The sequence below is a fragment of the Neoarius graeffei genome, chromosome 25 (genome assembly GCF_027579695.1).
Source record: "Neoarius graeffei isolate fNeoGra1 chromosome 25, fNeoGra1.pri, whole genome shotgun sequence".
Classification (NCBI taxonomy): Eukaryota; Metazoa; Chordata; class Actinopteri; order Siluriformes; family Ariidae; genus Neoarius; species Neoarius graeffei.
This window is the reverse complement of record NC_083593.1, coordinates 3,647,385-3,719,473: the sequence shown is the minus strand read 5'-3', so window position 1 is coordinate 3,719,473 and position 72,089 is coordinate 3,647,385. Positions and strand designations below refer to the sequence as shown.

The window sequence follows — 72,089 nt, the reverse complement described above, 5'->3', positions numbered from 1 at the left end:
CACACACACACACACGTTTGTTTCACAATCCTTGTGAGGGCCTTCCATTGACAATTATTGCAGTTAATTAATGCTGTGCTGCCCCTAAACCTCACCCGAACCTTAACCTCAGTAATAAAAAGGAAACTATTTGGCTCTTTTTAAAATTTTTGTTAAAAAAAAAAAGAGAGACCAACACAACAGCAATTTCCTTGTGGGGACCATCCAAATGTCCCCACAAGGTCGAAATTGGCAGATTTTACTATCCTTGTGGGGACTTTTGGTCCTCAGTAGTATAACACACACACACACACACACACACACACCTTTTTATACTCTGACCACACCATCATTTCTAAAATTCTGGCTCTAAAACACAGAGTGACACCAAATGACACTGGAATGAAGTGAACATCTTCAGCTATTGGACTAAGGACCTCCTCTCTCTCTCTCTCTCTCTCTCTCTCCCAGGGGAAAGGAGCTTTTTAGCATCAGCAGCAGTCGCTAATGGTCTATTAAAATATCAACTCCTTCACAGTTAACCGGATTTGCTTCTCCTCCGCAGCCCCCTGAAGCTAATCAAACGCAGCAGCTTTGAGCCGAAAAAGAGCCCAAACTTAATCTGGTTTAAGCGCCGCTTTTACACGGAAGCACTTTGGCAGCAGATCGAGTGTCCCAGTGGTCACACACACACACACACACACATACACTAAAACTGCGCTTTAATTGGACATGACAAGTTTTTGCGCTTCACTAATTGTTTCAATTAAGAGGCGTGTTAAAGTCACTGTTTAACACACTGTTTAATAAATATTCAGAAGATTGTTCGTGTGTGTGTGTGTGTGTGTGTGTGTGTAAAAATCATCCTGACTGCCAAGGTAAATTATTTAATATTAAGATCAAAGTAATTTACGGTGAAGAAAGGAACCTGAAAATGCTTTGATGTACATCTGCTTTGTAAAGACGGACAGGTGAGAGTTTAATTTATAGTTTAAACTGTAGAAAATGTTTTGTATGCCGCCTAGAATTAAAATAAACCGTCTCTTTTGGGTAGATCCGGAGGAATAATGTTTCATAATAAATTCTAAATACATTTTAAAAATAAAAATAATAAATGGTGTCAATGTACAGAGTGCGAAAATAATCATCCTAAAGGCAAAAATAAAATACAAATTTTATTAACTATTTACCGAATCACTAACCACCAGTTACTGATTAAGTAACACGAATTCCTAATAAAAGGATAAGCGGCTATAGATAATGGATGGATGGATGGATGGATGGATGGAATTCCTAATAAAAGTGAAACAATCTTTAAAAAAATACAACATTGCTTTTATTGTCTTATGTATCTTATATTTCTTGGTGTGTATTCTAAATGTTATATGTATATTATGTAAGCTATAAAATAGTTTATTAGCTTATGTAGGCATGTTATTGTCATCTTAACTAGGTCATATGTTCATCTCGATAATAATAATAATAATAATAATAATAATAATAATAATAATGCATAAATATCAGAATGATTAATTAGAGTTACATTATTAAAGCCTTTTCCACAGCAGGATCAATAAATAAAGCATGATTGTGTTTTTCCCTTCATGTAATAACCGATGATGTGATGGTGGAGAAGCCCAGGCTCCCCGCGCTGCTGGAGGCGAACTCAAGTTCGAATGGTTTTCTAATGATGCCGCTTTTAATACACACCGGCTCGAGTTTCTCATCCGACCGATCGATGGAGCGCTCTCTCTCTCTCTCACACACACACACCCCAGATTACCCCGTGAGAGACATCTCGCGTTCATCTGATTAACCCTAAACAGTGGGAGAACACCAGTGTGTTTTTTTGCTTTACACACACACACACACACACACACACACTTATTTTATAAACATAAAGCAATAAACTGTAACCAAAGGACTGAAATAAAAACCACTTATCACTTTAAAACACTTTAAAGTGTCCGACAGACAAACAGTTACATGAAGATACCGTGTAGGAGATTGAACAGGGGAGAAAACAGGAAAAAAGAAAAAGAAGAAGAAATTCCACTCCAGACCAATCAGAGAATGATGTCATAAAGTGTCCACCAGTGAGGACAGAAGAAGAGCAAAGTGACCAATGAGAAAAGAGGCGAACAGAAATGAAGTAGGAGGAGCTAAAAGACCAGGAGACAAACCTGGGACTGTGTGTGAAACCGGTCCAAGTCCTTCTGCCAAAAAAACTTTCCATGCCCGGATAGAGGCTGGCGCTACCCCGGAATCCTCTGCCGAAAAAAAAAAAAAAAAACTTCTCAGGAATTTAACCCTCAGTAGCGTTGAACAGCTATCAGTCATCTGAAAGTGGAATACAAGTCCCCAGAAGGGTATTCGGTCAGGTTTGTGGAAGGAGAGGATGGACCGAGCGCCAAGCTCCAGCCCCACGGGTCAGACATCTCAGCCTGGCCAACACGAACCCATCAGCTTCGGCATCGATCAGATCCTCAGTGGTGGAGAGCCAGAGAGCCAAAAACGACAACAGCAGCAGCAACAACAACAGCAGCAACAACAGCAGCAAAAACAACAGCAGCACCAACAGCAGCAGCAACAGAACTCGACACAGAACAGTCCGGACAGTGCGCACGGTCACCGAGCGGCCAGTCCGGGTCCGTACCCGGCTCTCTCTGGAGCTTTTCACGGTCTGGCCGCTCCGTATGATGAATCCGGTGCGTACGGGCCGAACTTTGCTCTGGCGCCCGGCGGTGTGATCAGAGTCCCGGCGCACAGACCGCTCACCGCCGCCGTGCCCCCCACTGTCCCCGCGCTCAGCGGCATCGGCTTCCCCTGGATGGAGAGCAGCCAGCGCTTCGCCAAGGACCGCTTTGCAGGTATCATCATCATCATCATCATTTACAAAAACAGAACAACAGCTCATTTTTATAAAACACGCGTCACTGCGCACAAGTCCAGCTGGAGCTCATCTCCAATCAGACTGCATGATTAATCCCTGAAAACACACCAACTCACTCCTGATGTGTCCATCTGAACCGAGCAGGACGAATCTTACAGAATTATTATTCATTCACAGGACTCACTGACAAATCAGGAATACTTCTGAATCCTTTCAGCTCACTTTTTTCCCTAAACACATCCAAATCCATCTAACCCTAAATTTAAAAAAAAGGGAAAAAAAAACCGATGGCACGAACTTTTATATTTTTAAGAGCAGCCAAAAAAAAGATTAAAAAAAAATTCATAGATTTGCAAAATTAACACTTTGAATATTCCTCATAGATTGATGTAAACATTCAGTATTAAATTTCCAGGTCCATCAAAGGAATTTCGTGTTGATTTTTAAATGATTGGTGTTACAACATATGGGATAATTAATACTTCAATATATTTTAAACAATTTGAAAGGAAGCTGGGAAACGGATGAGATATTTGGGCTCAGAGTTAATGGAGCTGTTGGAAGGCTGGTGGTGTGACCTCGTGTGTGTGTGTGTGTGTGTGTGTGTGTGTAAAGATGAGGCGAGATTCAGGAATTATGGGACATCAGACTTGGAGCATGTCAATTTCTCACAAATAAACTTTATAGATATCAATAAATAAAATGTACACTGTCTATATATCAGTATCACATTTTTTGGGGAAAAACTAATACACATTTAATCTCCTATAACGGGAAGAAAACAATGGAGTTTCTTTGAGCTGATGTCCCTTAATAACGCATATATATATATATATATATATATATATATATATATATATATATATATATATATATATATAAAATAACACAGACTCCAGTTAATATTAATATAGATATGTATTTCATGTGTTGTATATTTCTCTAGAGTTTAATCATCTAACTTTTTCCCCCAGAAGTAATAGCAGTGAAGTCTTCACGATATCCTCACGAGTATCGAATATTGCCTTTAAAACAAACTGGGTTATTAATATTCATGATGTCCCGAATCGTTAATTTATGCAAAACAACAATAACAACAGATTTACAATCAGCATTAAGCTCCTGTATTAGCGTCCATTAAGAGCAGCTGGTTCACATTCAGAGCAAATTCATAAATAGATAATGCCCTGTGTGTGTGTGTGTTGCGCTAAAACAGCGCCATATATCGCGCAGATTGATTTTAAAAGGATGGTGAATGGATAAAGAAATCAAACACGCTGTCAGGTTTTAAGAGTTCAGCTCCGGTTTGTGACGCGCGCGCGAGGCCTCCCCCGGTGTCGGTACAGCCATTCATCACCAATCCCGAAAAGAAAAAGGAAAAAAAAAACGCCAAGTGCTTTATCAATATTTTACGTATCAATATTTCAGCAGGGTTATTCATGGAGGCCCCATAGGCCTCACACTTTAAAGCGCGCGCGCGCACACACACACACGCACACACACAGAATAAATTTGGTGCATTATTGCGTATTTCAGTGGCGTGTCGAGAAATAATAGAAATAATGTTTCAGCTGTAGTCTGTAGGTCTGATTTAACATGCAAGTTACAGCATCTGACAATCAAACACACAATAAAAACAAGTCTGGCTCTCTCAATAAACAATTTTACGCATTTTTTTGTTTCAAAAATTAACCTTCCTGGGTCTAAAATAATTCTTCAATTTATACTAGGCCTCTGCATTACTTTCTGTTTCCCCAAAGAACAAAAGAAAGTAAAATTATTTCCCGTAATTACTGTGATTTATTTATTTTTTTACTTATTTCACCTGTTTTTTTCCCCACACTTCGGCTCGCGAGCCTGTAGCTCAGCTGAATCAGAGCACATTTCACTCCCTTTCACACCGAACAGCACCAAACTCTCAGCTTTTAATGCATTGGGGAGGAGTCGAGGGAAAACGGGTCATAAATTATGAACGATTTCGGCTAAATACGATCATCACACACACACACACACACACACACACCTTCTCACCATATATGTAAGATATATTACATATATAAATATTAATTATAAATAAAAAGGTACTAAAGATGCCTCTTGTGTTAACAACACCCCCCCACACACACACTTTTTTGTAAAATATGTGAGTGATATGTGATCACACGTGATAAACACGTGAACGTGCATGGCACTGTGGTTTACCCCGAACGTGCGTGTGTGACAGGTGAAAAAAAAGAACAACATGACCTACATGTAAAAAAAATAATAAAGACATGAAAATAAATGAGCAGCGAGAAAAAATAATTCTAAAACACGTGAATATCACGTTTCACGTGAAGTGTCGAACAAACGACGTGTAAATTGGACACACAAGAACATCACGTTTCTCTGAACAATTGTTTTTAGAAGTAACTTTCTAATCCTAATAATAATAATAATAATAATAATAATAATTAAAAAAAGTATTTCATGCAAAATCTCATTTCATGTAAACACTAAAATTAAACTCTATAATTAACAACAATTCTGCTTCCCCAAGTCGGTCTCTATCTGTTTATTATTTTGTTTATTATTATTTATTTTCTGTTTATTCCATACACACTTTTCCCCCCATGATGTTAATGCTCAATGATCACGTGTTCATTTGACACTTCCGGTTTGGAATAACCCTCTCCGTCCTCTCCAGCGGCCCTGACACCCTTCACCGTGGTTGCACGGCGGATCGGTCACCCGTACCAGAACCGGACACCGCCCAAGCGGAAGAAGCCGCGCACGTCGTTTTCACGCGCGCAGATCTGCGAGCTGGAGAAGCGCTTCCACCGGCAGAAATACCTGGCCAGCGCCGAGCGCGCGGCTCTCGCCAAGACCCTCAAGATGACCGACGCGCAGGTCAAGACGTGGTTCCAGAACCGGAGGACCAAGTGGAGGTGAGAGAGAGAGAGCGCGCGCTGCAGAAGCCTCATTTATTCTTTTGAAGCGCGCCGCTGTGGGAAATAACCGCGCGCGCGCGAGAGAGAGGGCAGGGTTAGAAGTGTCGCCATAGTTACTGCAGTTTGAACGCGCGCGCATGGGACGTCATCAGCAATGTTCCAGAATGTGGATTTGGCGGGAATTTGCAGTTTACCTCAGTGAGATTATTAAAAAAAAAATCCCTGTGTAAAAGCACACATTTACAGTTTTAATTTTAAAGTTGAAGTTTATTCTAGTTTACAAGTTACACTACCGTTCACAAGTTTGGGGTCACCAGACAATTTTGTGTTTTCCATGAAAAGTCACACTTTTATTTCCCACCATAAGTTGTAAAATGAATAGAAAATATAGTCAAGACATTTTTCTGGCCATTTTCACAAATGTGATGCTCCAGAAACTCAATCTGCTCAAAGGAAGGTCAGTTTTATAGCTTCTCTAAAGAGCTCAACTGTTTTCAGCTGTGCTAACATGATTGTACAAGGGTTTTCTAATCATCCATTAGCCTTCTGAGGCAATGAGCAAACACATTGTACCATTAGAACACTGGAGTGAGAGTTGCTGGAAATGGGCCTCTATACACCTATGGAGATATTGCACCAAAAACCAGACATTTGCAGCTAGAATAGTCATTTACCACATTAGCAATGTATAGAGTGGATTTCTGATTAGTTTAAAGTGATCTTCATTGAAAAGAACAGCGCTTTTCTTTCAAAAATAAGGACATTTCAAAGTGACCCCAAACTTTTGAACGGTAGTGTATATTCAGTTTTAGTGTATATAAATATCAGACATGTACCTCAAAACCCCAGCTTTACAATTAGCTAATTTCGCTAACATCTGCAGTCCTCACAGTGAAGTCCACACCTTTCCTACAGGACTTCGACAGTTTACATCCACAGATGTACGCTAAAGGCTGCGTTCTTTTTATTAGTCGTATTATTATTCATAACATCACCTATTTAATAAGTATATAAAATTATGAAAAAGGTAATCATGTGACCTGCAGCAGCTTGTTGACCGAAAGGAAAAAAAATTCCTCTGAAGACTGGACTGTTTTTCTCCTCAGTGTTCATTTTCAACATTCTGTCTTAAAAAAAAAAAACAGACAAAAATACCGGTACACACACATCCAGAGTTAATGAATATATTTCACAATAAGTTTGTAAGGATGAATTAAATGGAGTTGTCAGACTTCATGACTACGCTCTGAGGAAAACTCTACAGTACTACACCAGACACTTGCAGTGAGGGTGTACCATCGAAAACACCTTCTCTACCTTTAGTGTGAATGTAGTGAACCTTTTAAACATGAGTAAGTTAGACAACTGGAGGATAAAGCCCACTCTTGTACATTTAATTATCTTCAGAGTAATATTTATGCTACGCTAAAGGATGCACACTTAGTGTACTCTTAACAAGGAAACATCTCCGGTATTCAGGGAGAAGTGTTCACATCAGAGCAGCTTTTATTCATTTTGCTGTCAACAAGATCACATCCAAAGTGAGATCGATTTTATTTTTATATTATTTCGATCTGTTGCTAGTTGTGAGATTTCTGCCTTGACTATGAAGAAAAGAAACGTTTAATTCTTCTGAAACTAGTTGCAGCAATTATGGTGCAACACAACACAAAACAGTTTCAGATTAAATTATTCAATTATTTACTGTCGATTGCATTAACCTGCTGTAGATGTTTAAACCAGACAATAAAAATGCTGATGGTTTGTAGGATTTTTGTAGAAAAACAACTGTCATGACACACTGTGGTAACGCAAAGCCACAAAGATTCAGTACTCAGATTGCCAAAAGATGATTCAGATCAATACTTCGATTTAAGACAACTGAAATAAATCAAGACGATACTTGTAAGTCGATTATTATCAAAACAAAAGACAAACAACTCATCATTCAGGAGGGAACAATTGTGGGCTTGATGCAGATTCTCAAAGTTGAACAAAATATCTATCAGAGACGACTAAATCATATCGAACTATTGCAGATTCAGTAATATTGTCAAATAGAGTAGTTGCCTTTTGAATCAAAATCCTGTGGTATTGTACCAGATTCAAAGGGATTGTCAAATATCAAACTGCTGCTTTATGAATCAAAGTTGTATTACAGTGTGTTGTATTCAGTCGAATCATATCTTATCGTATTTAATCGAATCATAGCATATCATTTTGGATCAAATCAAATCATATCGTATGGTGCTGAATCGAATCATATTGTATCATTTTGAATCAAATCATATCTTCAATTGAATCACTTCATATCCTGTTGTACTGAATCTAATCATATTGTATCATTTAATCGAATCATCATTTTGAATCAAATCATATCATATTGAATTGAATCATATTGTATCTTATTGAATCAAATCATATCATATATTGAATCTAAGCAGCTTTGGTTGTATTGTCAAATATCACATTGCTGTTTTATGAATCAAAGTTGTATTTTGTTGTATTCAGTCGAATCATATTGAATCATATTGAATTTAATCATATCGTATGGTGTTGAATCGAATCATACTGTATCGTATTCAATCAAATCATATCATATCGTATTATATCGAATCCAAGCATTTTCAGTCGTATTGTCAGATACTGAATTGTTGCTTTATGAATCACAGTCCTATTATATCACAATAGATTCAGTGATATCATTAAATATAAAATAATTGAATGATGACTTGAAATTGTATCGTATCATACTGGATTCAGTGATATCAATAAAATATCTCATCAGAACCGTGTGGAAGCTTGCGGTTTCCTCCTCCAGTAGACGTCACTTTAGAGCTGCATCTGTGTTTAGTTATAAAACAGGACAAAATGCAGCCAGCTGCTGCGAACTGCCTGGAAAAACATCAGCACAAATCCACATCTGGCCCAGGTGCTGATTACAACATGACGGAAAACACAACCCACCGAACACGGCAGGCCTCTGAGTGCGCGATGGATTCAGCAGAGGTTCAACATGGCGACTCTTTAACCGACACAAACTTCCTCACAAGCTGCAGTTATTTTTTTACGACTTCATTTGCAGAGTATATATATTTAATGCGCAAGCTGTTGTTTCCACCCATCTTACATTTATTATAATCTTTAATCACGGCCATTAAAATGAAAAGTCAAGACAGAAACACTTTATTCTGCAGAATCAGCACCTCAAATGTTTAACATTTTACGCAGTTTCACAATGAGACAGCAGCAACGTGGAGTAAACCGTCACGACAAGCTGTTCTTACCGTGCGTTTAGGACTTACGACACGCATGTAACACACTTACAGCATGGAGAACCATCACACACTTCACGTCATATCGATCACGTGTGATTAGGCGATACAAGATATGAAAGTCCAGGTTGCTCCCTGAAAACCGCGCATGTGCATTCAAGGAAACACGTGACATCATGTGATCACGTGAAATCAATGGAATGAATCACGTCATGTGGATACCATGTGGATAAATTAACCCACGAACTACACGTGAACAAACAAACGAATGAATGAATAAATTAAAATCACGTGTAAAAATGAAACCACATTATCTACATGTGAAAGAAAACAATCTATAAATATAAATAAAAAGCAAGCAAAATTAACATGCAAAAAAAAAACGTGACCTGCATGTAGAAAACTCAAATGTGAAAATAAACAAGTACATAAATGCAAAAATGTGTAAATAATTGAATAAATAAAAAGCATGCACTATGTATGACAAATGTGCGCATGTGTTGAAAAACCACGTTGAAAATTTCACCTCTGAATTTTGTGCCTGTGTGTAAAAGGTTTCACTTTCACTTGTAATGTAAATTTTAATTAGTTGCCATGTCAGAAATCGAATCGCTAATCCGAAGAAACGTCCGCCTCTGACTTGCTGATGTGTGATAATTCCTCAGTAGAGAGTCAGAGGGAAATGAATTGCACTGTGATGAGCAAAAGTGCAGCTATTAAATCATCAACACGGATAGATTTACACTCAGGATCGTACATGCAGAGCGCACACTGTGAACACAACACTAACGCCACCCTTATGGACCTGATCTGGAGGAGGGAGAGATTTAGAGCAACTTTAATTGAATTGAACACGAGTGTAAATAAAACACAGCCCTGGAGAGAAAGCAGGACGTTTACAACCATGTTGTCTTCATTACCTCTGAATATCAACAAAACCCGCTCACATTCCACCTCCACGACTCTGACGATTTGAAAAGGATTTATTTTCAGATTTTTTTTTTTTGGGTCTTGCACTAATGCATTCCTCGATTTATTTCGCAAATGTCTGTTTCACCTACATCACCCACGACGAGTGCAGAGTAAACTTAACTCAAAACACACGCTCAGGAAAAAACAAAACTAGGACTATTAAATGTACATGTTCTTCAGCTGTGCCGTGGAGGAAACCTTTAAAGGTTCTACATAGAATCCTAAAACAGTGTTTTCTTATTAGAAAGAACCCATTTAGGAAGCGTAGGAACCTTTACTATTTGTTTTTTCACACAAACTTTGTTATAGATTTCTATTTTATGACTTCTACATTATCGAGTCACAACATTACAAAAGCATTTTAGAGTCCAAACGTTCGGTTTCCAGCACAAAATTAAATGTTACAAAAAAAAAAAAGTTTGCATCTGAGCAGCGTATTCCATAAGAGAGCACTTTTCAGATGAAAAAAGAAAACATAATGAAGGCTGCTGGGTTTTGGTGCAAAATGAAGAAGTGAGTGTGACAGTCAAAGTGTCCAGAAGAACTGTGGCTGGTTCTGTTAGACGCTCAGTAAAACCTACAGATCATTTCCACATAAAACTGACCTCACTGGACCTGAGACGGAGATTTATATGTATATTTTTAAAGCAAAGGGATTTGCCTTATCTCACACCAAATATTGACTTTGTTTCATTTATTATGGCTCACTGATTACTGCTTATAGTATTTATTTTAACGTTGAAACATTTCATTTCATTATTTTTAAGCCATTTGTGGTCCACAGCATTTCTTTACAAGTGCCTAAGACTTTTGCACAGCACTGTATACATGTAAAAAATCATTGTCCTGTTATATATAATTATTAATATACACCAAGTGAAAATGTGAATTTAATTGCATTAATCTCAACCTTAAAGAACATTAAATTTAGTAGGAAATTTCGGTGCCTTTACTGGACTTTTTAAATTCATGAAATATACTTGTAACTTTAAGACACTTTTTTGGTATTCTTAAAAGTCAAAGGAACTTGAAGTACATTTAAATGTTTAAATTTAGTCACTTGAAGTGACATCTTAAACGTTCTTTTTAACAGCATTTCATTATCTTTAAGAAATCGTGGAAAGTCAATTCAAGTTATAAGTAAATACACTGAAATTTAGCATTGCGTAAACTTTTAGGATATTTAAGAACAAAGCTGTTAATTCATCGAGTGATAATTGTCGTATTTTGCTTTTTTATACGCATCAGTGTGTTTAAATGTGTTTAAGCAGATTTACAGATAACACATGCTGTTTAAACTGAAATACTCCAGTAATTCAATCCAAACAGCAATGAACAAGACTCGACACGACAGATCTTAAAATTTCTGGGACAATCAATAACAATAATAATTTGATTTGAAAATATGTAACATGGATGATGATATATTAATAAAAAACTACATATATGTGTAGGTCATTTCCTAATCTCAAGCTGCAACAGGAAAAATCCAGTCACCTGGGATTGAAACCAGATTTGTGTCTGAATTATTTGGGTTCACAAGAAAGATGACCTTGAATAGTCAGATTTATTGACGTGATAAAATTACACAGTAAACCAATTATAAGATTATTAATTAAACCTATTTCTGTAAATAATTTCAAGCCTGAAAGTGTCTTCTTGTAATGATAGATAATTTTGAATAAACTTGGAAAAATGATCTCGTCACAGAATAAGAAAATTTAAAGCTTGGAAATAGTAAAAAAAACAACAACCAACCAACCAAAAAAAAGATGGTATTATTAATGTTATTAATATTAGGAGATAAATTCTGATTCAGAAGTTATTGTGAAGTCCAGATTTCTGACACTGTCCGTGCTCTGGTTTGGCAGACGGCAGACGGCGGAGGAGCGCGAGGCTGAGCGACAGCAGGCCAACCGACTGATGATGCAGCTTCAGCACGACGCCTTCCACAAGTCTCTGAGCGACCCGCTGCCGGCCGACCCGCTGTGCATGCACAACTCGTCCCTGTTCGCGCTGCACAACCTGCAGCCGTGGGCCAGCGACGAGGGCGCCAAGCTCACTGCGCTGGCGTGAGCCCCTTCATCCTCAATAAACACCCCATCACCCCTAATCACCCTATCAACCCCTCCCAGCATCTCACTCTCTCATCACCACACAGCTGCATCTCAAAGAACGACGGGACGTTTTCTGTACGGAGTGCAAACCATACCTCCAGAGTGGAGGATGAGCTCCAAAATGAACGAACACACACACGCAGAGCTGCTACATGGAGAGACTCATCTTTCTATCTCTCTGTTTTTTTCTGTCTCTCTCTCCCCCCTCCCTCCCTCCCTGCATAATCTCATCATGCTGAGGGAACGCCGCAGAGACACATAACCGAGGATAAATTATTCAGAACATGACCTCCCACGGCCCTTACAATGGGCAATCTGAACATAAAGCTAACAAGGATACACACACACACACACACACACACACACACACACACACACACAGAGGCCTGAGAAAAAAAATCAGGACTGCTTACATTTTCGTAAGGGTCAAGGGCTATTCTGCGGTTTCATCTTCAGTTTCTAACAGCTGACGAAAGCACATCTTGATTTAACGTCGTCAAGTTAACGTTTGAGCAACCAATCACAATCCTGAATTCATATGACATCACCAAAACTAGCTAAATTGAGAACTAGATTTGACCTAAATTTAAAAAAAAAATCTCTCTCTTTTGTTTTTACCAGCTGGCCGACTCAGGAGCGCAAAATTACACTGCAGTTACGTGAATGAATGCTTTATTTTTTATCTTATTACATAGTTATTACACAAGTAATAGTGGTTAAAAAATCTATAAAACTCTTATATAAAAAATTAATATATTTTACACAAGATAATAACCTGAGGTTTGCTAGCTTGCTAACAATCATAGAGATTGTCTTAATCACAACAAAATAGGTGATATATTTATACAAGTAGCTATATTTTAATTTTACTATATACTAGTTAGCACCATATGTACTAGCGTGTTAGCAAATCTGGCCCCCAAGTTTACATACTTCCTGATTTATACACAATATAATAGCCTAAAGTTAGCTCTCTTGCTAGCAAACATGGGGACCGTTGTAATGTAACGCAGGTGCTAGGCAGCCTGGCGTATGCTTTTAATCACAATGTAATAGTTTTTCTATTGATATGTTTGATAGTTTACTGGTGAAGTCGGCTAACTGCTTGGAGGCAACGTTAGCATTAAAACACATTTAGCTTGGCTGCTGTGGCACTTTTTTTTGAGGCTAAAAGATAGAGAATTAGCAAATACAAAACAGGATTATAAATATAGTTTATAAAAATATCAGCATGTCATATCTAGCTTGAAGTTCCAGGTGCCTTTATGCTCGGTATCTGGTTAATGTTTGTGCAACGCGCTCGCAGAACTATTTTACTGTGTTTCAGGTTTAAAGCAGAATTTTGTCAGAGGAAATGATAAAGTCAGTTTAGGCAAATTGGTGATGTCATACGGTCAAGTTTGCGAGAAGTTGATCAAATTCTAACGTTCTGGCTCGACAAAATTGCAACGTGCGTGAGTGACGACGCTCATCTCATTTTTTTATTTTTAAAATCATGAGGCATTATTTCAGAAATGACGAATGAATTAATTGTTTGACTCTTATAAAAAAAGAAACAAGAAGGCTGTACAGTACTGAAGGTGTGCCATGAAGAGAAGTTATATGCAGTGGTGAATAAAATGTTTAAGATGTTTCTAAAACACTCTCGATGCATCCAAATGCTGTGTATTATACGTACATTGTATTGTAATTCCTATGTAAATAACTGGAAATGTAATTAAACCCTCCTTTTTTTTTGGCTTCTAACTTTCTTTTGTGGTGCTTTATTGTTACCTCACCCAGAAGTGCTTTATACACTTCTCTGCTCGAAGATAGTGTGATGAAAGTTGCGCTTTAACTGGACACCATTATGCACGCCGCAGCACTGAAGCACTTAGGGCCTCACACAGGCTCCTGTGGGATCGTAAACACGGCCGGCGATTTCCCACCCGAGTGCTGACTCTGAGGAACTGACCCACCTGAGAGAGAGAGAAGGAGGGTGGGGGGGCAAATGGAATGCCGTCCATTATAAAGCAATTTAACATTACAATAGGTGAACCCGCTATCCTATCATAAAGCTCTCTGAATGTTTAACAGCTAACAGCCGCCATTAATAAACGTTCAGAGACCTGGCTAATCCACAACACAGGAAGGCCTCTGGCCTCCCCTGGCCCCCCCCGTAGGCCCACAGGGACAATGACATCATTCAGGGAAAGTGAAATGCAGTATACAGTATGACCCAATGAGCTGCAGTGGTCTGGCTCCATCTAGTGGCTGAACCGTGTAGCTTATTTAAAGTCAAAAAGGTACAGTATTTGTGATATCCAGGATAGATTTTAGTTTTTTTTGTTTTTTTTTGTTCCTGTTCTACACGGCTTTAAAAAGCAAGAAAAAAAAAAAGCTATATGCTGCTTTTAGGAATTATAAGCAGCACCACACATTAGTACTAGTGTTTGTACAAGAAGGTTTTCCAGCTTCAATGTGGAAAAATCAGGGACACACCCTCCCCTGCCCTCCAGACACAATTCAAATAAATAAAATAAACATTTTTTTCCTTTTAAACCATTTTCCTGCTTTGATATCTTAAGTTCATTATTTCAACATCATCTCTAATCAATCATAGAACATGAATGCTAATTTGAAATTGCCTGGAGTATTGATCCAATGACCCTGTTTTCTCTTTTTTATATAATGAAATTAAAATAGATCTCCTTTATGAAACATAGTCCATGACCTATAGGATTGACTGGTAGGAATATTTATTTAGATTTTTCGAAATATAAAAATATATAGGCGGCACGGTGGTGTAGTGGTTAGCGCTGTCGCCTCACAGCAAGAAGGCCCGGGTTCGAGCCCCGTGGCCGGCGAGGGCCTTTCTGTGCGGAGTTTGCATGTTCTCCCCGTGTCCGCGTGGGTTTCCTCCGGGTGCTCCGGTTTCCCCCACAGTCCAAAGACATGCAGGTTAGGTTAACTGGTGACTCTAAATTGACCGTAGGTGTGAGTGTGAATGGTTGTCTGTGTCTATGTGTCAGCCCTGTGATGACCTGGCGACTTGTCCAGGGTGTACCCCGCCTTTCGCCCGTAGTCAGCTGGGATAGGCTCCAGCTTGCCTGCGACCCTGTAGAACAGGATAAAGCGGCTAGAGATAATGAGATGAGATGAGATAAAAATATATAGAGAGACAGCTAATAACCAGTCTAAACTCTCTGGGTATGGGTGAGGTATTAGCACGATTAGCTTAATTTAGCACTGACTAGTTAAAAAGCAGCCCTGGCTACTGGTTAGTTGGATAGTAGCCCTGTCATTAGTAAACAGCATAATTATGTTGTATATATGTATTTGTTTGACTTTCAGTTCATGATAATGAGGAAAACCCTCATCAATTAATCAGATTAAACAACATACCATATGCCCCTCTGAAGTGAAAATAAATTCAGTGATTCCCCAGTGAAGACTTGTAAAAGACATAATCCTGTTTTATAAGGGACATGTAGAACCCCACTCTTAAACATTAGTGCAGAAACTAATAGAATTTCTGAAAAGATTAGCAGGGTAAACTAGCTAATTAGGGAAACCAACTAACAGGTTCTCTAGCAAGCTAGCTAACACAAGGCTAACTATTTTGCAATTAGCATAATTATCCAGGTTAAACTATTGAATAGAGCACTGTGCTGCTGTATTATTTTAAGTATCATAGTAGTCAAGTTTAATAGCATGCTAGCTAACAGAAGGCTAATTATACACTCACTCTCCACTTTAATAGGAACACCTGCATACCTGCTCGTTTATGTTAATCATATGGAAGCAGCAGCACAACGCATAAAATGTTCACATCAAACATCAGGATAAGGAACAGCAGCCAAGGATTTCTGGTAACTTGAACTGTGGGATGGTTGTTGGCACCAGATGGACTGGCTTGAGGATTTCAGAAACTGTTAATCTCATGGGATTTTCACACAATGGTGCAAAAATACCATTCAGAGTGACAGTTCTGGCTGGAAACTCAGTGTTGAGCGAGAGTTTAGAGGACAATTGCCAGACTGATTTGGGCTACCAGGAAGTATAGAGCAACTCAATCACTCTTTACAACTGTGGTGAGCAGAAAAGTATCTCAGCACACACCAAACATCAAGCCTTGAGGTGGATGAGCAACAATAGAAGGCCACATTGGGTTCCACTCCCATCAGGCAAGAACAGGGAGCTGAGGCCAGGGTGTCTTTTTCTACAAAGTCTTCCCGTCAAGTTTGGCCATAATATTAGACACCTATCTAGTGCATAATTAAAACGAGTACCCAGGTCAGATTCACTGCCCATCACATTTTCTCAGCTATTAGCTGTAATACTGTGCAAAATTCTTAGGCACAAAGAAATGCTGTGGACCAAAAATGGCTTAAAAATAATGAAATATTAACAAAAATATTATAAAACAGCAGTAAGCCATAATAAAACAATCAATATTTGGTATGAGATGACCCTTTGCTTTAAAAAGTCTCAGGTCCAATGAGTGCAGTTTTATAAGGAAACGAGCTGCAGGTTTTACTGAGCATCTTACAGAACCAGCCACAGTTCTTCTGGACACTGTCACACTCGCTTCTTCATTTTGCACCAAACCCCAGTAGCCTTCATTATGTTTTCTTTTTTAATCTGAAAAGTGGGGTCTTTTGTAATATTATGTAATATTCCTGTCACATTAAATTTTGTACTGGAAAACTAACTTTTGGTACTCTAAAATGTTTTTGTACTGACTCGATAATATAGAAGTCATCAAAGAGAAATCTTGAACAAAGTTTATATGGAGAAAAAAAAATAGGTGTAAGACTTTTGCACAGTACTATGTATCATGTAGCTAAAACCCAAGTAAGCCAACAGTTAAAAAATGATGAACAAAGGTGAAGATATTGAGCAATCAGGCTCAATATTTTCCTGCTCAAACAAAATTTAAAAACAGGTGCAGTTGAGTTATTTATTTCTATTCTTATTGAAAACTTCAGCAGCTTGGATCTTATCCTGATTATAAAAAGTGTTGAAAATTCCACTTTACTCTGCTTTTTACTTAAAGTTGTTTCTGAAGCAGGTGCAATTCAACATGGCGTAGAAATAAGTCATAGAAAGTGCCACCCCCAAAAGTTTTTTTAAAATTCCTGTGCAGTAAAATTTTTCATTGCAAATGAACAGACAAGTTTCATTTCTCCCAACTCAGTGGACAGAGAACGTCTTCTCAGAGTTAAACCTGCCGACCTGTGCCATTTTACAGTATTCACAATTGCAGCTTCATACATGAAATTCTTACACGATGCAGAAACGTTCAGAAACAATGTCCCTTCACTGCACTCATGATGGAATTTATAGCTCAGGAGAAGCACACACAGCCTCACAGAGGAACCAGAAACCCAAAGGAGTTTCTGAACATGACTGAAAAAAATAAAAAGTCAAGAAAAACAAGGAACGTGGGTGGTATAAAGTGACTTTTAAATGAACTTTTTAAAAAGAACGGCACGGATCAGACAGAACAACTCAGGATGGAGAAATTTAAAAAAAAAAAAACAACAACAAAAAGACAAGACATAATTTAACTGAGTAAAACGTTGGATTAATTCTTCAATGTCTGTCTCCACTGCCACAGCTCACCCATCACCTGTGGAGAGGGCAAATATTTATAATTAAACATTTCACTAATGGTCATTACTACATTACATTCATATAAAGGTAAATTAATTTGAATGGAAACTTAAAAAAAAAAAAAAAAAGTGATAAAACCCAATAAATACCTCTGAATCAGTAACTTTTAAGCAGTTCTTCACATAGTTTTCAAACTTTGGCTGAAGTTTGGGTAGCTGCACTCCCTGCAAACAAACACCACAATGTTTAAATGTCACACCTCATATCGCTTGAAGCAGCTTTGTATCCTCTCTCTCCCCCCCCGGACAAAAAGTTGCACCAAGAAGCAGGCAGAGTTTAAGTGGATCAGCAAACTGCCACAATCCTTTCGTTCACGACATCTTGCTTGCTAGCTCCAGCCGTGGAAAAGTAGCACTGGAGAAGTAACATTAACGTACTAGATTTCGCAAATGAAAATAACATAGTAAAGAACGACCTACTTTCATAGGACGAGGTCATTTCATGGACACGACAGACGACCAGTAAGTCAGTTTCCCGATCACCGTGTGCAGAGAATGGCTATCAAGGTCAAGGCAAAACCCAGAAGCTGGGGCAGAGCAGCGAGAAATCTCACGATCGAGCGTTACAATAACGATGCGACTCTGGATGGTTTATTTTACACACGTTGGAATAATTAAGAAATATGTAAACACCTTTAACTGTTAACAAAACCCAGGTGCATATACAAGACACGAGGAAGAAACTGATATGGAATTAATATAAATATCTTTGAAAACATTTAATACAAAAGATCTCTTGAAAAATCTAACACTTAAGTTGAGCCACAAATAAATCTATCCACGTCCTGTACTTAAGCTCCACCCCTTCATGGACATGAACACTAAGCAGAAGAACCAACTTTAAAGTTGAATTGTGATCAGCGCTGCATTTCCTGTCTAGTCTCATCTCCGAGTCATAATGTCGACTGCTGACTCCATTAATTACTGCCGCAATTTGCTGACAGCGCAGACCGTCACTTCTACACAGGTTTATAATTAGCTTTAATTACTTCATCACTTGGAGACTGGTCAACTCAACGATTTCCGCACCAAACAGAATAACCGTGCGTTACCGCGGTTGGTTTTTGAGAAAAAAAAAAAAAAAAACTTGCTTTTTTTCTGAGGCTTGGTTATTAGAATTCAGATTAATACACCTCAAAGATATTTTATTATCCGCTCAACAAAAGCTGCAGGATTTCCAAAAACTTTGGGTTCGAGTCCTTGGTGCTTGCTGTGCAGCAGCGGATGATGTATGAAACTGAATTCCTAATCAGACACAGCTGAAGTTCATTTACAGTTAAAATGCCGCCTGGTGAGCGCAGGCACAGGAAACTGTTCGTAACTTTTTTATAATCATATAAACAACGATAAAATACATGGAAATGGGGGAAAAAAAAAAAAAAAGTTTTTTGCTGACTGGCCAAGAAAACCCCAAAACAAGAAGTATCTCTTTTTAAGTTCATCTTAAAAAACACATTTATTTGCACATCATGTGCTTGTGAACCTTGAAACACACCTTGCCTACGGCAGCCATCATCTTAGACTTGAGATCCAGGACGCTGAGAGGTGTTTGTGGAGTCTTGGGCGTTTGTGGGCTTTTGGGGGTCTGTGGTTTCTTCTCGTTCTTCTTGCCAGCGTCTGGTGTCTTGTTCTGTTTAAAAAAGGTTTTACATATGGATCACAATATCAACGCAAGTCCCTGTTAATGAGTTGTTACTATAGAAACGATAAGTGCATGAATTCAAAGATCTGCAGTTAAAAAGAAATTCCTTCTAACCAATCAGGATCCAGTGCTGTGGTTTAAGAGTTTATAGATAATGGGAAGATAAAGAATGATCAAGCTTTCTTTTATCACAGAATTCACTACAGAACTACAAGCCCAGGGGGTGGAGCTAAATCTGATCCAACTCCTCCTATGACCACACACCGTGTTACATAAACACATACAGACTCTTCGCTTGACTCCACTCAGCTCCACCCACACAGGAAGAGCTGATCAGATCTGACTCCACCCCACAGACTGTTACTTCCGCAGCGTGGGGTATATGTAATGTACACAGCTCGGAAACTATGAACGTCAACAATAGAAAGTGCTGGAAGTTCTGCATGTTTTGGACAGGTACCTGTTTGGGTGCTGGCGTGTTGGATTTGCCGTTCTGAGCAGGAGTCTGCGGTTTGGCTGCTGGTTTCTTGGCCTGAAACACAAACACCAACATTAACTTCATGCACGCTTTACATTTAAACTACACTGCGAGAACACACGCAAGGATTCAACCTTCACGGGCGTTTCCTCTTCGCTCTCCTCTTCTTCCTCATCCTCCTCATCCCTGAAAGAAAGATCCAGATTTAAAAAAAACACTAACCACATAGAAAGCCATTAAACTAGAACAAGTTCACACAGGTGCAGCTTAAAGTGCACTCACTCATCATCATCATCATCTTCATCATCATCTTCATCCTCCTCTTCCATCTTCATCTTTTTCTATAGACAGGAAAAAAAAAAAAAATCAGATTGAAATCAGAATAGCATGAGCAGCAGCAACACATCACAGTGAGCCCAGTGATTACTGAACACTCACTGATGGCTTTGTGGTGACCAGAGCTGCTCTCTTCAGAGGAGTCCTTGTCTCCTCCTCCTCTTCTTCCTCCTCCTCTTCATCATCTTCATCGAAAGACTGATCTCCGCCCATCACTACAACGACAACAAAGTTTAAGTCCCTCAAAGATCAGCAGGTCTGTGTGTCAAAATGACTTCAAGTAGCATGAAATTTCTGAAGCAACGCACAATAAACTAATGGAATTACTTGAAAACTCCAGGTTGATCTAACTCGGATTGATTTTCTTCTCCAACTCCTTTGAAACCCACAAATAAACATGATCAGCACACACATTACTTACTGACAAGGTGCTGGCCGCTGACGTAAACTGGACCGGAGCCGGTACGCAGACGGAAAACAACAGGAGGAGTGATCTCAAACCCACCCAGACACACCTGAAACACGAGTCCACTTCAGTCAAATCCAACTTCACAAACATGCAGGCATTCTAAAAAGACCAACAGTCTGAAACACTCACACTTGGCATTGTGGACGGCTTCAGCGTAGCCAGCACGGCTTTGACCTTCTGACCTTCGGAGTCCTGGCCCTCGACTTCCACGACGTTCAGCTCGTCTTTGGTGGCCTGATCGACGCACGCCTGCGGGATGAAACTTCAGCTTAATTTTTTATTTGACTGGATACAATTACCAAGACGATCTTTAACTCGGAATGGGTGATGATTAATTAACGCCAATGAATTGGTGCTAAACTGTTACACAAACGTGCACATGTGAAACAGGATGATCCACAAACTTGAGCAATGATTTTTTTTTTAAGAGAAAGATTTACGAATCATTATTTATAGTAGTCCTAAGAACAAAAACGTCCTAATGCTGTTAGACACCTTCAGTGCACGGTCACTTCAATTTGAAACACTACAAACTATGTTTTGCAGCATGCAATGTGTTTTCGCAGACAAATAAAAGTATGGAGCATTTTTTTCGGCATTGGGATTTTTTCTGGCAAACCTATAACATAATACATATACATTATCACATATACACAACGGGCGGCACGGTGGTGTAGTGGTTAGCGCTGTCGCCTCACAGCAAGAAGGTCCTGGGTTCGACCCCCGGGGCCGGCGAGGGCCTTTCTGTGTGGAGTTTGCATGTTCTCCCCGTGTCCGCGTGGGTTTCCTCCGGGTGCTCCAGTTTCCCCCACAGTCCAAAGACATGCAGGTTAGGTTAACTGGTGACTCTAAATTGAGCGTAGGTGTGAATGTGAGTGTGAATGGTTGTCTGTGTCTATGTGTCAGCCCTGTGATGACCTGGCGACTTGTCCAGGGTGTACCCCGCCTTTCGCCCGTAGTCAGCTGGGATAGGCTCCAGCTTGCCTGCGACCCTGTAGAAGGATAAAGCGGCTACAGATAATGAGATGAGACATATACACAACACTTAATGATATTTCCACAAGTTTACTAAACCAGTGCAGGAGAGCACTGACCCAATCAGGCCATGATGGTTTCGGTGTGAATCAAAATATTACACTGTAGGACTTTATAACTGAGACTGTACAAAAAATATTACAAGGACCCCTGTGTAAAAAAAAAAAAGTGTGCACTAATCACTTCCGGTGTGCACTCTAACACACAAACCTATCAAATTAACGTTGTGTTCACATATATACAGATATGATAGTGGTATAACTGTATCGATACAAAGTATACCGGTACAGTTTAGTGCATCTGTCCACACTAGCGAGAAATGTTTGCGGTTTTCTTTCACGGTAGTTGAAATGCGCGTGCGCAAAATGTTTCCGTGGTTACCGAGTAACTTCCTTCTGAGAATATGGCGGATGAAACAACGCGTGTGTGCTTTTTGTTGTCAATGTACAGTCTGTATTTCTGGTGGTCATTTATTCAGTCGAATCGTATAAAACGCGCAAGGCAGTTGAGAAAGAAACAATAGGGGTGTTCACACGGCACATATTTGCATCGATGCTGCACCGATGTATCTTGTTGCGATATATCTTACACCGGTGTAAATTTTGTGGAACGTTCACACGTCACAAACCTGCTTACTCGAGAGAAGCGCGTTAGCACCGGCGCAGCCCCACTCGCGTTCACACGGCAGTTTTTGCGACCGTGCTATACGATAGTAATAATGCGGAAATGAAATATGCGCATGCGTGAAAATGTACTTCCTTTTCCAGATTGTCATGGCATCACCAAGTGCCGGAAAAACAACGTGGATGAAGACACACAGTTCTGTTGTTGTTGATATTTGGCATTTTGGAAGCGCAAAATACCAGGATGCAAATTATGCAATGCCCGTATGTAATCAATGCTCCTCACATGTAGCGAGTCTACCCCGTAGCGTTCAGACGTCCCATTTTATATCGGTGCTGCCCTGCAAACTAGCATTTACTCTGGAGTAAATTTCTTAAACCACCTCCCGAGCAGGGTTAGATTTGCACCGGTTTAAGCAGCTTTCAGGGGCGACACCGGTATAACTTTGTACCATGTGAACACTCTACTGGGGCAGCCCCGATGCTACACCGGAGTAAAAGTTGCCGTGTGAACACCCCTAAAGAAAATGAATCTCCCTTTCTCTCCCTCCCTTTCTTTGCTCCATGCAGCTCCACGGTCGTTTCGTTTTCGCATTATATTTGTATCGATACAGAACCGCTTCATCTATCCACACTACAGCGAAGCGCTACAGTACCGATACTGTACTGGTACGAAACCCATACATTTGTGGGTTTCGTACCGGTACAGTTATACTGCTACAGTACCGGTATAGTTGCTAGTGTGGACAGGTGTTGCGGTACGAAGTAGTATCGTATCGGTACAGAATCCCTAGTGTGGACAGGGTATCAGGAATATAAAAGATCAGGAGCCTCGCGAGCTCCATGCACGCACCATCCTGACGGACAGCTGATGCTCGAAGTCGTCATCCTCGGGGTTAAAGGTCACTTCCTTTCCCTGCTTCAGCTCACAGCCTGTGAAATAGTTAAACACAAACATGTCTAGAGAGAGAAAGCAAGCAGATGCAAACTGATTCACCACCGGGAACAGAAACGGGACCGAGGGAGTCAAAATGTACCGGGAAGCGCGTGAAGGGTTCAGAGTGGAGCCTCCACGTGCTCGCGGTGTGTGTGTGTGTGTGTGTGTGTGTACACGCGCGCGCCATCTGGCGAAAACAGCATAACCAGAAACAACTTATAAACTCATTCAAAATGTTTCAGTAATTAAGGAGAATAAAATGAGGATTGTGACCAAAAACAAAACAATCAGGCCTGAAACCTGGACACCGACTGAGCCACGCGCTCCACTTACCGTTGTGAGTATTTTAATATTTAATAATAAAATTATTATTAATTTAAATTAAAAAAAAGGACAAGAAATGCAAAAATACTCTTGATAAAGTGAGTCACGTTCTTTTCAAACGCATCCCGAGATCAGATTATTTCCTCTGGAATGTTTTAAAGGCCGCCGCCGCCATTTTGGAAATCGCGTCACACGTGTGCGCGCGCGTGTAAAAGAAAAAACCAACAACCCCGAGTTAAATAAACGAGCTAACACAACTTAAAGCCGAATTTATAATCATAATAAAGACTTTTATCCAAACACACACAGACTCATAAAGTTATATAACCGCTGATGATGGAATTCTGCACGAGCTAAACTTAACGGTTTTCCGAGCTAGCTCTGGTGAAACAAAACTCCTCATTCCAACTCCATCTCCATCCCACTCAGCCCGCCGCTGCTTTACAGACGCAGGAGGAGAGAAGGATGAACAGTACCGTAAAGGAAAGTCTGAGGGCCCATCTGTTCGGGTTCCATGAGGACTGGCGCGCTGGATAACTCTGTGCAGAGCCGGTGCGGTGGAGGAAAACCTGTCTGTACGGCACACGAGGAGGGTCATACAGCCCCCGTTCCGCACCGCCCACTTTAGGGCGTTCCAACAAATTGACCAATGAGTGGACGGCTACGACAAAAAGCAGGCGGGACCACTGGTGTTAACAGAAGTGGACTGATGCTGCGTTCATGTGCTATGGGAAGATGATATTTACCAGTGTGTTGTGTTCATATGCTTTTGTTATTGTTCATCTCATCTCATTATCTGTAGCCGCTTTATCCTGTTCTACAGGGTCGCAGGCAAGCTGGAGCTTATCCCAGCTGACTATGGGCAAAAGGCGGGGTACACCCTGGACAAGTCGCCAGGTCATCACAGGGCTGACACATAGACACAGACAACCATTCACACTCACATTCACACCTACGCTCAATTTAGAGTCACCAGTTAACCTAACCTGCATGTCTTTGGACTGTGGGGGAAACCGGAGCACCCGGAGGAAACCCACGCGGACACGGGGAGAATACGCAAACTCCACACAGAAAGGCCCTCGCCGGCCATGGGGCTCGAACCCGGACCTTCTTGCTGTGAGGCGACAGCGCTAACCACTACACCACCGTGACGCCTTTGTAGTTGTTGACAAATTAAAGATGGTGGACCAGATTCAGAATCTCATCTCATCTCATTATCTCTAGCCGCTTTATCCTTCTACAGGGTCGCAGGCGAGCTGGAGCCTATCCCAGCTGACTACGGGCAAAAGGCGGGGTACACCCTGGACAAGTCGCCAGGTCATCACAGGGCTGACACATAGACACAGACAACCATTCACACTCACACCTACGCTCAATTTAGAGTCACCAGTTAACCTAACCTGCATGTCTTTGGACTGTGGGGGAAACCGGAGCACCCGGAGGAAACCCACGCGGACACGGGGAGAATACGCAAACTCCACACAGAAAGGCCCTCGCCGGCCACGGGGCTCGAACCCGGACCTTCTTGCTGTGAGGCGACAGCGCTAACCACTACACCACCGTGCCGCCTTTGTTGTTGTTGACAAATTAAAGATGGTGGACCAGATTCAGAATCAGGCCTGTTATTTGGCTAAAACAATTATAGATTGCCTTGTTCATCAGCTGCAGCAGGAATATGAGTTATCAAAAGGTAAATAATGCTGAATATTTCCTGATCATGACAAGTAGAGCTTTTCTTAACACATTGAATGCCATGCTCGCCGCCATGTTGAAAGGTTAAAGTTCATCTCATCTCGGCAACTCGTGTATCAAAATTTTCTACGAGTTGCCCAGTGGAAAATACCACAAGAGGGGGCATTCATGTGTGCTTTTTCCATGTCGGCGTTTGGTATTTACCATAATTCCCAAAGCACATGAACGCACCATGATTCCGTTTATGTTATTCAGAATTTTATTTTACTTGAAAAATAAGTTTTGCATAATTTTTCTTGAAAAAAGAATATACGTAAATATTTTTGTGATTTACATTTTTTTGTATGTGGATCACGAAATTCTTATTATTCTTGTTGTTACTTGGTTCGTTACTTATAACGCCACTCTAAAAACTACATATCCCATAAACGAGCCAAGCCAAGAAGCCTTTACTTGTCACACAGACATTCAAGCACAGACTGAACTACACAGTGAAATTTCATCTCATCTCATCTCATTATCTCTAGCCGCTTTATCCTGTTCTACAGGGTCGCAGGCAAGCTGGAGCCTATCCCAGCTGACTACGAGCGAAAGGCGGGGTACACCCTGGACAAGTCGCCAGGTCATCACAGGGCAGTGAAATTTAACATGTGGATTTAACCCATCTGAAGCAGTGAACAAGCACACACACACGCGCACACACACAGAGCTGTGGGCAGCTATGCTACAGCGCCCGGGGAGCAGTTGTGGGTTAGATGCCCTTGCTTAAGGGCACTTCAGCCCAACCTCAGGCCAAGGCTGCCCCATGTTAACCCAACCACTTGTCTTTGAACTGTGGGGGAAACCGGAGCACCCAGAGGAAACCCACACAGACATGGGGAAAACATGCACACTCCACACAGAAAGGCCCCTGTCGGCCTCTGGGCTCAAACCTAGAACCTCCTTGCTGTGAGGCAACAGTGCTAACCACTACACTACCACTATGTCACTAGTCTTGAATAGTTTTTTTTTTAACCAATTAGCAAAATAATTTGCCTGTAGCACCCAGTCTCCTTTCCCCAATAATATCTGATATTACAAATATAAAAACACATTTATTAAACCAGCCTTCATTGTCTTTCCCTAACTGGCTAAATAAGGAGCTTACTGATGGAGTACCTCTTATCATGAGATTGTGAGATTTAAAAAAAAAAAAACATTCATGACAAAAATACATACAAAGAAACAACACCCCTGACATCTTAAAACAATTAAAAAAAATAAAATTTAAAAGGATGATGATGAAACCCCAGCCCTGTTGTTAAACCCATGAAGCCAGTGGATGTGATGAACATAATGAATGAACAGAGAGATTGTTTTAAATCTGGTTTGAAAGACAAAGTTTTAATTCCAATGTCTGAGTAAGAAGGAGCATTATACAGCATTAGAAGGTTCTTCAGATCTGTCTGTCCCTTATGATCTATGAACACAAATTAAATAATTTAAGATGCATATTTTCTTTGTCGACTAAGACAATGAATGAAAAAATATTGAGCTGGATTGTCACTAGGTGAAGTTGGGCAATTGTAACAGATTCACACACACACACACACACACACACACACACACACACACACACACACACAGATTTATCATGAATTGTATGAGGTCAGTGTGAGGACAGACACATAACAGCACAAACTGAAGACAAATAGGATTAACCATAAGCAATGCCATAAATACACAAGGCAAGACATAAAAAAGTTACAGATTCCAACTGTAATAAATAAAACATTTAACCATTTAATGCATAAATCAAGATATCAGGCCTGCATTTTACATGAAATCAGCCAACATTCAAGGAACTGAAGGTTAAAACATGCAAAACTTTCAGCAAACTGTAAGTCACTTTGTTTTAGATGCAGTTCAGGTCCTTCACCGGTAGATGGCGTCCATGAGTCAGCGCTCCAAAAGCCTGAATGTTCACATTTCTTGTCGATTTGTAGCAGTTTGCAGAGTTTATAAGGTGAGAAGCAGCGCTAGGATTCTGAGCATTAAGAAATAAACTTTCCACTAAGTTTGAAGTGCCCACTTTTTTAGCATATAGCTAAGTTGTAGAGCTGCAGAGAGAAGTAGGGGTTCGTATGCTCGGTATCCTTCTCTTTCTCAGGGAAGGAGGGAGTCCACAGTGTCCATTTCATCATCAGCCTTCATTCAATGTTTGATAAAGAACATAATCTTAATTGGCTGCTCACTGTGATAGTGTTAGCTTGGAGCTAATTAGTTTGCATTGAGAGTGAGAGTGTTGATCATCCAGACACATAAGCTATGCTCACACTTCACAAATGTAAACATTTCAGAAAGCATGTGCATATTTTTAATATTTTATTTTCCTCTGTTTCTATGTCTTTGTTTTTCACACATACTCTCTCTAGGTCTCTCTGTGCTTGTATTTTTTACATCACGTTTTCAAAGAGCTGCATGGACCTCATCATGGTTTCATCCTAAGTGGAAACAAAAAAGAAATACAGTGATGATATAGAATAAATATAATTCAGTAAAAATTGGAGTCATTACATTTCCACCATGATTATTTTCCATCAAGTGCCAAACACCAACATTCACCATCTAACACCACCATTCACCACCAAACAGCAACATTCATCAGTGTAATGCTTGTGTTTTGTTTCATAAAATCCAATAAAGGAACTGGCAACCCAAATATGGATGGTGGAGAACATTGTTTAAGTTTACAGCAAGGTTTGGTGGTGTTTAATGGAGAGTGTTTCATCACTGTGGGCTTCAGGATGCTGGAGAGAACTGGTACCTACTTCTTGGCATGCGAGGATAAACTCTTCCAACGTCACAACACCATCTTTGTTCTTGTCCATTTTCTGTGAAATCAGAAAGTAACAGTGTTCGTGCAGCAATTAGTATTTATTTTGTAGTGTTTATTACAGTATCATCGTGATTGATTTATACTGTACAGACCTGGAAGAAAGCATCTACATGCTGCTTGGGAACATCTCCTTTCAGAGCAGGATATGTGTACTTCCCCATCATATCATAGATCGCCTGCACAATCTCTGTCATCTCCTGATTTAAAAGCAGGGAAAAATTGGCCACATGTTATTTTCCAATCTATCATATCTCAATAAGTTCTCAATCATGAAGTTAGCTTGCTAGTTAGTTAACTACTAACATAGCTAATGTCCCTGCTCCTGTCTTGATTTGGTTCAGAAGCCAGAGGCCAGGCCAGATGAACTTGTGCAATCATGCGTCATCCGTCATATGTCTGTTGTCCGTCCACAATTTACAAAAATCGCTACTCCTCCTATAGGACTGATTGGATTTCAATCAAACTCACATACAATGTTCCCCAGGTGGGTGTGCATAAAAGTTCTCAAGATGGTGGTACGGTACCACCTGTCATATTTATGATTTTATGGGCATCTTGGCTGGTATGAGCTACAGCCTCATTGAGGCTATTTTTTTTAAAATTAATTATCATTTATTAATTTACATGTCAGTCATGGGGCGGCAAGGTGGTGTAGTGGTTCGCGCTGTCGCCTCACAGCAAGAAGGTCCGGGTTCGAGCCCCGTGGCCGGCGAGGGCCTTTCTGTGCGGAGTTTGCATGTTCTCCCCGTGTCCGCGTGGGTTTCCTCCGGGTGCTCCGGTTTCCCCCACAGTCCAAAGACATGCAGGTTAGGTTAACTGGTGACTCTAAATTGACCGTAGGTGTGAATGTGAGTGTGAATGGTTGTCTGTGTCTACCGTATGTGTCAGCCCTGTGATGACCTGGCGACTTGTCCAGGGTGTACCCCGCCTTTCGCCCATAGTCAGCTGGGATAGGCTCCAGCTTGCCTGCGACCCTGTAGAACAGGATAAAAGCGGCTACAGATAATGAGATGAGATGAGATGTCAGTCATGGTTCAAAACTATGGAGAATATTTTGTGACATCACAAATTATGCTGGGCGGCACGGTGGTGTAGTGGTTAACGCTGTCGCCTCACAGCAAGAAGGTCTGGGTTCGAGCCCCGTGGCCGGCGAGGGCCTTTCTGTGTGGAGTTTGCATGTTCTTCCTGTGTCCGCGTGGGTTTCCTCCGGGTGCTCCGGTTTCCCCCACAGTCCAAAGACATGCAGGTTAGGTTAACTGGTGACTCTAAATTGACCGTAGGTGTGAATGTGAGTGTGAATGGTTGTCTGTGTCTATGTGTCAGCCCTGTGATGACCTGGCGACTTGTCCAGGGTGTACCCCGCCTTTCGCCCGTAGTCAGCTGGGATAGGCTCCAGCTTGCCTGCGACCCTGTAGAAGGATAAAGCGGCTAGAGATAATGAGATGAGATGAGAAAAATATACATTTATCTTTTACCTAATGACCAATCAGAATTAGCCATTCAAGAAGAAACCATTTAAAATGAAAGTTATTTTTCAATTCTATTGTAATACAGTTCAAATTTCTTTATCCTGATCTTAAGTATGACATAAACAATACTGATGGAAATGGAACTTTGTCACGCACTTCTTTGCTGATGAATCCATCTCGATTGATGTCGTACAGATGAAAAGTCCACTCCAGTTTCTCCTGGACTGATCCCCTTAGGAGAATGGACAGACCCATCACAAACTCCTAATAGAGACCATATATTATAGTTTAAATCAGAAACAAATTACATAAATGTAAATATCAAATATTAAGTAGCGAATGTGTCTTTTTACCTCAAACTTTATGGAGCCATTATTCGTAGTGTCAAACGCATTAAACAGGTAGTGTGCATACGTGGTGGCATCTGGAATCAAGGAAAGGATGATGGGAGTCTTGAGGTACTAACTAGCTCTAAGAAATTTGAGCAGTGAGTTAACAAATAACAAATGTAGCACACCAAAAATTGTGCAAAATAGCATCATATATATTTGCATCCCCATGACTTCAGTCAGACTTGTACAGTTTGCTAATAAGCTGCTGAGCAAAGTTTGCTGTTGCATAATTATTTCTGTGCTCAAATGAAATTGTGAATAAAGCTCTGAAGACACACATGCTAGGTAGCCAGGAAATATAGTTACCAAACAGGGATAATAATTTAGCAAGCTATCGGGTCAGTCTTTTATACAGACAAAGAAAAACAATATTTACATTTAGAAATTTACATTTACCTCAGGAACATCATGTACCTCAGGAACATCAACATTTACATCAGAAACATCAGCATTTACCATAAGAATGTCAACATTTCCCTCATGAGGAACATTTACCTCAGAAAAAGCAACATTTACATGAGGGACATCAACATTTACCTCAGGAACATCAACATTTACCTCAAGAATGTCACCATTTCCCTCAGGAATAACATTTACCTCAGAAAAGCAACATTTACATCAGGGGCCATCATCTTTTACCTCAGAAACATCAATATTTACTTTAGAAAAAGCATCATTTACCTTAGTAGAAATAAAAATTTACCTCAAGAATGTCACCATTTCCCTCAGCAAGAACATTTACCTCAGAAAAAGCAACAATTACATCAAGGAGATCAACTTTCACCTCAGGAAAGTTATAATTTGTTTCAGGAAAATCACAGTCCCCTCAGAAACATCAACATTTACCTCAGGAACATCAGCATTTACTTTAGAAAAAGCACCATTTACCTTAGTAGAATCAATATTTACCTCAAGAATGTCACCATTTCCCTCAGCAAGAACATTTACCTCAGAAAAAGCAACAATTACATCAAGGACATCAACTTTTACCTCAGGAAAGTTATAATTCATTTCAGGAAAATCACAGTCCCCTCAAAAACATCAACATTTACCTCAGGAACATCAGCATTTACCTCAAGAATGTCACCATTTCCATCATGAGGAACATTTACTTTAGAAAAAGCAACATTTACATCAGGGCCATCAACCTTTACCTCAGAAACATCAACATTTACCGAAGTAAAAACCATAGTAGAATGAAGATTTCCCTCAAGAACGTCACCATTTTTCCTCAGCAAGTTTCCTCGTTTCAGGAAAATCACAGTCCCCTCAGAAACATCAACATTTACCTCAGAAAAAGCAACATTTACATCAGGGACATCAACTTTTACCTCAGAAAAATTATAAATTATCTCAGGAACATCACAATCCCCTCAGCAACATCAACTTTTACCTCACAAAAGGAAATATTTGCCTCAGGAAAATCACAATTTTCCTTAGAAACAATCTTTACATCAGGGAAAAACCAAACCAAACAGAATTTACCTTAAAAATGGTCAGCGTTTACTGTAGGAATATCACCATTTTACTAAGAAACCTCCCCCCCGCAGTCATATTTAGCGCCAACTGCTAAGCTTCCAGAGCAATACTAAGAAATGTAAGCACTGCATAAGAACTCATAAATGTTCTAATTCTGAAGTCATAAATATCACAAACATGTCCCATTTATATGGAATCTACTGGGAGACATGTTTAAAGGTCCCATGGCATGAAATTTTCACTTTCTGAGGTTTTTTAACGTTAAAATGAGTTCCTCTGACCTTCTTAAGTCACCCCAGTGGCTAGAAATTTCATAATGTGTAAACCAAACTATGCCAACATTTGAGAATGGCGCGTCAAAACGGCGCGTTGATAAACTCTTCCCTTTACTACGTCAGCAAGGGAGATGATCCCCATGCCCCCCCCCCTGGATTCCCACCCACCGTATGGATTGCCCACCCAGTTGTAGTGAGGAGACCATAGAGGACACAACAACATGGCATCACCTAAGCGAGCGAAACATGGAAATTGTGCTGTACATGGATGTGACAACACAGAAAAGAGTCTGTTTTTACTGCCGACGGGAGAGCCCCTGAAGACGCAGTGGCTTAATTTTATTTACTTCAGTAATACGCCGTCAAGTCTACCTAAAGGCCTCTGCATGCTCTTGCGACAAGGCTTTCAGAGACAGCTTTTCGCAGACAGTTGTAATTTATCGTTGAGTGGGGAGTAATAGGCGTGCGCAATGTTATTCACCGCTACAACTCAAGGGGGCACGAAGTCGCGAAATCGCTAGGAGTAGTTGGTGGGTGTGGTTAGTGGAGTGTTTATCCTCCAGTTACTTATGATGACTAGAACTGGAGTTGTATAGATGTACATACTTCCTCACTTCCTCGATCAACCGCTCTTCGTGCTGCTCCATCTTCGCTCGTGTTTTTAAAAATGGCGGTCGTGAAAACAAACAAACCGGGAAAGTAGGGAAGCGGAAGTGCTTGTACAGCGGATGTAGAGTGGAGCAATCAGAGCCTTCTTGTCTGCGACGCTGTCTGCGAGGCTTCTGCGGTGGTCACAATTTTTGGGAGGTGCGCGCAGAGCATCTGCGAAGGTGGGGGGGCTACGCAGACGCTATCTGCGACACCGTCTGCGAGGACTGCGTTGTCAGCATAAATTGGCCTTAAGACGGTGTATGTTTGTCGGAAGCATTTTCCTGATGAATGTTTCCACAACTTGGGACAGTACAGGGCAGGTTTTGCACATCAACTGTCACTGAAGCCTGGGTCCGTACTAAGCATCCCTGCCGCATCAGCCACAAACACTGAACAAGTAAGTGTATAACTGTTAAGTCGTTTTGCCGTGTTTTAAAATCGGTGCGTTTGCAATGGCTACATTAGCTGTGCAGCTAACCGCTTCCTGCAGTTAGCCAGGTACTCTGCACTACCTCTGTTATAATAGCCAATCAAAACAGTTTTTACAGAGACACCCATATTCTTTTTTTAAGTCACTCGTTCATTTTATTTGTTTGTTTGTTCAGTAAAAACCCAAACATTTGTTGAATTTATTTTATTTCCTCGCGTCGCACCTTAATGACGTCAGCGCGCGGTATTTTTCCCTGATTCTGGGCCGGGGTGTCGTGAGTGGCAGAGCAGCTCCATCGCTGCGATCCATTGAAAGTCAGCCCTAGATCCAATCTTTTGTCGGGAGCCGAGGTCGCGCGGGTGGCCCTCCAGCGGCACCGGCCGCCCGTGGAGGCAGCGGTTCTCCCAGGGGCGAGTTGGGGGGAGGAAACAGCAAAGTCCCCACTCCTCCATGGTAAAACTGCTCAGTTTTACCATGGGCCTCAGGCTGGAAAAAAACCGACAAAGTCCCAGTTTTACCATGGGCTCGAGTTGTACCATTTTTTTAGACAGGGCGGATGGACCAGGGCATTCGCCCGCCTGGCCGTGCCCGACGAGGAGCGCTCTTGGCCGGCTTGGGAGGCAGACGGCAGCCCCTCTCCCCATGGCACACCCCCACCCTCTACCCTTCCCCACCTCCATGCTTCTCATTAGCAAAACAACGCACTGGGAAAAGGGCTGAAATGGGGCTTTCTTCCAGGAGGCTATATCTATGTTCCGAGGGTTCATTTCGAGAAAGGCTGCGGATATAACATCCGGAAACCTCCATGATCCCATTTAAAGCATCAACAAACCACCATGCCATGAGTCCTTTAAGTTCTTTTACCTTTTCTCAATGGCTGTGAATTATAATAATTTCTCATAAGAATTCAAACACAAGGGGTTTTTGAGATGCACCAACTTAATTATCAGTGTAAAGAGTGAAGAGATGCTGTACCTCCATGAGGGAAGAACTGAGCGTAGATGTGTTTAAATGTCTCCTCGTTCACTACGCCACTTGGGCACTCCTGAGGAAGCACAGTGAAATAAGAGATGTGTCTTTTCATACTTGTGTTGGCAAACATTCATGTTTGTGTGGGTATGTGTGTGTGGGTGTGTGGATTTTAGCATGTAATTGCTTAGCGTTATGACATACAGTGGGGCAAAAAAGTATTTAGTCAGTCACCAATTGTGCAAGTTCTCCCACTCAAAAAGATGAGAGAGGCCTGTAATTTTCATCATAGGTATACCTCAACGATGAGAGACAAAATGAGAAAAAAAAAATCCAGAAAATCACATTGTCTGATTTTTAAAGAATTTATTTGCAAATTATGGTGGAAAATAAGTATTTGGTCAATAACAAAAGTTCATCTCAATACTTTGTTATATACCCTTTGTTGGCAATGACAGAGGTCAAACGTTTTCTGTAAGTCTTCACAAGGTTTTCACACACTGTTGCTGGTATTTTGGCCCATTCCTCCATGCAGATCTCCTCTAGAGCAGTGATGTTTTGGGGCTGTCGCTGGGCAACACGGACTTTCAACTCCCTCCAAAGATTTTCTATGGGGTTGAGATCTGGAGACTGGCTAGGCCACTCCAGGACCTTGAAATGCTTCTTACGAAGCCACTCCTTCGTTGCCCGGGCAGTGTGTTTGGGATCATTGTCATGCTGAAAGACCCAGCCACATTTCATCTTCAATGCCCTTGAATTGGAAGGAGGTTTTCACTCAAAATCTCACGATACATGGCCTCATGCATTCTTTCTTTTACACGGATCAGTCGTCCTGGTCCCTTTGCAGAAAAACAGCCCCAAAGCATGATGTTTCCACCCCCATGCTTCACAGTAGGTATGGTGTTCTTTGGATGCAACTCAGCATTCTTTCTCCTCCAAACACAACAAGTTGAGTTTTTACCAAAAAGTTCTATTTTGGTTTCATCTGACCAAATGACATTCTCCCAATCCTCTTCTGGATCATCCAAATGCTCTCTAGCAAACTTCAGACGGGCCTGGACATGTACTAGCTTAAGCAGGGGGACACGTCTGGCACTGCAGGATTTGAGTCTCTGGTGGCGTAGTGTGTTACTGATGGTAGCCTTTGTTACTTTGGTCCCAGCTCTCTGCAGGTCATTCACTAGGTACCCCTGTGTGGTTCTGGGATTTTTGCTCACCGTTCTTGTGATCATTTTGACCCCACGGGGTGAGATCTTGCGTGGAGCCCCAGATCGAGGGAGATTATCAGTGGTCTTGTATGTCTTCCATTTTCTAATAATTGCTCCCACAGTTGATTTCTTCACACCAAGCTGCTTACCTATTGCAGATTCAGTCTTCCCAGCCTGGTGCAGGTCTACAATTTTGTTTCTGGTGTCCTTTGACAGCTCTTTGGTCTTGGCCATAGTGGAGTTTGGAGTGTGACTGTTTGAGGTTGTGGACAGGTGTCTTTTATACTGATGACGAGTTCAAACAGGTGCCATTAATACAGGTAACGAGTGGAGGACAGAGGAGCCTCTTAAAGAAGTTGTTACAGGTCTGTGAGAGCCAGAAATCTTGCTTGTTTGTAGGTGACCAAATACTTATTTTACCGAGGAATTTACCAATTAATTCATTAAAAATCCTACAATGTGATTTCCTGGATTCTTTCCCCCCATTCTGTCTCTCATAGTTGAAGTGTACCTATGATGAAAATTACAGGCCTCTCTCATCTTTTTAAGTGGGAGAACTTGCACAATTGGTGGCTGACTAAATACTTTTTTGCCCCACTGTATGACGCCCCAGGTGTCTTACTATAGGCTGTAGCAAATGGATTTGCAACATGAGGGAGAAGGATCGCTGCTCATTTGTCAAAGAAAAACACAGAAGTACAGTTTTTACTGGTGATCTGATGTGAAACAATCTAGATATCTAGCTCAGAAAGCTAACAAGAGTCTATAAACTTCTCATCCCATCTCATTATCTCTAGCCGCTTTATCCTTCTACAGGGTCGCAGGCAAGCTGGAGCCTATCCCAGCTCACTATGGGCGAAAGGCGGGGTACACCCTGGACAAGTCGCCAGGTCATCACAGGGCTGACACATAGACACAGACAACCATTCACACTCACATTCACACCTACGGCCAATTTAGAGTCACCAGTTCACCTAACCTGCATGTCTTTGGACTGTGGGGGAAACCGGAGCACCCGGAGAAAACCCACGCGGACACGGGGAGAACATGCAAACTCCACACAGAAAGGCCCTCGCCAGCCCCGGGGCTCGAACCCAGGACCTTCTTGCTGTGAGGCGACAGCGCTAACCACTACACCACCGTGCCGCCCGAGTCTATAAACTTTTTTTATGAATTTGCTAACATGGGCTTGTTACATGCCTAGTTATTTACACTCACCAGCCACTTTAATAGGAACTTGTTCTTGATTCTAAGATTCCTGTTCTTGGCTGCAGGAGTGGAACTCAATGTGTTCTTCTGCTGTTGCATGCTGAGATGCTTTTCTGCTCACCATAGTTGTCAAGAGTGATTATATGAGTTACTATATCCTTCCTGACAGCTCAAACCAATCTGGTCATTTTCCTCTGACCTCTCTTATCAACAAGACGTTTCCACCCGTAGAACTGTCGCTCACTCAGTGTTTTTTGGTTTTTGCACCATATTGTGTGAACTCTAGAGACTGTTCTGTGTGAAAACCTCAGGAGATCAGCAGTTTCTGAAATACTCAAACCTGTCCATCTGGCACCAACACCCATGCCAGTTTATCTTCAACTGGCTCACACTTTACAGGGTTAAAACTCATCTAGATGATGCTGAGATTTGATATTACCTGAAGCATATTATCACTGAAGCATATTCCTGTTCTGATTTCTAGTGTCCTTTATCTGACGTTCATCAGTTTTAGGTCAAATATAGAAAGTTTACATGCCCCCTTTATTATTATTATTTTCTGTATGGAGCATTTTACAAAAATTTTGATCCTGGTTACAGCCCTGATCATTACTGCTCCATTTTACGTTCCAACTTAACAGCATTCTACTAAATGAACACAGTCTAGCAATCAGACAGATAGCCAGTTCATCATAATGCACTATACTGCGTATACTAATCACTTTATATGTGAGCAAAGGAATAGTGAGTGGCCGGACATACATTTTTAAAGCCCCGGTAGAGTACTTGAAGCTCTTGCTTGGTGAAATTCGTTTGCGCTTCCAGTTGATCAAGTCCTTCAGGCCGATGACACACCATGGTCATCTCCAACTCATCATCCACTTTATCTAGAGAGAAAAAGAGAGGGGAGGAAAGAGAAAGAGGGGGAGAGAGAGAGATTCACACAAATGTGAGTGCAGAGTCCATTTAAACGTTGCATTTTTGTATTAGCATGTGATTAGGAGCCGTATCTGATTACTGATATCTGGATAATGAGTGATACAATTACCCCCTCACATTTACACTGTGTAGGAAATCTTGCTGTCTGCATTCTGTATTCATAGAGATTGGAACTCAATATTTCTGCACTGACTCAAATAAGTGAGTTAGTTGGATGGTGTGAGTCGAACTGGTGGATTCTTAATGTTAGCTCATGGAGTTTCATAATCAAAACAGCACATACCTTACAAAACAAGAACCGTAGGATTATTTACACACACACACACACACACACACACACACACACACACACACACACACACACACACAATGCCTTGTAGGTCCGACTCTGGATGCAGGATGATGGGAAGACAGGAATCAGAGAAAATGCTGACTGGAATAGAAACTCTACTTGTTTTGTGTCCAAAAAAGCTCTGACTGAGCAGATATTCAACAAGGCAGAGTCTAATTAACACTGACTCACAGCTTACTCAATAGGACACTTCATTAAGAGCTCTCTGTTGTCGTTAATTGCTAACTTCGGATGTCTCTTCCTGTTTGTCTCATTCGCTCTTTTCCCGTCTCATGATTCCTGACTGAAAGCTGTTTGTTCATGCACGAAGTGTCATTCTTCCATGACTAAAATCATACATTGAGTTTGATCTTGAAAAACCAACATGCAACACACAAAAAAACTGAGATGCCAGTTAATTACCACGCATACATGTCACTTATACATGAGGTGTACTTTAATTACTGACTGCAGTCTGCAAGTTAATTACACCTTCTTGAAAATAATGCTGAGGTTATACCACAGTGCTATTGAATTGTGGAATGTTTAGAATGTACAACAAATTTATATTAATGTAATCATTCTTATATGTTATTGTTTCTATAGTAACAGCTCCACATTAAAGAATTAAAAAACATGCATAATCATTAATATGGGGAAGTTTTTTTTTTTCTCCAGAAAGAGTTGTTTATTTAACATTTATGGAAAGAGTCTCCAGTGTCAATGCTTTGTAACACTGCGAGAAAACTGAGGCTGGTCAGGGAACGACTGTTTATAGCTGCTATAATGCAAGTGAGAACAGGGATAATGTGCCATTCTTTAATAATTCCTGTGGTGTAAGAGGAATAAAACACTTGGGGTTGTGCTGTTATAGGAACACAATCAACACTACCCTGATCATTTGCTGATAATTTTACTCTAACGGTGCACCATGGAGGGTTTTTTGTGTCTCATTTTATTTATTTGATATTTTTATAGCTTGTATTGAAGAATGGTCATACAGTAATTTCACTTTTCCTTTTTCTTTTGAGGCTTTCAGTGAGCGGATGAACTTAAACCAAGCAAGAGATATTAACTAATTAATAAACATGAAACAACCCTTAATTTATAAAGTGAACAACCCCTGAGACCCAAGACCTGAAATTTACATCAAGAATTAAAATCTGTCAGCTGTTATAGAGGAATATGAGCAATAGATTAGAAGAGAAAACTGCTGCAGAGATGTGAAAGTCGCCTGACTGCCACTTTTCCCACATTTATTAAATTCTTTTTCCCTTATGAATGTCTTCTGAATCCTGAGTGCTGAATTCCTAAAACCCCTTGCGATAGATCAATCATGTTCACAAGATTCAAATCTTAATAATTTATGTTGAAACATTTCTAAAAACTTAACCAAGAAAGCAAATCAGGAAAATGTGTCAGATGGAGTGTATAAGCTACAGCACAGCGTTTCTTTCTCCAGTCCTACATTAAATCCGGGCTTCCCACATCACTTCTCTGTTTTCCTTTTTCCTTTCTCTCCACCCTCATTTCTAATCCCTCCATCTGCATCTCTCAGCTTCCGTTACCATAGAGACGCCTTAGCCGCCCTCAGCATCCGCAGTCAGTAAATAATAATCGCATACAACAGCTGGGAATCATGCAGAAGCTGTTAATGAGGAATAGCACTGTGATTGTCATGATCAGAGCTTGATCCTCTTGTCAGATCACTCTGACCTGCAGTTGTTATTCCCATCGGGAGATCAGCATCTTGACGGGTAGCAAGATTAGCTGAGATTTACCATTAGTGTGTAAATGAACCCTTTGTGCAGTTTGGTCAATTATCAGTGACGCAAAGAAAAAGATATTTTCAAACATCACCAATTAGCCCTGCCCAGGACACGTCCCCTGATTAATTCTAGCTCCTGTTTGACATGATTAGGATGGTTTTGTCTCCATTCTTGCTTTGTACTGTGCTTTTGTAAAATCTTACATCTGTTCCTACTGAAACAGAGTTGGTGTTTTTTTTTTATAAAAAGTTAAAAAGGTAAATTATATTGCTTCTTTTCACGAGCACCTGCGGGGAACTGAGAGAAGGCAAGGAGAAGGTGCTAGAAAAATGTAATAGATGAAAGTGAGGTGAGGACGGAAATGAGAATCACATTCAGCTGACAGAACAACATGGATGTCCCTTCAGTTCTGCGGGATTTCATTTATATTTATTTACAGTTTCATAATATTGGACCAAATTGTGGTTAATCCAGTGCAGTACAACCTTGATTCCAAAAAAGTTGGGACAAAGTACAAATTGTAAATAAAAACGGAATGCAATGATGTGGAAGTTTCAAAATTCCATATTTTATTCAGAATAGAACATAGATGACATATCAAATGTTTAAACTGAGAAAATGTATCATTTAAAGAGAAAAATTAGGTGATTTTAAATTTCATGGCAACAACACATCTCAAAAAAGTTGGGACAAGGCCATGTTTACCACTGTGAGACATCCCCTTTTCTCTTTACAACAGTCTGTAAACGTCTGGGGACTGAGGAGACAAGTTGCTCAAGTTTAGGGATAGGAATGTTAACCCATTCTTGTCTAATGTAGGATTCTAGTTGCTCAACTGTCTTAAGTCTTTTTTGTCGTATCTTCCGTTTTATGATGCGCCAAATGTTTTCTATGAGTGAAAGATCTGGACTGCAGGCTGGCCAGTTCAGTACCCGGAACCTTCTTCTACGCAGCCATGATGCTGTAATTGATGCAGTATGTGGTTTGGCATTGTCATGTTGGAAAATGCAAGGTCTTCCCTGAAAGAGACGTCGTTTGGATGGGAGCATATGTTGCTCTAGAACCTGGATATACCTTTCAGCATTGATGGTGTCTTTCCAGATGTGTAAGCTGCCCACGCCACACGCACTAATGCAACCCCATGCCATCAGAGATGCAGGTTTCTGAACTGAGCGCTGATAACAACTTGGGTCATCCTTCTCCTCTTTAGTCCGAATGACACGGCGTCCCTGATTTCCATAAAGAACTTCAAATTTTGATTCGTCTGACCACAGAACAGTTTTCCACTTTGCCACAGTCCATTTTAAATGAGCCTTGGCCCAGAGAAGACGTATGCGCTTCTGGATCATGTTTAGATACGGCTTCTTCTTTGAACTATAGAGTTTTAGCTGGCAACGGCGGATGGCACGATGAGTTGTGTTCACAGATAATGTTCTCTGGAAATATTCCTGAGCCCATTTTGTGATTTCTAATACAGAAGCATGCCTGTATGTGATGCAGTGCCGTCTAAGGGCCCGAAGATCACGGGCACCCAGTATGGTTTTCCGGCCTTGACCCTTACGCACAGAGATTCTTCCAGATTCTCTGAATCTTTTGATGATATTATGCACTGTAGATGATGATATGTTCAAACTCTTTGCAATTTAACACCGTCGAACTCCTTTCTGATATTGCTCTTGATACTATTTGTCGGCGCAGAATTAGGGGGATTGGTGATCCTCTTCCCATCTTTACTTCTGAGAGCCGCTGCCACTCCAAGATGCTCTTTTTATACCCAGTCATGTTAATGACCTATTGGCAATTGACTTAATGAGTTGCAATTTGGTCCTCCAGCTGTTCCTTTTTTGTACCTTTAACTTTTCCAGCCTCTTATTGCCGCTGTCCCAACTTTTTTGAGATGTGTTGCTGTCATGAAATTTCAAATGAGCCAATATTTGGCATGAAATTTCAAAATGTCTCACTTTCGACATTTGATATGTTGTCTATATTCTATTGTGAATACAATGTCAGTTTTTGAGATTTGTAAGTTATTGCATTCCGTTTTTATTTACAATTTGTACTTTGTCCCAACTTTTTTGGAATCGGGGTTGTAAATAAGGAGGAGAAGGAGAAGGAGGATTGTTCATTGAAATGGGAATGTAGTAGAGTTTATAATTAATCTGTTTAATTAAACTAGAAATAAACATTTGCTCTACAGTGCAGTGCTGCAGTTAAAACTGGATAATGAAAATACAACACCTGATATTGGCTTTACCCTTACGTATAAAAATGACCAACACACATTTCCTAATCATCAACTGATTTCCCCCTCTCTAAATTCAAAATTCAAGAGAGCTTTATTATCGATACGTCCATATACAAATATACAGTGCGTTGAAATACCGTTTCCCTCAGTCTCCCCATAGTGCATTTATTGAGAAAATAGAAGATTACAAAACAAGGTAGATAAATAACTCAATCTATAGTTGTCTAAGTAAACATTTACCTCATTGTCATTCCTGCCAAACCTGATCCAGGCTTGAGGCGAACCATGTTTGGTTGACTTGGCCAGAATTGCAGCAGTAGGGTGGCTGGTTCCTTTCTGCACACTCACACACATCTATGGACAATTTAAAGCAGCCACTTAAACTAACTGCATGTCTTTGGACTGTGGGGGAAACCAGAGCACCTGGAGGAAACCCACACAGACACGGGGAGAACATGCAAACTCCATACAGAGAGGCCCCCCGTTGGCCACTGGGCTCGAACCCAGAATTTTCTAACCGTGAGGCGACAATGATAACCACTACACCACTGTGCCCCCTAAAAATTTAACCAAGTACAATAACCAACATAAATGACAAGACGTTCATGTATATTTGCTGGAAATTTTTATTTCCTGTCTTTAAAATCACCTGAAACTCCATTAACTCAACTGTCATCAACAATGTTTTTATCTTTGATAAGCTTTTGCTGTCATATAGCCTGTATGCTATAGAAACTCATCACACTCGCACTGATCATCCCTCAGCTCTGCAACGTAAGGTGAACGTTAGCATTTGGTTTTCTAAAGATTAGAACCTTTAGAGAACCAAATGCTAACGTTCACCTTATGTCTCTGTTACTAGGGATTTCACCTTGGACATTTTTAAAGCTCCTGCAGAGCTCCTGATGCCAAACAGCCAATTTGGCACTCACAGGGGAGTGTGTGTATTCACAAGCAGCTGTCTGCTAATGCAGGAATGTTGGAATGCTAATGTAGATTCAGACCACAGTGGCTAACTGTTTAATTCTAGATTCTGACTGGTCAAGACGTGTTGATTATATCTGACAGTAGTGCAGCTTCAAACCACAGGTTTATATAAATGCGCTCATTCTAATATATTACAGTTTCTATCGTAACAGCATAAAGTGTTTTTTTTTTTAAATGTGTAGTCACTGATATGGTGAAGGAGTCTCCAGTAACAGTCACAGGTAAAGCTGTACGTTTTTAAGCTGAAGTTTTCTGACATCTTCAGGGCAGAGGGGTTGACACTTCTTTGCGTTTTCTCAGTAACATGAGTTATAAGTTGTTTTTTTCTTGTCAGCTTCAAAAGATGTTTAAGTGTAACTATAAACAGATAAAAAATACCTTTTGTTTTTTCATAAATTAAAAAAATTGTGATCATTGGGCAAAATGCTGTGGTAAAAGTGGAATAAAACACTTCACGCATCACACCAGTCATCATCATATTACATTCCTTCCTTGGGTCTGCCCACTATTTTACACTTTTAGCAAGATAACTTATATACCGACTGTTTGTCCATACTCATTAAAGCAAACCTGGAAAACAGATTTTGCTCAAGTGAGACATCATCCTTCACAGTGTGTCTTTTCTTAGACAAGTGTATTCATACTTTCGCACACACAAAGTATTAGTACATTCGAGTCGGAGAGCTCGGACTTGAACATCACTGACCGCTGCTTTAATATAATCACAGCGATTATGTGTTTGTTCTCAGTTGTGTCTTTTATTCAGGAGCTGATTAAAGTTCATGTGTCTGAGCTTGGAGTCAATATTCAGTTCAAATAAACCGGCTCTTTCCTTTCTGAAAACCTGATCAGATCTCTCTCATTAGCCCAAAACGCTAAATCAGCTCCATATCAGGATTAAACCGGTTTTATGCGATTTAATGAATCAATATGTCGGCCTGTAACTAACATCTGTAACACTTGCTGTGTGACTTGCTGCAGGTGTGTGTGTGTGTGTGTGTGCTGTACTGTGTTGTGTTTGTTCCATGCTGTTCCTGCACTCTTGTTATTAACACTCCCCTCCTCAGAAACCTATCACCATGACAACCATGGCTCTGAGCATGTGGATGTTAAGAGTGCCAGGGAGTGAGCGGTGTTAAACCGTCCACTCACGTACACACACACACACACACACACACACACACACACACACACACACACACACAAATATAAGATGGAACAATGATGAGTGCATACGGTTCCCTAAAATGAATCTTCTCTCTCTCTCTCTCTCTCTCTCTCTCTCTCTCTCAGTACTCATGTACTATTTATTATATCATTCTATACACGTGTGTATCACAGTGTGTGTGTGTGTGTGTGTGCATGTGTACGCGTGTGGGTGTGCGTGTGGTACCTCTGGTGGTCTGTCTCTGTTTGGTCTGCATGGTCAGCATGCCTACCACCGCTCCCATGTTGGCACCGTCCTCAAAAATAATCCACTGTGCTCTCTCTCTCTCTCTCTCTCTCTCTGTATGTGTCTTTCTTTCTGTCTGTCTCTGTCTCTGTCTCACTTGTGAATGAATGAGAGGTGACAAATATTCTTCTCCTGAAGAACCCAAATGGGTCTCACGCTCCTCCCACACATCCCTCCTCCCTCATTTCGCTGCTCCCTCTCTTTTTCTCTCGCTCCCTTCTTCACTGTCTTCCCACCTTATCTCCTTTAACCCTCATTCCTTTTTCCCCATCCTTCCTCTCACTTCATCTCTCCTTCTTCTGGTCATCTTCCATCTCCTTCCTTCAGTTTCTCTTTCCATTTTCCACCTTTTCATCCTTTCTCTTTCCACTGTTCCTGCTTCATGATTTACTCTTCCTCTCTTTACCACTGACCCTTCCCCACTTCCTCTTATCTCTCTTTCTCTTCCTCTCTCTTTTCATTTTCTATCTTCCCCTTTCTATCTTTTTTCTTCCTTCCCCTCTGTTATTCATTTCTCTTTCTGTCTCTTTCAGTCTTCCCCTCACTCTATTATTCCTCCTCTCCTTCCTGTCATTTCTCATCTCTTTTCCTTTTCCTATTTTCCTCATTATTTTCTTGTTCCCTCCATCTCTCCCTACTTTCCTCCTTTCTCATTTTACCACCACATTCATGCCTTCTGTTCATCCCATCCTCTTTTCTTTCTTCTTCTTCCTCCTCCATCCCTTTCTTTAACTCCTTTCTTTTCTTTCCCTTCTTGATTTTACTTCTTTCCCTCTCCATCTTTCATTCCCCCTCTTTAGTTTTTCTGTTTTCTCTATTTCCTTATCCATCTCTCTCTCTCTCTCTCTGTGTGAAGAAGTTTGACAGAAACAAAATGTCATCATTTTTATCTTGACTTTGCTTCCTACATGTTGCCTCGGTGTACACACACACACACACACACACACACAGTGGTGAGTCATGTTGTTGACTGCTGTGACTCAATTTTTATGCTAGTTATGAAAGAGAGAGAGGGAGAGGGAGAAAGAGATTTAACCCTTCCACCTGTCTTGATATTGTTTATCAAGACAGACAGACAGACAGACATAGAGCTGGAGAAATTGTAGAAACTGAGAGAGAAATAGAAAGGAAAAAAGTGAAAAAAGAAAGAAGAGAAAGAACAAAAGCGAGAGAGAAACTTATCGACACAGCGAGAAAGCAAAAGAAAGTGTGTGTGTGTGTGTGTGTGTGAGAAAGATAGAGAAGGGAAAAAGTAGAAAGAAAGAAAGAAAGAAAGAAAGAAAGAAAGAAAGAAAGAAAGAAAGAAAGAAAGACCAACTAAAGAGAGGAACAGAATAAGGAACAGGGACCTTATCCATGGAAATTAGCCAGCTAGTTATACTAAGCTAACAAATAAGAGTTTTATACTATATGTAGCATTAGCTAAAGAAAATGTTAGCAACAACAAAGTCAGTTCAGTTAGATTTGAAATACAGCTACAAATAAATAGCCATTAGCTGAAGCTAATAATAGTTGTTTAGCATTAGAAGAAAACCTTTATTTGTCACATGCACACTTCAAGCACAGTGAAATTCATCCTTTGCATTTAACCCATCTGAAGCGGTGAACACATGCACACACTCAGTGCAGTGGGCAGCCACACCAGAGCGCCCGGGGAGCAGTCAGGGGTTCAGTACCTTGCTCAAGGGCACCTCAGCTCAAGGCCGCCCCACGTCAACCTAACTGCATGTCTTTGGACTGTGGGGGAAACCGGAGCACCCGGAGGAAACCCACGCAGACACGGGGAGAACATGCAAACTCCACACAGAAAGGCCCTCGCCGGCTGTTGGGCTCGAACCCAGAACCTTCTTGCTGTGAGGCAACTGTGCTAACCACTACACCACCGTGCCGCCTTGTTCACACCAGCTATTTTAGCTAAGTGATAATTTAATGTTATTTGTATATTCTTCTTCTTCCTATTATTATTATTATTATTATTATTATTATTATTATTATTTTATTACACTTGTTTTATACAAATGATGCTATGGAGATAAGAACTGTTGAGTGTGTGATGATTTAGTCATTTTGTTTACACCATTCTAACGTAGCTGTCTGCTTTCATTCCAGGTCAGGCTTTTAGCTACAGTGCAAATCTTTAGATTCAGGATCTTCACTGGTCCATTGTGTTGCACAAGATGGAGATGAGACAATATGTTTCCTCCAGGCGAACACACACAGGCACGAACCCCTGAGGATTTCAGTCAACACGTCAAATGAGCTTCCTGTCTAGCTGCCCAGAAACTTGTAATGCTTTTGGCTCGATCCCAGAATTTCACATCTTTCTCTTCGTTTCTCTGCTCACCTTCTGACTCACTGTTCAACAGCGGCGCCAACTACCTTCCTCTTCCTCCCACTCATCCTCGTCTTCCTCCTCCGCTCCGTATCGCTCTCTCTCTCTCTCTCTCTCTCTCTCGCGTTTATATTTCAATATTTTATTCTCTTATCATCAACTTGCAGCCTCATCCTTCACCCTCCTCCTCCCTGCTCTCTCTCTCTCTCTCTCTCTCTCGACTCTTTTCATTAAAAAACAGCTCGGGGCCAATTGCAAGCTTAATTCATTCGGAGGACGCAGTTATGAGATGTGTTTATTAAACCACAGAGAAAAGGATGGATGGAGCCTGGAGCACCACATGCTAGTTAAAAAATGTTAAAAAAGCTTTTTAGTTGCATGACTGCACTCGAAAAGGATTTCTCAGATGTTTGTCGAGTTAGCTCTGTTAGCCAAAGAGGTCCATCTTGGGAAAGCGTGATAAATGCTTATTGTAATTTGACTCCATTTCTTATAATTAGATTTTTTGGAGGCATGTTTTTTCTTTCTGATGGTCAAAGTATCAACATTGGGCATTTATTGGATTCTGCCACGTTTTTCTGAAAGGTATAAGAAATTTCTCTGCCAAGTGGAAGATCCATTCTAAAGGTACAAAAGACTTCCTCTTCAAGGACCACTGGACCACTTAGGACATTTTTCTTGAGAAACTTCATATTTCAGTTATTCTTTTTTTCCCATTTTCCTCTGAGCAGCATCACAGAGCAATATAACACACCTGGAAAGAAAGCTAGAAAGCGCTACCTAGCCTCTTCCACATACATGAGTTTGCAGATGTTCACATGTCACTGTGACTGACAGGGGAGAGAAAGAATGCCTCTCCCATCCAGAAATCAGCCAATTGTGCTCTCTTGTACTCACACTGAAAACTGTTTATTCATCGCTATAATGCTGTAATGGCATTGTGTAGAAATGAGAACGAAGTCAAAATGTTCACCAACCTAATTACATTAATGGTAATCTTTTGCCACAGCTCAAATGGGAATTGGAAACACTGGATTAACGTGTCGTGTTTCGTTGTAATGTTGCCACTGGTGATGTAAATCATGATATTGTGACGGAACTACAGACACCTACATCATCCGAATACTCATATACATATCTGAATACTCTAGTGGCAAATTCAATGGACGTTGTCAGAAATAATGTTATAAATAGTTTTTTCTTGAACAAAACAAATGTCCAGAAACAGGAAGAGAACTCTCTCAACAGAGATTTGATGCAGCTCGACTGGTGCCATGTTGCTAAGTAACTAGTTAATGTCTCAGCTCGGGTTTGATACAGTCTCGCATGTTGGATACGTCTTGCGGAGGTTCACATGCCATAGCATCAAGTTAAACACAGTCAGGTAGGAATACAGGTGCCCTTGAACGAGGCACCTAACACCCAATTGCTCCCTGGGCACTGTAGCGTGGCTGCCCACTACTCTGGGCATGTGTGTGTGCTCATTGCTCACGTGTGTGTGCATGTGTGTGTTCACTGCTTCAGATGGGTTAAATGCAGAGAGGAATTTCACAAGTGTACATGTGATGAATAAAGTTCTTCTTCTTCTATATGATATTTACTGTTACTTTACTGTTATCAAAGATGTCCCCTTGCACCGGTGACCAGTGGTTTTCTCCACCTACCGTACACAGACGGTCTGCGTCGGCTACTCGATCCCAGAAGAAATAAAAACTGGGTAAACAATGTTCAAGTGATTTATATAATCTCCACTGCCCATAATTTGCTGCAAATCCAATTATTCCACCACGAAATTGTCTTTGATTCAGGTCCAGCATGACCGGAAGCAATGCCACAATTGTTTATCGATTCTCATGCTCTGATTGGGTGAGCTGGACCACGTGACCACGCTGTAGCATATGTAGTTATGTTACAGAGCCAGGCAGCGTACTACAGAGGGTAACTGAGAAAGCCAAGCACACACACATCTGTCGGGAAATTTCATACACATTTTGCAAGTATTTTACAAGGAAATAGTTAGTAATTTATTAGCTCAGAATGCACCAGAAGCTACCAAAAGACAAGTACATTTCAAAATTTTATGGGGGGTGGGCGTGCCCCCAGACCCCCCTTAGCATTTACTTCACCGACACAAATTCCGGAGCCACCTACTACTTTTTTTTAGCTGGCTACTTCAGATTTTCTGGAGAATCCTGCTGTTATGACAGACTGAGTGAGAATCAAAATTTCTTCTCTATCTATTGGTGTTGTTTTTACCTCGGACAGTAACGGAGTTCGTATGTGAAAGGGGCTTTGGACTCTGGATCACAGATGTCTGTGGCAGCGTCAGGATTAGAACTCTGCCACTCAGGAGGCCTAAATGACTAATTTGATCATTTTTGTGGAAATATGACCAATTAAGTGTGTTAGAAAATATATGACGGTAGGCACAGTAAAAATAGCTGTAGTAGGATTGGTCAGATTTTCTGTAGCACGTTTGAGTTTTTTTTTAAACGTCATGTCAAATCCGACTCAAAGATGGCACCAGTCAAAAGTGCAAACATGAAGAAAGAAAACATCACCTGATTTATGTTTCTTATTTATAATCACTAATGATTAAGTCTTAAAAGGTAACTGATGTCGCAGTTCAGTCATGATAGTCACATATCTATGTATTTATCCATAAGGAATTTTATGTAACTGGATTAATTTCAGTTAGTGGTATAAAGCGGTTGAGGTGTTCTTACCTGCCCTGCAGTGAGAACGGGTCACCTGAGCACTCTGCAGTGAGAACGTCCCGAACATTACACCCATCTCCACCTGGATACGCGATCAAACTTCACTCGAATCCTGAGTGTCTCTCACACTGATGGAGCTGTGTTGGTACTGCTGGTTTCTCTTTCCTCCCACTCTTTTCTCTCTCTCTCTCTCTCTCTCTCTCTCTCTGACCTGTTTCTGACTGTGTTCATCATAACTGTCTTCCTTGAACCCATCACAATTATCTCTTTCTCTCTCTCCCTTGCAATGCCTCTTTTTCTTTTATCTTCCACTGTTCTCCACTCTGCCTCTTCTTTTAGCCGTCATTTATATAATCACTTTTCAAAACCTAGTCTTTCAACTTTTTTTTTTTGCATAACACTCTTACAGGAAAAAACAGCCAAGATTTATTTTGTAACAATAATCCAAGTTGACTTTTTTTAGTTTAAGCTTCTATTTACACTTTGGTTGATGGTTACGGACATTACCGGGATTTAAACATCATTTAATTTCTCTGTAAATAGAGCGATGCAGCAGAGCTTTAGTCCGATAGTCTGTTCAGCTCTCTCTCCTCCTGACCTGTACACTCTGCTCAAACAGATTTGCTTCCAGTTTCCTGTATAATCAATACATCGAATTGGAACAAATTATTTTTTAAACATCTGTTTTGGCTCGTACTCAGGCTCTCTTCATTTCTTACTTCATTCCTGATTTTAATTTCTGCAAACAGTTGTGTACATTTTCGAGATTAATCCGGGCATGTTGAGGTGTTTATATCAGCCATGCTGCAGTGTTCGGGTGTGTTCACACTTGGCTCATTTAAACCAGTTTAAGTAGACTCTGTACTTTTTTCCTCTTGATCTGGGCCATACGTGAATGCTGTGAATGAACATGTGAGGCAGTCTGAGTACAGTTCAGTTTTAAAATAATCGCTTTTTCTTTTTTGACCCGACGTCGTTCATGATGTTAGAGCTGAACTAAGTGCGATTGTGAGACCAATTGAAACCATCAGGGCAGTCAGTTACCTACAAATCTAGGTTTTGGTGCCGGTTTGGAGTTTGTTCAACTTGTGAACGTTCTAAGAACTTTCTAAGTTGGTGGCGAGAGAGCAACCATAGAACCACGTCATTTATGGTACATTTCTCTGTTTTCCCAGCAGTGCTCGCACCAGCACAATAACAACAATGGCGGACTCCTGGATGAGTCAGACTAGCCTCTACACTAGCTGTGTTTTTTTTAAACATCACCCAAGTTTTAGTTGGTCTTGTTGGTCATGATAATCCCGCCCCCAGCTCCTGACGTAGATAGTTCTTGGTTCTAGACCAACAAACAGTTGGTGCAGGTTTCCTGACCGAAAGCTGGTTCTCTGGCTTTCGAAAAGTGAAGAACTGGTTTGAGATTTGGCACCGGCTCCAAACAGGTCCTCGACCTGCCTCGAGGAAAAGGAATAATAGAGTTCAGGTCGTTTAAAGGTCATAGGCAACAGTGGCGGCTCCAGAGATTTTTCCTTAGGGTGGCAAAGGAGGGGCATAGGTTCCAGGAGGGAGGCATAGGTTGTCGATGCAGCAGTTTATGCAAATCGTAGAAATCATTTTTACTTATGCTCAAGAAAGACTCACAATCAAGTCATTTTGCAGGGGTGAAAGTAACTTTTATTTCTTGCCGGTACTATTATTTTGAGTCATAGTGCGCGCGCACTGAAAAATACACCTAATTATTTATTATTGTCTACTTATCAAGCATTCACTAGGACTTCTTATCACTCAGTAGTACTAGTATAGTACTTTTTTATCACACTATCACTCTTTCATCCAACTGTATCAGTTTTTGATTATAAATAAATTGCAGACATCATTTCAACAACACAATCGTTTTAATAAAATTCTTTTTTTTAGCTGAACAGTTGAAAACTAACTTTTCATTTTGGACATTCTGTCTACTAAAACACTTTGGATACCAGCTGCGCACGTTGGCGCAAGATGGTTAAGCAGTGGGCTCCGTGCACTACCTCGCACATTGTCTGTCGAGTGAAACACGGAAGGAATTCACTTCAGACATAATTCAGAGACAGGTCAGAACAAGTTACTGTATATGCAATGTATATTGAGGAAAACGTGTTGCTTTTGGTAAATTGACGTTAGCAGGTGTGTTGTTATGCTGAAAGTGTATTTTTTTTTCAGAGACAGTATATTTTTCTTTCCGGTACGGCCAAATCTTTTAGTAGTACGCCGGACCGGCTTACTTTCACCCCGTCATCTTGTCAAATATGTATTGAGCTATTGTACCATCAAGGAAAACGGATTCAACCATCTAAACCATCTTTTCTGAAAGTATATTCTCAAGCAATGAATGGAACTATTCTGCCCTAGCAATGTATCAAAAAATAGACAGATAGCGAATGGTTTAGATTGCGGATCTTTACTGAAGACTTCAAACTTATACAGATGTGTTCATCCTCGATTTCCGTAAAACTAAAAGAAACAAATTAAGTATATCACTAAACTGAATAGCACACAGGCGAAAACCCGAGCTAGGCTGACTTGCTAGTAATGCTAACAGAACGTCTCTCTCTGGGTGAAACCATTTCAAAATTCCGGGGGTGGGGTGTGAAATAACGTAAATAACGGTAGGTAGAGATGAGATGAGGGCTTAGTATCTCTGTAGATAGATAATTGAATTTCAAAAATGTGTTTTAATAAATAATTCTTTTTAAAATGGGGGGGGGGAACTGGGGTGGCAAGACATTTTTACAGTAGCAACTGCCGCCTTTTGCCACCCCTTGAAACCGCGCCTGATAGGCAATGGTTTTCAATTTATGCACATTGGAAACTTTATATGTTAAAAAATGCTCTGTAATTTTCTTCTGGTCCCAAGAAATATTGTTAATAAGTAATAATTAAAATAAGTTAGCATGGATTGCGGCAAATTTCTGTTTGGTGATTTTCGTGACCACTCGGCGCATGATGTCATTCAAGACAAACAAACCGCTTGAGTCGAGTCCACTTCCGTTTACTTGCATTGCCGTCCAGCTTGAGTGCAGACGTGCGTTCGGGAATTTCCAAAGAAAAAAACCCCATGCTTTATTGTTGCGCAGTGAACTGTAACAACGGGACCAGTTCAGGAAGAAGCTTTTACCTTTTTCTGAGGAGAAGAGGCAGAGAGAGTGGATTGGCTTTTTCTGAAAGAGAAGAGGCGGGGCGAGAAGGTTGGCTTTTTCCAAAAAAGGAGAGGAGGTGGAGCGAGAGGGTTGGCTTTTTCTGAAAAAGGAGACGAGGCGGAGAGAGTGGACTGTGCGCGTGAAACAAAATCAAGCAGTCAAAGAAGAAATGGAGCAGCAACACTCAAGCAAAAAGGAGAAGATTGGAGGGAAACATTTTTACCTTTGCTTGCAGTTGACAAGTCAAGAATCCTGAGGGATCCTGTACAATCATTGTGGAAATGAGACAAAGGGATATCTCCTCACTTAGAGTCGGCTATAAATAGTATAATACCACGGACGGCAGGCTAATGTGGCCTACCGGCGCACTGTCCAGTAAATCGTTACCTATATCCACTAGGGAGGGCGGTTTAATTATTCTTCAAAAGGGCTCTTATTTAGTATTATGATGAAAGTAGGAATTTATCATAACTACCAGGATAAATCATTTGGGCACGAGTCTTGTTGAGGTCCGGGGTCACCGCGATCAGAGTCGGCCGAGTTGCTGTCCCATTCCGAGGCTGTACGTTCAAACCAGTGAGTCATATTCACCGATTGCGTCGCAACGGCCATAGGTTCATACATATATGGTTTCACCTCTCAATATTCAATTTGGAGAGTTCCTACTTCAAAATCGCTCTCGCTTTCAGACATTTTACACAATCTTTCACGATCAAAGTTCATACATGTGTGCTCGGTTCGCAAGTAAACACAGAGCTGCTCCCGGTGTGTTTGGCTTGAATGACGTCACGATGACGGTCCTCCGGCGGTAAAAGTGCGCATAAGTGAGATATAAACAAACCTTCAGAAATTGGGCAAAACAGTATATTTTAACCATTTTATTCAATTTTAGGGTGCAAATTAGACACCAGGAAGATTGAATTCGCTTTTTGGGTCATTCTTCTAGACAATAAAGTTGATATTCTACATTTCACCTCCGACCCTTGCCTATGACCTTTAAGGTGGGTCGCAGCCAGGACACATGTGTCTCATAATCAGGTGTAAAAAATCTAAAAGAATCCAGACACTGGAATGCTTACACTGAATGAGTGGATGCCGAAAAATTATCCTCTTTTCTGAGGAGAATCCCTTTTTCAAATAAACAATCCAAAAATAATAAAAATTTTCACTTAACTCATCCTACATGATAAATATGTTCTCTGATTCTTCTTTCTTTATTTTCACTCATAATATTCACTCACAGCTGAGGTCACTTTGAAAATACAAATACAAAACTTTTACCCAAGTTACAAATTGAAAATAAATTATTAAAATAAAAACTACATTTTAAGTAAATCTTTAGAATGTCCTTCATGTCCTCATAGTTTTTTTTTTAAAGGTTAGAATTTGATGTAAAGTTGAACAAAAGGAGATTTCATACTGGAACATGGACTCACACATTCCTGAGTGCTGATGTTCTGAACTACAGCCAGCAGAAGGCATGTCTGTGAAGATTCTCAGTCATCCAGGTCATAGTAAACTGTGGGTGGTAAAAGAGAGTAACTGGACTTGCTTGAAGATTCTTGAAGATGTTTCACCTCGAAGCATTTCGGATGAGAGGTGAAACGTCTTCAAGAATCTTCAAGCAAGTCCAGTTGCTCTCTTTTACCACCCAGCAGAGGGCAGCATTTCCCAACATCACTGGATTTCCTCCTCCATCCCTGCTGTGTTTGAGCTTCATCTCAGACAGAAACCCAGAATCATCAGACTGAGACACTTTATGATTATTGTTATTTTTGTTCTTAATATTATTAATTTTAGCGGCACGGTGGTGTAGTGGTTAGCGCTGTCGCCTCACAGCAAGAAGGTCCGGGTTCGAGCCCTGTGGCCGGCGAGGGCCTTTCTGTGTGGAGTTTGCATGTTCTCCCCATATCCGCGTGGGTTTCCTCCGGGTGCTCCGGTTTCCCCCACAGTCCAAAGACATGCAGGTTAGGTTAACTGGTGACTCTAAATTGAGCGTAGGTGTGAATGTGAGTGTGAATGGTTGTCTGTGTCTATGTGTCAGCCCTGTGATGACCTGGCGACTTGTCCAGGGTGTACCCCGCCTTTCGCCCGTAGTCAGCTGGGATAGGCTCCAGCTTGCCTGCGACCCTGTAGAACAGGATAAAGCGGCTACAGATAATGGATGGATGGATGGATTATTAATTTTATTTTTGCTATAATAATCACTAGTGTTTTTATAATGACTATATTTGTTACTATTACTGTTATTTTTTTATCAGAAAAAAAACCATTATTTTTTGTTTACTTTTTATTGTATTGTGATTTGTATTATGTATTTCATGTAAATTAATGAAAGGGAAATGGAGAGAAAGATGAATGAAGAGCAGGAGGAGAGAGAGAGAGAGAAGATGCAGAAGATAAAAATAACCTGGATGAGGAAGAGGATAACATAAAGAGGGAGGAGTGCTTTAAAAATTACATGAGGGAACACACACACACACACACACACACACACACACACTGTCAGCTACAATCTGATCTAAAATTAGAGTACACACACACACGCACTGTCAGCTACAATCTGATCTAAAATTAGTGTACACACACACACACACAGGAAAAGCAAGGAATCCTAATCAGCGTCACAATCCAGCTGGAGGTACTCAGACGACAGGTCTCTCTCTCTCTCTCTCTCTCTCTCTGTGGTGTTCAGGTGACACTGAATGAAATGCACCCAAGTTTGTTTCAGTGGGTGTGAGTGGCCCTGTCTGCTGGAGGGAGAGAGAGAATGTGTTTGCTCTTCCCTCAACTGTCTCACCCACAACAGGAATAAATTAACCTCTCTCTCTCTCTCTCTCTCTCTCTCTCTCTCTCTCTCTCTCATTATCACCCCGTTAAAGAAACCTATTAAAGTATCGTTGTTAATGATGGGCTGTCCACGGTTACCACAGCAACCTGTGCACGTGTTCTAAACAAGAACAAGCCAAATAACAGCACATTTTAAATCACACCCCACACAGTACAGCTCCCGTGAGCCCCCAGAGCCACTTTCCTTCTGTCTTAGTTCATGTTTTCACTGTGATGCTAAAACACAGGTAAATTAATCAGACACTTTTTCCATTCATAGTTACGTTTAACATTGTGGAACCTCGACGAAACTTCCGAAAGTTAGTTCTGGTTCTCACTTCCTTTATAGCAACTGCCAACAATCACCGGTGTCTCTGTTTACACCGAGAAACAAGAAACCACGTTCCTGTCTCGGAGAACGTAAAGTTCCAGCTTTACTTCTGGCTGTTACAAAGTGCTGATACTGAAGACTCCTTCCATAAACGTTACATAAACATCTCCTTACAGAAAACGTCATAAATATCAGATAAAAATCAGACCAGGAAAACACCACTTTTTTGAAGTTCAAGATTCTTAGATAAATATTAGAAGAGAATGTTATCATTTGTAATTTTATGATTAATTTTTGAATTTTTAGGGTTATGTTTCACCTCTGCATAACCATCACCTTTACTTTACTTCATAAATGAATGAATGAAATCCCTACAGGTTCTGGAAAAAAATAAAGGAAATTTTCCTTACAAACAATAAAATCATATACTTTGATCATTCTGAGGATTTTTGGTCTGTAGGTTTCAAGAGATACAAATGTGTTCCTTATATTAATGCATCATCATCATCATCATCATCATCATCATCATCATCATCATCACATAGTTCTCCATGTCACACACTTTTCCCTGCCGGGGTAAAATGGAGAGATGAAGTGAGGGAGAAGGTTTGAGAGCACTGAGTTGGTGTGAGCGTGGTGTCTTTGCTTGTTACGTTTACATAACCAATCGCTGAAACCGATTTGGCACCAACTATGCTCTTCATCACCAAGCAGAAAAACCACCAGTGAGAAAACATAGAGCTGCTGTAGCTTGAGATGGATGAAGAGAAAAGGGGGGGTCAGGGTTGGATTTTTTGCTTTTATTCCCTGAGGATTCTTGTGATTTCTCTCCATCCGTCTGCCAATTTCCACCCACACAGCCGGCAAATCGGTATTTCAACACGGGACGGTGAACACATGACACGTGAGAGACAAGCTGTGAGAACTGTGTTGCTAGGCAACAAGGAAATTCAGACATCAAATGTTAACTAGCTACTGACTGAACTGATCATTTTGATAGCTAAAAACAGACAGCGAGATCAGGAAATCAGGAAATTTTCCTCAGATGTGATGGAAACTTACAAACCAGATGCTGTTACACTTAACATCGAATGCTAGCTTAATTTGTGCCATATTGAGAAGTATGAGCACCACATTGGCGCTTCATTGGTTTGCTGATAAGAAATCAGTGTCAGGAATAAAACAGTAAAGAAAATAATCAACGGGTGTATGGTGTAATGAAGCAGAGTGAATTTTATCACCCCAAAGCAGATTATTTTTCTATAACAGCACATCCTGAAGTGCTTTATTCCTTTTACACCACAGCAATTTACCAAAGATATCAAATATTTTTAATGAACAAACTTTTTATCCATTTATAGCTACATTTAATGCTCATGAAACAAGCTAGTTATGTTTATTAGTGACATTAGAAAAACTCGTTCTCTCGCCAGCGTCTCTTTTTTTCTCTATCTCAATGTGAATAAGCTACAAATACATTACAAAGCGCCGACACCAGCGACTCCTTCCAGAAAAGTTCCATTTACAGAAAACATCACCATATCAATGTGGCACATTATACAAGTTACGGTTACTATAGAAACAACAATAATGCAATAATAAGGTTAGCGAATTGGTATAAACCTGCACTATTGTCAAAGCTGCTGTTTTAGAATATTAATCAATACTTTGTGATGAATCAGTGAATAATAAAATGGCATCACGTTTAATGAAAGAGTTGAAACAAGCTGATGTGGTTGTTTATGCTAAAACATAACACTTGCTCCACAGGGTTTTAAAGGTGCGAGTGTGTAAATGAGCTCGTTTTCTTCATCATTTTCCTGACATCGTGTTGCCATGGCAACAACCAGCGATGCTAAAAAAAAAGGGATGTCGTTAATGCTATTTCATTAAACATGTACATAAATATTGTATGTTCTGTGGTTATGCTTAAATCATACGTAAGTGATAATTATTCACCCTGTGATTTTAGTTCGCCTAATTGTCAGGTTGATTAATTAGCGTGTCAGTAATTACATCGTATCACAGTAGCGTAAAGTAAAGTTATTATTATCCTGATGAGGAGCTCGTTTATTGCATTGTGAGAAGTCCCTGGAATGTTCTGGAGGATTTGAACTTTTTAAGTCACTGGTTTATGAATTGGATAGTAAGCGAGCATCAGTACTCTCATGAGCATGACTTATTTAGAAGCCAGAGCACTTCAATTTATGTGCATTTTGAATTTGTATTTTTTGGTAACACAATACTGTACGTGATGATTCCTGAGAAACAGGACTTTTGGATGAAAGCAAGGACCTTCTTTCACCTTGACGTTTCAGCTATATTTTTGCTTACACAGCTCATGAAGACCTTTTTCTTCTGAATGTCCGAACCTTTGTGTCCTACTCAGCAGTTTCTCCCTGTATTCATCTTCATACAGTATGTTATATATTTATATAAATACAGAAGAAGGGAAGTCAGTGAAGCAACCAAGAGCTGAAGAATTACACTGTCTGAGATCCTACCGCCACCATGCTTCACTGAGATGATCCTGAACACACAAGTGTCTCACAGCACAGTCTTGTTGAATTCTGGCTTCTGGTTGGTCAGAAGGTCTTGATTTATTTGTGTTGTGTGGGTTATTTGGAGAAAGATTTCATGATAAAGGGTTGGTTGATAAAGTTAGTGCTGATCTTATTTCTCCTTCAGCCGAGTGTGTAATGCCTCTCATTTACCATATAGAAGCTGAGTAATGAATGTGCTCCAGGTTCGGTACTTTTCTTTAAAGAGAAAAACAAACACCAACCCGTTTCTCACTGACTGTCTGCAGATGATGTTTCATGAAGACCAGCTCTGCTCTCGCTGTGCCTTTGGGACTGTGATGATGAGCTTTTCTGGTTGCCGCCAGAAACACACTCTGGTCTGTCAGTGAAAGTGTGAGAAACTTCTACATGCTGAGCAACGACCTAATGCATTATTCAGTTCTGCTGCAGCACAGATATATCAACACACACACACACACACACACACACACACACACACACACACACACACACACAGATATACAGGTAATATATTTCCCCCCCAGTGCTGCTGAATTCTGGATTCTGATTGGTTTAGAAGATGCTGATTAATTTTCCATGACACGCCCACTTCACAGAGCCGCTATCGAGACCTCATGTTAAGGTTGGAGTTTGGGGTTGGATTAGGGTTAGGAACTTCTTCCAGTACCTCTGGCTGTTCACATACGTTAGCTCAGGAGGTGTGTCATGTACTGAAAAGGGTGTGTCATGCAGTGAAGTGGGTGTGTCTTGTCATCTTGCTCATTCTAATATGTTAGAGTTTCTATAGCAACAACTTACTTAAAAATGTGCACGATTGTTCATACGGTGAAGCTTTGTGTTGCATAACAAGGTGTTTATTTAGCATGCATGGAAGGAGTCTCCAGTATCAGCGCTTTTTTTTAATTTAAGTTAAAAAAACATTTTTTTAACAATTAGAGTTAAAGCTGTAAGTAAGACTTTAGGTTTTCCTCATCTTCAGGACAAAGGCGTTTATACTTTGCGGTTTATTTATTTATTTGTCTTATTAACTTCAAGAGAGAGAACAAAGAGAGACCGGTGGAATGGGATGGACTGTTTATAGCTTCTATAATGTAAGTGAGGACAGGAAATAACTTGTTTCTCAGCTGTAACTGTAAATAGATAAAAACTATGATTTGTTATTCGTTAACAATAAATAAAAAATTGGCAATCTATGCAAATTGTTGTGGTACCAGAGGAATAAATTTCAGGAAAATCATCACAGTCGGAGTGATAACAGGAACTCCGCATCATCACACCTCACTGTTGTTGATTATTTTACTAGGACAACACGACACACTGAGGGTTTTATTCCTCACTGGAAGAACTTATATGAGACATCTGATATGAGATGTCATGAGTAAATCTTGTAAACTCAGAAAATAAACAGGAAGTAAGCAAAGTATGGGAAAATGTTCCTGTCAATCCACTGCACAAAAACACTTCCTCTAAAAATCAATGCATCCTTCCTTTTGATTTCTGTTTTCTCTGCAGATGAGATGCAAAAATTAAGTAAAAACAAACAAAAAACATTTCAAGTTTCTTAAGTTCTTACCTTTCGCCAGTGTCCCTGAGACGAGTCTGTGGAAGGACTGGAAGAGCTTCACAACCCCCTGTCTGCAGCGGCTGGTACATCCGGCCATGGTGAGGAAGGAGGCAAGGAGAGAGGGAGAGAGAGAGAGAGTGTGTGTGTGTGTGTGTGTGTGTGTGTGTGTGTGTGTGTGTGTGTGAGAGAGAGAGCGAGTGAGTGAGGCGTCACAGATGAGTGGGAGCTAAAAGCTGCAGAAATATCCCCCTGATAGAAGTGATACCAGGCTGCAGGTTTTCATCCCACGGTGCATTAAACAATAATATATATATATATATATATATATATATATATATATATATATATATTTTTTTTTTTTTTTTTAAATAAATAATAAAAAATCAATTATTTTGACCAATTTGAGTCTTTCATAAAGTCCATGCGGATGCAACAGTGATGTCCAAACGCACTCTAAGCTCCTACACACACACACACACACACACACTCTCTCTCTCTCTCTCTCTCTCTCTCTCTCTCTCTCAATCCGTCCTCAAGCTGCTTGTCCTTGCTTGCATCAGCATGTTGGAAAGTTGGAGCAGGAGAAGTTGCTCTCTGATGAAACAGGTGATGAATTATAGAGCGGATGAAATTAAAAGGTGGAGGTCACACACCACACACACACACACACACACAGAGTGCACCGCGCGCTCTCACTGAGATATCTGATTCTTCTTCTTCTCTTTTTTTGGCTGTGTGTCCTCCTGCTGCAGAGACGCTGCGCTGCTGTAAGATCCTGCAGCACTGATGAACACTCAGACTAAACACACTCACTCCCTCATTCCCTCCCTCTCTCTCTCTCTCTCTCTCTCTCCCCTTTTTTCTATCCCTTCCTATTACTATTTCCCCTCACATATGATCATCTATCTTTTCGTTTTTCCAATCCTTCCTCATACTCTCTCTCTCTCTCTCTCTCTCTCTCTCTCTCTCTCAATTTGCTTCAAAATTGTACTTTTTACATCTTTCCTTTCTCTGTTTCTGTCTCCCTTCTTCTCTTCTCTAGATCTCCCCCATCCTTTTATTACCCTGTCTCCATCCTCTGCTCACATGTCACTCTTTCCTTCCTCTCGGCACTTCTTTCTTTATGTTCTGCTTGTCAAGGTCCAGTCATTGTTAATGAAATGCATGTGATGGACACAGATGAGAGCTGACAGCGCTGCTGGACGGGACGATGTACGCCTGGGGAAGGAGACAGATATAAACATGTGATGAGTTTTAGGAGTTTAAAGAGATGAGTTATGAATTTGTTTACATGGTGATGTCAGAGAGAGAGAGAGAGAGAGAGAGAGAGAGTATCAAGTGAGAATCATATGAATGACCTTCAAAAACTGATTTTAACCAAAACTCTTGTCCTTTGAACCAGCGTTAACCTGAAGGTCTTCCAGAAATCACGTCATCTTCACCAGTTTTACCCAGAAGCCCCTTCTTGTCAAACTGTGCTCAGCAGAAATCCTGTTCTCCAGTGAGTTTAACTAAAAGTCCTTTTTCTTTCAAGCAGTTTCTAATTCTCTCAAATGAGTTCTCAACAGAGGTCCTGTTCTCAACTAGTTATTGATCAATTTTACCCAGAACTCCCATCTTTAATAATTTGCTCAAACCAAAAACACCTTCTTTCAAGGTTGTTGATCAAAGTTAACAAACCAATCATGCTTTGCTAATCATTCCAACTGCTATGAGCTTCACTTTTGATGGCTAATAAAATGTCCCTTAAGTTACACCTTGTGAACTTAGCCACAAGAGCTTATTGCTCGCTAACTTCTTATGAAGAACATTCTTCCTGACGAAGAACAAACCAAAACTCAGGAGAATGAAGAACGTTCCTGATGTGGTTTGAGGAGCTGTTTACTCGCTTTTCATGACAGTAGCTTCCAGTTCACTTAATGCTAATCCACAGCTCACTAGTTAAAGCAAGCTAGCTACCGTAACTCTTGCTAGTCTCCTTCTAATAAGATTCGGAACAAACTGTTAACGTTGCTTGGATTAAATGAGCAGATCTTCAGCTGTGTTACAGATTTCTACATTTTCATTAACCAGAGCACTGAAAGGAACTTTATTATAAAATGATTTTTAAATGACGAATGAAACCAGTTTTTGTTGTTTCTCGTAGGATTAACAGTCTGACAACAGTTTTGTGTGTAATCGGTTTGGAATTGACCATCAAGCGGGCATCAGAATGCAAAGAAAGAAGAATGTATTTTAAGAAACAGCCCTTTTTTCCAGCACTTGTCTTTTTCTTACGTATTTTCTATTTTATTTGATTTTGTTTCTGTAGTCTTCCAAAAACTAAACTGTCCTTAAAAGAGATCATTTCCTGAGCACAGAGGATTACGAATAACTGAATTATTTTAGCTTTAGAAATCAAAGAACCCTTAAGGAGTCATTCTGAGGAGTGCATTTTGTGGTTCTTGAATTTGAGTACTCTGAGTACTTTGGGCGTGTTTTGTGTGAGTGCCTGTGATCTGACCTCGCCTCTGGATCACGACCGTGATTATCATATTCATCCAATTAAATAGGCTTTTCACTTCTTTTTTTATCTCCTCATTATTCCGTGATCTAAATTAACCATCCAGGAGCCTGGCTGGAAACGATCCTGAGCAGCACAAGATCAGTCTGCATCTCAGTTTGCTCTTTTCTTCTCAGCAACGTGTTGTTTGTCTGTTAAAGACTCCCTAAAAATCTGCAACAGATTTTCACACAGCCACTTTTCTCTCTCGATCCCCCCCCACGGCGCAAGCGCCATATTTTTATTCTGTGTAGGAGTAGGCATGAAACAAACATCAGAAAGAGAAGAGGGATGATTTTAATTAAGAACACGGGCCTAATGGTTTTTTCGAGGATGATTACACAGAATGAGCTGCTTTAATAATGAGACTGATTATGAAATGTGTTCAGGATCATCTGCCGAGCCACTGCCATATTAAACTCTGTTAAAAACATGAAAAATGTTGCAGCGTGTACGCAGCTGTAATTAGCCGAAACCAGAGTGAACCAGAGGCGAGAGGAAAATGAAGTTTTATTGGATTGCAATCTAGAGCATGTGAAACAACAGGAAGGTGATAAGTTGCTAAACAATGTCGTTAGTTTGGGGCTTATGTAACAGCACGGCAAAATGGTACAGAACAGAGAAAGAGAATATATTAAGATTAAAAAAAGAGAAGGCAAATGAGCTATACACACATCCTGGAGAGCAGGAAGTGACATCAATAACCATGATGATGGATGTGCACATACAGTATATGCAAAATAACTATTAACCTCTTGCATGCAATAAAACAACACACACACACACACACACACACACACACACACACACACACACACACACAAAACCTCTTTCAGTCTAAAGAATCAATTCATATAATTTATGAGTTGATTTCAGAATATAGGAACAAATCTGTCCTTTAACGTATTAATCATGAGTTCGTGGAAGGAGTCTCCAGTGTTAGCACTTTGTAAGAGTCAGAGGGAAAGCTGTAACTTTTCTGACATCTTCATGACAGAGGAGTTTGCGCTTCTTTGCAATTTCTTGGTAACATGACAAGCGGTGGCGGCACAGTGGTGTAGTGGTTAGCGCTGTCACCTCACAGCCAGAAGGTCCGGGTTCGAGCCCCGTGGCCGACGAGGGCCTTTCTGTGCAGAGCTTGCACGTTCTCCCTGTGTCTGCCGTGGGTTTCTTCCGGGTGCTCCGGTTTCCCCCACAGTCCAAAGACATGCAGGTTAGGTTAACTGGTGACTCTAAATTGAGCGTAGGTGTGAGTGTGAATGGTTGTCTGTGTCTATGTGTCAGCCCTGTGATGACCTGGCGACTTGTCCAGGGTGAACCCCGCCTTTCGCCCATAGTCAGCTGGGATAGGCTCCAGCTTGCCTGTGACCCTGTAGAACAGGATAAAGCAGCTAGAGATAATGAGATGAGATGACAAGCGGTACTAATTCACAAAAATAGAGGCTGCTGTAACGTAAGTCAGAACAGGAAATAGCTTGTTGAATTAAATGTAGCTATAATGGATAAAAAGCATGACTTGTCAACTTTTAATAAATGTACAATGCTTAGCATGCCTTTCTCAGAAATTAATCAACTTCCTGGTGTGAACAGTAACTCTGTCAGTAACCTGTTTCACTCCTGACACATGAACCTTGATGATCTCTTTCCTTCACTCACACAGAAAACTGGTTCTGCTGGTTCTGGAGGAAGCTTTTCATTACAATTATTTCTTCTCCAGATCTACAGTACCAGTCAAAAGTTTGTGCACCCCACCTCATTCATCGTTTTTTTTAATTTCCTGTATTTTAACTAGTTTCTACATTGTAGAACAATCCTGAAGACATCAGAACTATGAAATAACATATGGAATTATGTGGTAAACAAAAAACAAAACGTTTGATAGTTTCCATTCTTCAAAGTAGCCAGCATTTACCTTGACGACACTTTGCACACTATTGGCATTACCTTAACCAGCTTCATGAGGTAGTCACCTGGAATGCTTTTGAATTAACAGGTGGGTCTCATTAAAAGTTAATTAGTGGATGAGCTTCTTGCCTTCTTAATGCATTTGAGACCAAACAGAAAATAGTAACTAATAATAATACAAATAATAAAATAGCCCGATTCCTTTCACAACTGAAGTAAGCCATAAATATTATGTCAAGAAAGAGAAACGATATCTATCATTACTTTAAGACACGACAAAGCATCTTTTCATTCATAAAACTAAAGAAACAATGAATTCAAAGGTGTGTCCAAACTTTTGACCGGTACTGCATTTCATTCACGCAGGGTCCTGGAAAAAGCAGGAGGTTTCTGTGAACGACTGCAATCTAATTCGTATTCTTTGAAATGTCCTCATTATCCTCGTGAATGCTGAATCAAGGAGGTTCACTGAATACTAAACACCAAAAATGGGAACAGATTCTGGGGAATGAGTAATGTCGTCCTGTTACTATACTGATGATTAATCATGATCATGTCCAAAAAATGAAATGGGAATTAAAACGTAAATAAAATCAGGTCAGTACACAGATGATGGTGATGATGTCATGACAAGATGATTACATGAGTAGATTTTAAATTGATATTCAAATGAATAGTATTTAAATGTAAATAAATAGCTGGAACCAATCCTAGATGACTTTGAGTGGGAGACGGGGTTCACCCTGAGCAGGTCGGCAATGTGATATATTCTGAAATATAGCCAAAAAAATATATCCTTCATGTCCTCATGCTATTAGCTTGGATCCTTGCTAACAACATTTTAATTTATTTGCTAATTATAGGCTAAACAACGGGTGGCACGGTGGTGTAGTGGTTAGCACTGTCGCCTCACAGCAAGAAGGTCCGGGTTCAAGCCCTGTGGCTGACAAGGTCCTTTCTGTGTGGAGTTTGCATGTTCTCCCCATGTCCGCGTGGGTTTCCTCTGGGTGCTCCGGTTTCCCCCACAGTCCAAAGGCATGCAGGTTAGGTTAACTGGTGACTCTAAATTGAGCGTAAGTGTGAATGTGAGTGTGAATGGTTGTCTGTGTCTATGTGTCAGCCCTGTGATGACCTGGCGACTTGTCCAGGGTGTACCCCGCCTTTCGCCCGTAGTTGGCTGGGATAGGCTCCAGCTTGCCTGCGACCCTGTAGAACAGGATAAAGCGGCTAGAGATAATGAGATGAGATGAGCTTTGCCATTTCATCCCCAGTTTCAATCACAACATGGACTGCTTTTCCCATCAGCCCCTTCACATCACATGACCCTGTTTCACCACTCTCACCTGTGTTGGGTTTCACTCTAATTAGCATCCCTAGTTAAGTTCTGCTGTTTGTGTGGTAAGTTGCTGAGTGTTTATTGCATTTAGCCTGCTGCTGCATTTCCTTAGCAACTAGTTTGCTTACTCATGAGCCATATTTTAATTTTAATGTTTGGTAATTAAAGTGCTGCAGAATGCAGCTGGGTGTGTAAGATTTTTGGCAGTGGGTTGTAGTACAGCTTGCAATTTGTTGAGGTTTATTTAAAACTTTCATGTGTTTCAGAAAAGGAATAAACAAGAGAAATGGTGGAAAAATCTTATTGTGTTTTCAAGTTTGGGTATTGAATTGAGATTGTGTGTTATGCTGTATCCTACATGGGTGAAGAAGCTTCCAGAAATGTGCATGGAATTTAGTTACACTAATATGGTCTATGTCTTTAAAACCTGCTTTAAATTTCCATGTCCAGAGTGTGTGTAGAGATGAAAGTTTTGGTGAGACATCACTTCAATAAAGTAGTCTCATATTTCACGTATTATGGGAAACATCTCATTAGCTCAATTTGAATTCCAAGAGCTGATGAGGATGCCTCTATCTCCAACAAATCTAGTTGTTGCTAATTTGTCTGGAAATATCCCTGAAATATACTTTAAACAGGAAGAAAAACTATTTCAAACATCTGACCATTCTGTGACCTTGACCCTGTTTGGATTAATACTGTAATTGATCAAGCGCTACAGTTAAAGCCTAAATTTTGGAGCCTCTGCATCATGCACATGAACACCAGTTCACTTATCCACAGTATGAAACCCCTATGTGCATCTACATCACATTGGCTTTCTGAGTTTGTTCTCCTTCGTGATCCCATCCACTTTGTGCAGTGCATCAGTTCCACTGGCAATGAAACAGCCCCAGAGCATGATGCTACCACCACCACCATGCTTAATATTTGGTACAGTGTTCCTCTACACCACTGGTTATTGTGGCCAAATAACTCAATCTTTGTCTCATCTGACCATAAAACTTTCCTCCCACATCTTTGTCCACATGGTGCTTCTTTCTCAAACATCAGCCTGTCAGTCCAAGATAATTGTAAAACCCACTTGCCTGTTGACAGTGACACTGGTAAACACCTTGGTGGTTCCTGACCATCAGAACCAATTTTCTCTCAGCTGATGGTGACAGTTTGGATCTTCTTCCAGCAAAGTGGCTTCACCTCTATCTCTGTCTCTATTTGGCATTGAATTGCAGTGACTTGGCCATTCTGACAGCTCCAGCCATCAAAGTTTCTTGAGAAGAATTACAGTTATGGTTTCCCGTTGCCTTCTACTGGATTATTAGAGGTTTTCTCCTCTCATCAGGACACATTCACACCCATGGGAAATTTAGAGTAGCCAGTTAACCTAACTGCATGTCTTTGGACTGTGGGGAAAACCGGAGCACCTGGAGGAAACCCATGCAGACACAGGGAGAACATTCAAACTCCACACAGAAAGGCCCCCGTCAGCCACTGGGCTTGAACCCAGAGCCTTCTTGCTGTGAGGCGACAGTGCTAACCACTACACCACTGTGCTGCCCAAGTAACTTATTTACATAAAATTGTTTGAACTGATGATCTTGGAATGTAGGGATCACTCCAAGAGACATTCCTGAGTGAGTAAATCTGTGATCCTCTTTCTGAGATCTGCACTAAGCTCCTTGGACTTTCCCATTGTATGTGTGTGAGTCAATCCAGTGAGTGTCAATCAAACCCTTTTTATGTTGTGCACAGAGAAGCTACCAGCTCTAGTAAATCATCATCACGAACAGGAAGTTAAGAGACCTTGGCCTTGGCAAGTTAAAAGACATTTTAGAACTTTCAGCACCACTGAATTACAAGCCCAATTCCAAAAAAGTTGGGACGCTGTGTCAAGCATCAATAAAAACAGAATGTGGTGATTTGCAAAATATGGAAACACTGGATTTCATTGAAACTAGTACAAAGACAAGATATCAAGTGTTATTATAATCAAAGTAGGTGTCTGGATAATTTTGATATATTTAAACTTGTGCACCAAATTATTATTTTTTCCCTTTCTATTAAAGATGTATTTTGTGCAATCATTCTGCCACAGAAAAAGATCAGTTCAAGTAAATAAGTGAAAGCCTGATATTGCTATGACATTCATGTCTCTGTATGTAATATAATACATATGATTATCTATAATCAGAAATATAAAATCTGCAGTTGCTCTTTATTGTTTCTGTTCATGATGTCACGGTGAAGCTGGGTGTTTTCTGACTGACAGCAGAAGCTCAGGAACTCCGTGCACATGTGGATGATGGAGTCTGTCTGCAGTGTCCGCAGGCCTTAATGCAGGTCTGAAAGGGTTCACTGACAGGCAAATACACCAGGGACGAGTGACACCAGACAGGTGTGTTTAGTCAGGTCAGGAACTCTGTGTGTGTGTGAATACTAAACAGCATGCAGCTGCTTTCCGGTGATGCTAGATGATCCTCGAGCTTAAATTCCTGCTTGAGTTGAACTTTTCTGCTTGTTTGTTTGTGCGAGTGCATTCCAGTAATCCGCTCTGTCCAAAATGGACTGAATTTATGATGGCGAAATGTTAATGGATGTTTAATGGTGTGAGTTTATCAGAAATTAGACTCCTCTGTCTGATTTGTGGTCAGAAAGATCAGAGCTGATTGTCTGAAACTTAGTTCAAGGCACCAATCTCGAAAAAGCCTAATTGCACAGAAAGCAATGTGAGTGGAATCTCTTTCTCGTACTGATTGAGAACGAACTCGTGCGCACACACACACATGCAAACTTCCTAAAATATTCCTCATGGTTATTAGCTCATCCAGCCAACAGGTGATGAGTTGATGCTATCATGTGTTGTCCGTCGTCCACATTTCATGAAAATCGCGTTTTCTCTCTCAATTCTTCACCGATTTTTATTCTTTTTGGCAGGAAGGTAGATCTGCCTGGGGTGCATATAGCTTCTACCCTAATTTGCATAATTTTAATTAATAATGAAAATATTGAGTAATTAAGCCCTAACGAGCAGTTTCCACACAAATCGCTTCTTCTTCCTCAGTTCTTCACCGATTTTGATTCTTTCTGGCATGAAGGTAGGGGTACATAGCTTGTACTCAGATTTTCTTCATTATAATTATTAATGATGTTATGGACTAATTAAGCCTTAATGAGCAGTTCAACAGAAATCGCTTCTTCTTGGTCAATTCCTTGCCATTTTGGATTCTTTCTGGTAAATAGGTCGGTATTCCTAGGGTGGAGATCGCTTCTATATATAGCTTGTATATAGCTTGCAACATTTATCACGCAAGGTGGCCCACTTTAGATCGTTCCTTCTGGACTAGATGGGGTCAGAGTGAGCTTCTCCGTCATTGACGGTCTCGTTTTACTGATTAGCTGAAAAAATAAACAAGCAGGAATTCAATCAAACCTTTAAACATCTGTATACATCATAACAACTGACTCATCAATGTGATTGTGTTGAACTTTTTCACCCAGAAACGTTCGTCAGTTCACACATAACTTTTAATTTCATCATCAGGACGAATGACAATTAGATTTAAATAAACCCCTGTGTCATGCTGTTATAGGAAAATAAGCAACAATGCAATGATGTGATGACGCAGAGTTACTGTTACAACCCTGCAGATTATTCTCATCTCATCTCATTATCTGTAGCCGCTTTATCCTGTTCTACAGGGTCGCAGGCAAGCTGGAGCCTATCCCAGCTGACTACGGGCGAAAGGCGGGGTACACCCTGGACAAGTTGCCAGTTAACCTAACCTGCATGTCTTTGGACTGTGGGGGAAACCGGAGCACCCGGAGGAAACCCACGCGGACACGGGGAGAACATGCAAACTCCACACAAAAAGGCCCTCGCTGGCCACAGGGCTCGAACCCGGACCTTCTTGCTGTGAGGCAACAGCGCTAAACCACTACACCACTGTGCCGCCTCTGCAGATTATTATTAAATATTTTATTCTTCTTATACTACAGCAATTTACCAACGATTGCATTTTTTTTTAATAAAGAAAGGCTTCTGTTGTGGAACTCACACAAAAGCAACATAAATAAGATGTCCTGAATGCTAAAACAGTATACTGATTTGTCCATCTGCTCTTCTGCATACTAAATACCGCATCCTTTACCATAATTTCTCTCCAGATTCAGCATGACCTTGAATTCTGGTCTCAAAATTACTCAAACACTCAAATTAAAATGCTGGAAATGTGTCAAAATCAGTGCTTTATGACAATGGCGCTAGGGTTAGCAATCATTTTTTACTGCCAGCTGCATTGCTTTCTGACAGAAAGATGTTGACCGTGTGTGTGATAAACAATGGCATGTTATTGAGTCAGATCGAAGGAAGAGTAAAATGTTTTGGGTAAAAGATGAGGCGTGGGGAAAGTGTGAGCTGAGACGTCTACATGACTGAGTTGCTCAACAGCAGCCGCGACCTTTTTTCCTGCAGTAAGTGATGAAGGCAGTGCAGCAGGGGCTGGATTTACAGTCTCTGAAATGCTCACGTACTGCACGATGGCACACACACACACACACACACAGGTTCTGCACTGCAGTACACAACCCTGTAATGGATTGTTTAACATCTTACACAGCAAAACGTCACTCACATTGTGTCTCCAATAACGGTTCACAAAAATATCAATGATTAATCTTCAGTATTTGTATGAAAACAGCTTATTACTTCTTATAACAATCAGCCATGATGTGTTTCGTGTCTGACGTTGACTCCAAAATCTGATTTTTATACAAATACAGGAAAATCTTATCTTATATCTTCAATCCTTGTGTAAATTTAAAATTTTCAGCATTGCTCCTCAGAGAACTGACTCACTAATCACAAGGAGAACATGTTACTCCACACAGAAAGGCCTCTGACTGTGAGGTTCGAACCGAGAACCTTCTTCACCACCGTTCTACCTGGACATCCTGCAAATACTGATCTATGAATTCATTTTTTTTGTTATTGTTTATGATGTCGTGAAGGTATTGATTGCCACGCAGATTGTTTCTGGTTAGAAGTGGTATGTTCATGTCAGACAAATTAACATGAAAGTAATGCTTGTACTCTGAGCAACAGGGACACACACTCTTCTGTACACACACACACACACACACACACACACACACACTCACTCTCTCTCTGATCCAACTCCCAAGACAGCACGCTATAAACCTGGCAGCTTCCTCTCCATCTGCAGTCTGTCTCAGCAGCTTTTCTGTTATAAAATATTAAAGGCAGCTCTTCCTAACCCTGTAAGTTTTGTAAAAAAAAAATTTTTTTACCCACAATTCCACACAGGTCACATGCAGTGTGATTCAGACTGTGAGTCATAAATGATAGTACATTTTAAAAATTAAGAATGAATTCAATTAAGTTATTTATTTGATAATTTAATTTAATATACACACATCTATGAGAAGTAATGAAGCAAACACTTGAGCCAATAAGTCCATGTGGGTTTCCTCTGGGTTCTCCAGTTTCCTTCCACCTTCCAACAACATGCAAGTCTCCATCCAGGGTGTATTTGTAGGATAGACTCTAGATACATACCAATCCAAACCAGGATTAAGTGCTTCCTTTTTTTATCCTGGAGATGAGTGAAAAGAGAACAGAAATAACACATTGAGAGGGTCTGGTTTTAGTGCACAAAGCGGTGATGAGTTCCAGGGTTCAGGGAGATATAAATAGAAATGTGTCTGTCACATAAAACTAAAGGAAGAAAACCCATGGAAACACTTGTTCATAAAGTTTCATCTGTGCAGACATCTTCTTCTTCTTCCAACATGGAATCATTGTACAGTGTGAATCAAGGTTTAAAAGCATGAGTACATGATTAAAAATAGAAGATAAACACCTTGTGTGTGTGTGTGTGTGTGTGTGTGTGTGTGTGTGTGTTTGTTTGTTTGTGTGTGTGAAATCATTTGCCAGACTTATCTTCATTGTAGTGCTGTTGAAAACTAGACTTGGTGTGAGTGTGTATACAACACCGATTCCAAAAAGGTTGGGACAAAGTACAAATTGTAAATAAAAATGGAATGCAATGATATGGAAGTTTCAAAATTCCATATTTTATTCAGAATAGAACATAGATGACATATCAAATGTTTAAACTGAGAAAATCTCATCTCATCTCATTATCTGTAGCCGCTTTATCCTGTTCTACAGGGTCGCAGGCAAGCTGGAGCCTATCCCAGCTGACTACGGGCGAAAGGCGGGGTACACCCTGGACAAGTCGCCAGGTCATCACAGGGCTGACACATAGACACAGACAACCATTCACACTCACATTCACACCTACGCTCAATTTAGAGTCACCAGTTAACCTAACCTGCATGTCTTTGGACTGTGGGGGAAACCGGAGCACCCGGAGGAAACCCACGCGGACACGGGGAGAACATGCAAACTCTGCACAGAAAGGCCCTCGCCGGCCACGGGGCTCGAACCCGGACCTTCTTGCTGTGAGGCGACAGCGCTAACCACTACACCATCGTGCCGCCCAACTGAGAAAATGTATCATTTAAAGAGAAAAATTAGGTGATTTTAAATTTCATGACAACAACCCATCTCAAAAAAGTTGGGACAAGGCCATGTTTCCCACTGTGAGACATCCCCTTTTCTCTTTACAACAGTCTGTAAACGTCTGGGAACTGAGGAAACAAGTTGCTCAAGTTTAGGGATAGGAATGTTAACCCATTCTTGTCTAATGTAGGATTCTAGTTGCTCAACTGTCTTAGGTCTTTTTTGTC

At 40.6% G+C, this 72,089-nt stretch overlaps 3 protein-coding genes across 6 annotated transcripts; 1 reads left to right on the top strand and 2 right to left on the bottom strand.

Moving 5' to 3' along the window:
* The first annotated feature begins 2,364 nt into the window (after positions 1–2,364).
* Positions 2,365–12,807, top strand: tlx3b (T cell leukemia homeobox 3b). The gene is made up of 4 exons (XM_060908098.1): positions 2,365–2,488; positions 2,567–2,849; positions 5,559–5,799; positions 11,921–12,807. Exons 1-4 carry the CDS (start codon positions 2,378–2,380, stop codon positions 12,123–12,125), a joined length of 840 nt encoding a protein of 279 aa, XP_060764081.1. The 5' UTR covers positions 2,365–2,377; the 3' UTR covers positions 12,126–12,807.
* A 4,790-nt stretch (positions 12,808–17,597) lies between these two features.
* On the bottom strand, positions 17,598–24,259 carry npm1a (nucleophosmin 1a). The gene is made up of 11 exons (XM_060909197.1): positions 24,144–24,259; positions 23,260–23,339; positions 20,878–20,997; positions 20,701–20,794; positions 20,382–20,494; positions 20,226–20,284; positions 20,078–20,129; positions 19,926–19,997; positions 19,319–19,453; positions 17,914–17,988; positions 17,598–17,780 (listed from the first exon to the last, which is right to left on the bottom strand). Exons 1-11 carry the CDS (start codon positions 24,181–24,183, stop codon positions 17,736–17,738), a joined length of 885 nt encoding a protein of 294 aa, XP_060765180.1. The 5' UTR covers positions 24,184–24,259; the 3' UTR covers positions 17,598–17,735.
* A 3,535-nt stretch (positions 24,260–27,794) lies between these two features.
* On the bottom strand, positions 27,795–59,632 carry kcnip1b (Kv channel interacting protein 1 b). Of its 4 annotated transcripts, XM_060909279.1 has the most exons (9): positions 43,984–44,041; positions 40,793–40,826; positions 37,082–37,208; positions 33,909–33,978; positions 30,060–30,130; positions 29,863–29,970; positions 28,330–28,434; positions 28,170–28,232; positions 27,795–27,842 (listed from the first exon to the last, which is right to left on the bottom strand). In XM_060909279.1, exons 1-9 carry the CDS (start codon positions 44,039–44,041, stop codon positions 27,795–27,797), a joined length of 684 nt encoding a protein of 227 aa, XP_060765262.1. The 4 variants fall into 4 exon arrangements, with proteins under 4 accessions (XP_060765262.1, XP_060765261.1, XP_060765264.1 ...); XM_060909278.1 differs by lacking the exons at positions 40,793–40,826; positions 43,984–44,041 and adding an exon at positions 59,545–59,632 and having other exon boundaries at positions 37,082–37,206; XM_060909281.1 differs by lacking the exons at positions 40,793–40,826; positions 43,984–44,041 and adding an exon at positions 49,102–49,174 and having other exon boundaries at positions 37,082–37,206.
* Positions 59,633–72,089: the final 12,457 nt, after the last annotated feature.

What these genes read in the sequence shown, in the direction of transcription:
- tlx3b (XM_060908098.1), top strand. Translation starts at nt 2,378, where the DNA reads ATGGACCGAGCGCCAAGCTCCAGCCCCACGGGTCAGACATCTCAGCCT. An exon ending in CGCCAAGGACCGCTTTGCAG is followed by an intron (nt 2,850 to 5,558) that starts GTATCATCATCA and finishes CGTCCTCTCCAG; the next exon opens with CGGCCCTGACACCCTTCACC. An exon ending in AACCGGAGGACCAAGTGGAG is followed by an intron (nt 5,800 to 11,920) that starts GTGAGAGAGAGA and finishes CTGGTTTGGCAG; the next exon opens with ACGGCAGACGGCGGAGGAGC.
- kcnip1b (XM_060909279.1), bottom strand. Translation starts at nt 44,041, where the DNA reads ATGGGAGCGGTGGTAGGCATGCTGACCATGCAGACCAAACAGAGACAG. An exon ending in TCTACCGGGGCTTTAAAAAT is followed by an intron (nt 33,979 to 37,081) that starts GTATGTCCGGCC and finishes GTGCTTCCTCAG; the next exon opens with GAGTGCCCAAGTGGCGTAGT. An exon ending in TCAGTTCTTCCCTCATGGAG is followed by an intron (nt 30,131 to 33,908) that starts GTACAGCATCTC and finishes CCTTGATTCCAG; the next exon opens with ATGCCACCACGTATGCACAC.
- npm1a (XM_060909197.1), bottom strand. Translation starts at nt 24,183, where the DNA reads ATGGAACCCGAACAGATGGGCCCTCAGACTTTCCTTTACG. An exon ending in CCCTCAGACTTTCCTTTACG is followed by an intron (nt 23,340 to 24,143) that starts GTACTGTTCATC and finishes ACTATTTCACAG; the next exon opens with GCTGTGAGCTGAAGCAGGGA. An exon ending in TGATGGCTGCCGTAGGCAAG is followed by an intron (nt 17,989 to 19,318) that starts GTGTGTTTCAAG and finishes GTTTGTTTGCAG; the next exon opens with GGAGTGCAGCTACCCAAACT.